At 36.3% G+C, this 64,394-nt stretch overlaps 4 protein-coding genes and 1 long non-coding RNA gene across 27 annotated transcripts; 4 read left to right on the plus strand and 1 right to left on the minus strand.

The window, feature by feature from the left end:
* The first annotated feature begins 7,964 nt into the window (after positions 1 to 7,964).
* On the plus strand, positions 7,965 to 12,043 carry LOC136232766 (mitochondrial import receptor subunit TOM20). 2 transcript variants are annotated; one of them, XM_066022159.1, is made up of 6 exons: positions 7,965 to 8,253; positions 8,471 to 8,549; positions 8,825 to 8,994; positions 9,097 to 9,144; positions 10,641 to 10,733; positions 11,489 to 12,043. In XM_066022159.1, the coding sequence occupies exons 1-6, from the start codon at positions 8,158 to 8,160 to the stop codon at positions 11,618 to 11,620; spliced, it is 618 nt and encodes a 205-aa protein (XP_065878231.1). In that variant the 5' UTR covers positions 7,965 to 8,157; the 3' UTR covers positions 11,621 to 12,043. The 2 variants fall into 2 exon arrangements, with proteins under 2 accessions (XP_065878231.1, XP_065878232.1); XM_066022160.1 differs by lacking the exons at positions 7,965 to 8,253; positions 8,471 to 8,549 and adding an exon at positions 8,593 to 8,743.
* A 4,529-nt stretch (positions 12,044 to 16,572) lies between these two features.
* Positions 16,573 to 22,800, plus strand: LOC136233000 (uncharacterized). Of its 2 annotated transcripts, XR_010690660.1 has the most exons (10): positions 16,573 to 16,890; positions 17,202 to 17,317; positions 18,058 to 18,111; positions 18,218 to 18,242; positions 18,432 to 18,554; positions 18,902 to 19,068; positions 19,711 to 19,780; positions 20,969 to 21,067; positions 21,989 to 22,332; positions 22,472 to 22,800. XR_010690660.1 is itself a non-coding variant. In XM_066022510.1 (9 exons), exons 1-9 carry the CDS (start codon positions 16,687 to 16,689, stop codon positions 22,070 to 22,072), a joined length of 942 nt encoding a protein of 313 aa, XP_065878582.1. In that variant the 5' UTR covers positions 16,573 to 16,686; the 3' UTR covers positions 22,073 to 22,446. The 2 variants fall into 2 exon arrangements, 1 of the variants encoding a protein (XP_065878582.1); XM_066022510.1 differs by lacking the exon at positions 22,472 to 22,800 and having other exon boundaries at positions 21,989 to 22,446.
* A 7,121-nt stretch (positions 22,801 to 29,921) lies between these two features.
* LOC136233190 (uncharacterized) lies at positions 29,922 to 34,694 on the plus strand. Of its 7 annotated transcripts, none has more exons than XR_010690728.1 (9): positions 29,922 to 30,187; positions 30,295 to 30,439; positions 30,511 to 30,647; positions 30,728 to 30,929; positions 31,020 to 31,258; positions 31,348 to 31,459; positions 31,542 to 31,733; positions 31,833 to 31,978; positions 32,086 to 32,225. XR_010690728.1 is itself a non-coding variant. In XM_066022798.1 (8 exons), exons 1-8 carry the CDS (start codon positions 29,978 to 29,980, stop codon positions 31,865 to 31,867), a joined length of 1,272 nt encoding a protein of 423 aa, XP_065878870.1. In that variant the 5' UTR covers positions 29,922 to 29,977; the 3' UTR covers positions 31,868 to 32,091. The 7 variants fall into 7 exon arrangements, 4 of the variants coding, with proteins under 4 accessions (XP_065878870.1, XP_065878869.1, XP_065878868.1 ...); XR_010690727.1 differs by having other exon boundaries at positions 31,542 to 31,690; XR_010690729.1 differs by having other exon boundaries at positions 30,517 to 30,647; positions 31,542 to 31,690.
* A 12,792-nt stretch (positions 34,695 to 47,486) lies between these two features.
* On the plus strand, positions 47,487 to 58,572 carry LOC136233124 (uncharacterized). 15 transcript variants are annotated; one of them, XR_010690695.1, is made up of 9 exons: positions 47,487 to 48,088; positions 48,204 to 48,318; positions 48,804 to 49,104; positions 49,292 to 49,545; positions 49,684 to 49,988; positions 51,005 to 51,259; positions 52,504 to 52,525; positions 52,698 to 54,096; positions 54,668 to 55,435. XR_010690695.1 is itself a non-coding variant. In XM_066022705.1 (9 exons), exons 7-9 carry the CDS (start codon positions 52,521 to 52,523, stop codon positions 58,472 to 58,474), a joined length of 948 nt encoding a protein of 315 aa, XP_065878777.1. In that variant the 5' UTR covers positions 47,487 to 48,088; positions 48,204 to 48,318; positions 48,804 to 49,104; positions 49,292 to 49,545; positions 49,684 to 49,988; positions 51,005 to 51,259; positions 52,504 to 52,520; the 3' UTR covers positions 58,475 to 58,572. The 15 variants fall into 15 exon arrangements, 2 of the variants coding, with proteins under 2 accessions (XP_065878777.1, XP_065878776.1); XM_066022705.1 differs by lacking the exons at positions 52,698 to 54,096; positions 54,668 to 55,435 and adding exons at positions 57,450 to 58,343; positions 58,426 to 58,572; XR_010690699.1 differs by having other exon boundaries at positions 47,489 to 48,088; positions 53,995 to 54,096; positions 54,668 to 55,434.
* Positions 55,455 to 56,895, minus strand: LOC136233125 (uncharacterized). Its single transcript, XR_010690706.1, has 3 exons — positions 56,737 to 56,895; positions 56,081 to 56,117; positions 55,455 to 55,991 (listed from the first exon to the last, which is right to left on the minus strand). It is a non-coding gene; the product is annotated as an uncharacterized lncRNA (long non-coding RNA).
* Positions 58,573 to 64,394: the final 5,822 nt, after the last annotated feature.

Consider the following 64,394-nt stretch of genomic DNA (forward strand, 5'->3'; position numbering starts at 1 on the left):
GTTCGATTGGACAAAGTCTACGCTAATGTTTTAGCTCTAACTTCCTTCCCCGAGTGCTCTGTGTTGAACCTCCCGTTCCGTCATTCGGATCATTGTCCTATTTTGTTTAGACTTTTGAGAGGTAAGCATCCTAGGGGTAAGAGACCGTTCCGGTATCAGTTGGCTTGGGAGTCCCATCCTAAGTTTAAAGAGTTCGTTCATGAGAGTTGGAGACCTCATTCGTATGTACTGCAAGCTGCTGAAGGGTTCAGGAATAAGGTGCAGGGGTGGAATAGGAATGTGTTTGGGCATATTATCAGAAGGAAGAACAAGTTATTAAAGAGGATGGAGGGCATTCAACGCAGGTTGGAGGGGAGGTTTGATCATAGCCTTGAGGGCCTCCTCAGAACCCTTCAGAAGGAGCTGGAGGCTGTGCTTAGGCAGGAGGAGTTCCTTTGGTTCCAGAAGTCTCGGAAGTCCTGGATTAGAGATGGGGATCGTAATACCAAATACTTCCATCTTTCTACCCTGATCAGAAGGCAGAGAAATAGAATTGAGGCCATTAAGGATTCTAATGGTGATTGGGTTTATGAAGATGAGGTTATTCGGAACTTAGCCCTGGATTTCTACAGAGAGCTGTTCAAAGAGGAACCTGTTCTTTTGGAGAGGGCTCACTCTATTGCTACATTTCCTTTAATCAGTGAGGATTGTAGTCAGGAGGCCTTTCAACCTATTTCCCGAAAAGAGATTGACCAAGCTATCTTCATCATTGGGGCTTCTAAAGCTCCTGGGATTGATGGTCTTCCGGCGGGCTTTTACCATAAGCATTGGGATGTAGTGAAGGAAGGCATCTATAATTTTGTCTTGGGGGTGTTCAGTGGTTCGAAGGATATTGAGCTGGTTAATAGAACCCTCCTGGTTCTGATTCCTAAGATTGATAAGCCTTCTTCCTTTTTGCATATGAGACCTATCAGTCTTTGTAATGTTCTTTACAAAACTGTTACAAAGATTGTGGCTAATAGAATCCGTGGCATTCTTCCTGCGATCATTTGTCAGAATCAGGGTAGCTTTGTGCCTGGTAGACAAATGATGGATAATGTGGTGATCGCCCAAGAGATGGTCCACACGATGAAGATTAGGAAGGGGAGGAAAGGCATTGTGGCTCTGAAGCTGGATTTAGAGAAGGCCTATGATCGAATTAATTGGGATTTCTTGATGGAGAGCCTTGAGAGAGCTAGAATCCCGGACAGCTGGAGAAGTTTAATTAAGGTATGTATTTCTTCTCCTGTGTTTCAAGTTATGGTCAATGGGGATATGTCGGAGGAATTTTCCCCGGGCAGAGGAATCCGTCAGGGGGATCCTATGAGCCCTTTCCTTTTTGTTATTGCTATGGAGAGGTTCTCTCACCTGATTCAGGATGCGATTGATAATGGGAGTTTCCACCCTGTGGCGATCAACAGCTTCTGTCCCCAGGTGACTCACTTATTCTTTGCAGATGATGTCCTTATCTTTCTTGAGGGTAATGAGGAGCAGTTGAGAGTCATTATGGATATTCTGGATTGTTTTTGTTCGGCCTCTGGGCAGAAGCTTAATATCTAGAAATCTAGGATGATGTGCTCTAAGAATATGAATCAGAGAGTCTGTAAGAGATTAAGTGATCTCTCAGGTATTCCTCTTACTGATTCTCTTGGGAAGTATCTGAGCGTTCCCCTCCATAGTGAGCGTGTGTCTAAAGGCTCCTTCAAAGAGACTTTGGATAAAGCTAATTCGAAGTGTGCCACTTGGAAAGCCAAGACTCTGTCTCTCGCTGGCCGCCTCACGTTAATTCAATCTGTTAATTGTGCTGCTCCCAATCACATCATGCAGGCTTGTAAGCTTCCGGATCCTGTGCTTAATGATCTTGACAAGATTAACCGTAGGTTCCTGTGGGGGGAAGCTGCGGAGGGCAGGAAGATCCATCTTGTGCCTTGGAGTGAGGTTTGCCAGCCTAAAGATTCTGGGGGTCTGGGTATTAGGAAAGCAAAGGACAATAATAAAGTTTTATTAATGAAACTCCTTTGGCGTATGTGGCAAAACCCCTCCTCTCTTTGGGTTCGCCTCCTTTGTGGTAAGTATCGGAAAGACAAAATCTTCGGGGGCCCGAAAGAGAGAGTTGCTAATTGTTCCTTCCTCTGGAAAGGACTTAGTGCTGTGTTTGATGAGTTCTGCTTGGGAGTTGGCCTGGAGGTGGGGAATGGTAAGTCCATTAGTTTCTGGTTTGATAACTGGATTGGGGATAAACCGTTAATTGAGGTGTGTTCTTCCCCCCCGCCTAGTGATATACGCAACTGGAGGATTGCCGATGTGGTTGACTCGGAAGGGGACTGGATCTGGTCAAAGTTTGATACTTTCTTTAGCCTTGAGACTCTCCTTAGAATGCGGGGAGTGAAGGTGAGTAATCAAGAGGAAGACTTGGATAGGCACTGTTGGGCGCTGACTAACAATGGAGTTTATTCTTGCAAATCGGCCTTTGAAGCTTTCTCTCTCTTTAGATCTGATCCTCCCTCGGATGTGTGGAAGTCGATTTGGACCCTTAAAGTTCCTTTCCGTATTAGGAGTTTCCTGTGGCTAGGCGTTAAGGACAGGCTTCTTACTAATTCGGATAGGCACAGAAGGCACTTGGCTGATTCTGGAGCTTGCAGTAGATGCAGAGGCCATATTGAGACTTTGTGCCATGCTCTTAGAGATTGCTCTAATAGTAAAGAGGTTTGGAGGAAAATTCTCCCACACCATATTTTCTCTTCCTTCATGGCACATTCTGAGGTCGACTGGTTCTCTGATGGTGTTAGAGGAAAGTTGCTTCCATACATGGAGCATGGTGACATTTTCTTTGCTATTATCTGTCACCAAGTTTGGAAATGGAGAAACGAGGAGATTTTTGGAGATAAAACTGTTTTTATGACAAACTTAGCTGATTTCTTCTCGAAAAAACTTTTCTCTATTATCGATAGTTTCAAAGGAGAGTCCCTTGCCAGAGCCTCTCAGTGTTGTGATGTCCATCTCGTGGGATGGAGCAGGTCAAGAGAGGGGGTTGTGAAGCTGAATACTGATGGTTCCTGCCTCAGTAACGGTAAGATTGCGGCTGGAGGTGTGCTTAGAGATGTAGGGGGCGTCTGGCTTTCTGGGTTCTCCCAGAATTTAGGGTTGGGTTCTTCCTTTTCTGCGGAGCTCTGGGCTATTCTTACTGGAATCAATCTTGCTAAAAGGCTGGGTGTTAAGAGGCTCTCTGTGGAGTCTGATAATTTGGAAGCAATCAAAATGATTTCTGAGAATCATTCTATGGGTCTTAACAGTCGCAACCTCATCAAAGCTATTATAAGGCTTTGCTCCTCCTTTGAGTTCGTAGAGTTCAGACACATTTTTAGAGAGCAGAATCGTGTTGCTGATCGCTTGGCGGCGGCGGGCCATGAAGGGACGTTAGGCGTTACTACCCTTCCTGTTTCCAATAGTTTCATCTCTCATCTTCTCTTAGAAGATAGGATTGGGGTTAGCTTCCCTAGGCTAATTCCTGGGTAGTTTGTTGTTATTCGTTTTTCTTTTCCTTTTCTACCAAAAAAAAAAAAAAAGAAATATTTATCCTTTCTATTATAAAATACTAGTTATAATTTATTTTTGAAATAAAAAATGTAACATATATAAAGAATTATAAAACCAGAACTTGTTTTTTTTCTTATGCCTCAGGTATCCCTTTAATTGGACTTTTCATCTCTTCCTTCCCTATCACTATTTATTTACTGATTTCACCCATTTAATCTCCGCAGAAAACAAAAAAAAACTGACCCATTTGTTCTATTACCGAAAAAGTAAGTGTGGCTATAATTAATAATTAAATAGTTAGAACAAATATCAGCCCCTCATCAAAATCATGATGTGCGGCTGAGATTGAAATAAAGATAGGCTGATATATAAATCTCTCATTTCAGAAACTAATGCCCTAATCAAACACATCCAGCCGCCTTAACCTCTTTAAAAGTGAAGAACTCAATTTGCTGGGAAGAGCTCTGATAATTTCAATGAATAATCATCTGTTTAAATGTGGAGAAGAAGAACGATCTTATATCGACATGGAACCTTCTTCTGTCTGCGTTTTTCTTTTTCAAATTTTTTTTGTTTCACTTAGAGAAAGAAAGATAATTTAGTAAAATTTTATTTTTTTAATACAAACCGGGGTGAAACCGGTTCACCGGGTTGATCCTGGTTCGCCGGTTTTCCCCGGTTCATATGGGGTCACTAGTAGTGACCCCAAAGCACCCCAACCGGATCGGAAGCCTGGTCGGTTTCCGGTTCAATCGGCTGGTCCGGTCCGGTTTTTAAAACCATGCAATTATGGGAAAATATTATATTACTGTGGGGATTGAAATTTTGCCACAAAAAGATTGTGTTTTATGGTGAAACCATAATTCGCCACAAAAAGCTTTTGTGTCGAACCTGTGGCGAATTCTCATTTCGCCATAAAAACCTTCAGTGGAAAAAATATGATGTTTTGTGGGGAAAAATTTCCCCACAAAATGCATGTTTTCTTATAGTGAAGCAAAAACATAAACCGAGAGTAAACACTTTAGCCACCAAAACTGTGTGAATTGAATGAACTACCCATGGTGAGGTGTTTTACTTAGCTATCCCTTGAAGCTCGTTTAATTAAACATCTATCCTTTTCTTAAGAATATGACATGTGATAATTGAAATGCGGCTTTTGGATATCGTGTCTCTACTTTGTACTTCTGAATGCATGTAATTACAGATGCTCGAAATTGTGTCAGACACCTAGTAAAACCATGAGGTTTTCTAGCTTGGCTGGTGATTGCGGGTTTAGTTTTTTTAGTTTACTTAGGGACAAGTAAAGTTTTAAGTGTGAGGAGGTTTGATAGGGGTCAAAAACCTCTATCTTTAGGTATGGTTTTAGGACGGTTTTAGTTTACTTTTTGCCAATAAGCGAGCAATTCTCGCATTTATATGCAATTGTGTGTGTTAGTTAGAATTTGTATATGTTTTATTTACTTTTGTGGTTTGAGCTCATTTTCTGATAGTTTTTTGGGCAAATATGGCCAAACTAGCATGTACGTTAACTTTCAATTATCTTTTATGGCTAATTGATCCACCAAAAGTCGCACCAAACGGATTATTTACTCAAAACAAGCGATTGGTGGGTCAATTTAGCCTCAAAACTAATGTCGTTTGGAGTTTGCGTGCGTGTGCAGGTCAAAACAGGAACGAGTTCGGGCGAAAATCACGTCGCGGGGACACCTGATAGTCACACAGGGCATCTGGGCATGTTTGCTCGTCGAAACTGGCCTTTTTAGGCCAGCTCGCCCAGCTCGGTGAGCTGACATGCGGACTGATTCCTGGCCACACGACGCCACGATCAAGTCCCACGCTTCCCACATGCAAAATGAAACGAATTAGGTCAGATACGGGGCCCGAACCACAACTATAAATATGACTTTCATCTTGTAAATTAGATATCCTTTTATTATTGTAAAAACCCTAGCCTTCCTCTGAAGAATCCTCTCCACCTCCTCCATCTCCTTCAACTTCCATTGAAGAACCTCCGAAGCTCCGTTCACCGAGGATTGTTCAAGCTCCATCCTTAAGTCCTATGAAGACGCCTACATTGGTAGACAGGTTCCCTAAAAGGGATTTTTCTTCTCTTTTATATTTTGTTTGCCTCTGATCCATGTTATGAATCCTAGGCTCATTGTATCTTCATGACAATACTTTTCATCTTTAATAATATTATAGTTTTGTTTTGTTCAATTGGTTTATTGCTCTTATCTTTATCTTACGCTTTGTCTGATTGGTTTAACTCATTCAATAATCCAAAAATTAAGTTGGCACATATTGCGAGCTGAATCTGACCTAGTCAGTGCCTATAGGATTGATGACCCTATAGATGATTAAGCCCAAATTGTTGAGCCTTAGAGCTAGTTTCGACCTTACAAGGGAATCATGAACTAGGTACTTCAGAAGGATAAGTAGGGTTAATCGCCTCGGACACAAGTGACTTAGATTAGGTTTTAAATCAGTTATCTAAACAATCTATCTTCATTATTATCGTATCATTCCATGTCCCTTCGGGCAATTACATTAGTAAAAGATCACCTAGAAGTAGAATAACTTAGCTAGGAGTAGAGTAATTTAGTTAGGATTAGTTTAACTTAATCAAAATCAATCTCAAACCCCCAAAGCCTAGATAACACTAGAGAGCGAGTAACTTGATACTTGCAGGAATAAATCATGTGGATTCGATACCTGGACTTGTTCAGGATTTATTACTTGATAACAATGAGATACACTTATCCCTTAATGAGCCTTCACCTGAGGCGCATCAGTGCACATGTCAATTCTTCTATAAATAAAAGATATATAGTACATTAAAAGGTAGCATTCTTTTTATTCATTTCAGCTATATCATTTTCACTTCAACTGACTTAATTATCGGAATTGGATCACCAGTTCCCAGTTTATCCTTAATAAAAAAAATTATCTTATCTCATGCATCGAAAGGAATTATAGAAACTCGTTACAAATTATCAACTGTTAAAATGGTAATACGATTACCTGATATCAATTAGACATGTCCATGGGCTGGGCAGGGTTCGGACTGAACCTAACGAGTTTTTATATAAAAAATGTGCATCCCAAGCCCAAGCCAACCCGCTATTAATTTAGGTGGGCTCAGACTAGGCCAGACATGGACTTAAAAATAAAATCTCAAGTCTAGCCGATATAAACTCACCTAAATATATACATACAATTTTAATTAAAAACAATAAATTTATACTTAAAAATAAATATTTAATTATAAATATACAAATTTATTACTCCATCGTTCCTTTTTACAAGTCATTCTAGCAATTGAGTTTTTTTTTCTTCTAAAATACAAATCTTTCTAGTTTTCCAAAAACTTTTAGTATAGTTTTCTAGTCCAAACATTAAATTTTTTATCTTGTTCCATGTGTTTTTCAAAATTACAAGACTTATTCACCAACCCTAACCATTACATGAGGGAGAATTTTTTTTAGTTAACCAATATAAATTCATTAATTCCACTCTATATTAATTGTATTTTTTAATTTGTGTGAAACAACCTAGAATGACTTATATTTTGGAATAGAGAGTAATTAATATTAATAAGGCGGGCGGGCTAGACTGACCCGTGCTATTTTTATCAATCCCAAACCCGCACAAAAAGTAAGTAGGCTTTAGCAGACGTAGACCAGATTGGGTCTAAGCCCGGCAAAAGGGACACGGTCTGGACGGGCCGGGCGGGGTACTTGGACAGCTCTGACATCAATGCCAATAATTAGACCTGGGCATGGGCCGGCGAGCCCGTCCGGTCCGCCCAGGCCCTGACTCATTTAGCCGGGCTTGAGCACATGAAAATACATTCAAGCCCTGTCCGACCCAAGCCCGTATAAGCCTGTCAAAAACTGAACGGACTTGGGCTTTATACAGTTTACATCGACCCGGCCGGATAAAACATATATAATTTGTATAATATATTATATAATTATATAAATGTTAATTATAATATAATTTTATAAACAAAAATAAAAATATTTTAAGTTTACTGCGATCTAATCTCCTCTCCTTCATCCCCCTTTCTATTGAAGATCATAATTCTACTGCTTCCTAATCTCTTCTATTTTATTTTACTTGTTTTTATCATGTAAATTAAATCCCCTTTGTAAATTAAATTTAATTATATATATTTTTTAAATATACAAATGGACTTGGATGGACGGAATTGAGATTCATATCTCAGGTCCAAACCCAATCCAAATCCGAACCCAATTAAATTTCCTGCGGGCTGGACTGAATTTGGGCTCACCAAACTTTATTAAAAGCCTGATAGACCCGGCCCGACCCATGCCCAGGTCTAGTTTTAATACATTAAAACCGATAGGTTCGATTCAAAGTCTAATGATTGGTTAACCAAACTTTATCTGTAATAGACCCACCGCTCTACTATTGAATTACCCAAGAAACACAGAAATGGTGAAGAAGGATTAGCAAGCAAAATCCCGAGAGCTTCTAGTCGTCTAGTGTGTATCATCATCCATCGCTCTCCCCTTGCTCCTCTGGGAGCAATAGGCACTCTGTCTGACCTTAGCCAATAAACCCTAGATATCAGATATCATGGATATGCAAAATGATTTTGATAGGATACTCTTCTTTGAGCACGCTCGTAAAACCGCCGAGGATACCTACAATAAGAATCCTCTCGATGCTGAGGTTTGTTTCATTGCTGTATTTGTTATTTTCCTGGATCTGCCAACTCTCTTTTCGGATTCTTTTTTGTTTATTTATTGGCTGATTAGTTGCTGAGATATCGACCGACAGAGTTGGGACTTTTGGATGGGGGCAGCGGAATTTCTTTTTGGTGATTACATTAAATGCGTTGTTGAATTTATTTCCTGCAATTATCAACAGTATAAATAATTTTTTACAGAATTTAACAAGGTGGGGAGGAGCTCTGTTGGAGTTGGCCCAATTTCAAAATATCGGGGATTCGAAAAAGATGGTTTCAGGTGCGGTTTCTAATTTTCTACTTTATATCAGCAAAATTATTAAAAAAAAAAGATTGAGAACTTTTGCTTACTGAATTTTCCGAAGTTCCAAATTCAGAACACTTTGCGCTTATTGACAAATATTAAGGTTTGAAATGAGCTCGTATTGTTTGTGAGATTAATGGATTTGTTAAGAAAGGAGACAGGTGCAACATGTAAGCAAGTTTCTCTTGTTTTGCTAAGTGATTTTGTAATGTTTAATATGTCATTTTCGGGCTTATTGGTTGATTTTACAGATGGAATATCAAAGCTGGAGGAAGCACTGTTGATTGAACCAACGAGGTCTGATACTCTTTGGTGCCTGGGAAATGCTCTTACTTCATATGCATTTTTAATCCCTGATCAGGATGAAGCCAAGGAATTTTTTGTTAAAGCAACTGGCTGCTTTCAGCAGGCTGTTGATGAGGTATTTTCCTACTGAACCTCAATGCAAATAGTGCAATAGGTTGTCTTAATTTATATTTTGTATGATTTAGTGTGTGATGGACGAAGTTTTCGTTTTTTGTAGGAACCGGAGAATGAACTTTACCGCAAGTCTCTAGAAGTGACTGCTAAGGTACTATTATATTATTAAAGAAAAGGAAAAAAAACACGAAGAGAAATTATTTTTGTTCTTGACTATAGATGCATTAAGAAATCTCAGGTGAAGAATTAAGAGCACGCACTTTTGATTGTTCTGTAGTTTCTTTTGCTATGAGAGGCCTAACATCATTTAGAGAGAAACAACATATACATTATTATCAATGTGCCATGTTTCATATAGGTCTAGGTATCTCCATCGCACTTGAGTTGAACTTTTACAAGAGCATCATTTTGACTCTTCGCTTGCGTTTTGATCATTTACAGTTTTGTATGTATCAAACTCTCTACATAAATGTGTATGTGCTCTTTTCATTATTATTTTAGTTGGTGCCCAGGGTGTTTAAATGTCATCCAGTTCATAATGGAAATCACGACTGGGTATATGATGCAGTATTTGTAAGTTGAAAGCTCAGGTGTATGTATCAGCTGATACAAGCATTAAACATTTGTATAAGCTGGTACTTTCACAGTTGGTGTTTGAGACAGAGGAGAAGAAATTGGGCATGGAGGGCTGCATGTAACTTTGTAGATGCAAATTTATAAAGAATAAATATGAGGGGAGGGAGAGAGTGCGCTTTGTGTTTATTTGCTTTATTATTTGTTTCCTTTCTTCTTCTGATTCCTGCTTACTCCTGACGTAAATGGGCTATGTCTTCTTGCACAGGCTCATGTTATGGGGTTTTATTGTAAGTGGTGGAGGTTCCTTTAATATAGTAACAAGTACTCCTATGTTTATTTCTTTTTTTTTTTTGTTTTCTACTTGGAAAATCAAACCTTACATAAATTTCGACTTCTGTTTTTTTGTTTAATTTAACTATTTCATTCATATGTTCTGAAAAAAAAAATCTTAATAATGTTTCTTAGAATGCCGGATTTGTTTGTAATAATTCAGCATGTCCATTATGACAAGAAAAGCTATTTATTGGAGAGCAATTTTAGGTGTTGAAGTTCTTAGATATTACATATCTGATTAAATATAAGATAAACTGTTAATTTTAGTCCTTTAGTGAAAAAAGAAAAAAAAGGATGGAGCACTTGTTACTACAGCACTCGGACAATGAACGCCCTGAAATGCAACCTTGACTTAACTGGCTGCTAGTTTGTGATAGGAACGAAATTAGTTATTTTTTGTTCATGCTGATTTGTGATTTGAACAAAGTTTCTACATCTATTTTTTCTATTTAGGTCTTATGATGGAATCTATAAAATTTGTTGTTCTCTAATTTGGTCCATGTACTGGCCTATTGTCATCAAGCATTTTCAGAAATAGATATTAGAATTTGAAGCACCTGTGTAAGCAGTGAAAAATATTTAGGAAATTAGGTGTCTTGAGAGAAGTATCTGGTGTCGTCTGTTTAGTGTTGAAAGTAAGGAGTAGAGTTGTCAGGTTTTCTCTCAGCTGCATGTCTTGTTATGCTGACTACATCTTTCATGCACTTGACTTGGATATTTATCTATTCTATTTGTTAGGCTCCAGAATTGCACATGGAGATTCATAGAGCTCAGCAGGGGATGGGGGGTGCACCTGCTTTTGGATCTTCTACTTCAACAACAAGTTCTAAGGTAACTATGAAGACTATTTGTTGTTGCATGTAATATTATGGTGTTATTTTCAGAAAAGTGGAGAGACATTTCAGTTTCAGGGTTTCAAATTAGTATACATTGTGGCTGAAATATCGTTTAAAAATGATGGATTTTGAATGTCCTTCAATTGTCAATCCATATCATATGATTTCTTCAGTTTTACCGTAAGTACCATGTATTTTATTTGGTTTTTTCTTTTCCATCCGAATTGGCACAAAAGTAGTATATGGATAATGGATTATGTTCACGTGTTCTTGGGGGATAGCTTTCACTGAGTTATCGAACTCGTAATTGATTCCCATTATTATTTATTAACCATAAACTTCCCGTTGCTGCCTATAAACAATTGTGATTTAAGTTTATGTAATATATCAAGGACACCCATACCTAATTGTAGCTAAATAATCGCTGGAATGCTCTTTTTTGGTATCCGTATTGGTATCTTTTTCTTACTGCTTCATAGCTACAAATACGTCCGCTGGCAGATTAGTTCTGATTTCATTCTCTTTCTAGTTTACTCTGTGGCAAACATTTAACCAGTATCAGGCTCTAGTCACATAAAATTATAATTCAGTTGTTTATAGGTTGTACTAAATTATCAACGAGTATTAATGACAAGTGAAATTTATGTTGCTTTTTCTGGAATTGTGGTTTTTCTAAGTCTTGATGAGAATCATACTATTCTTGTAATATGTCAATACTTATTTTCTCTTGCATGTTGGTTCGTCTATCAGGTTGAAAAGAAGGGCAGCAACGATCTCAAGTACGACATATTTGGATGGGTGATTTTAGTTGTCGGCGTTGTTGCTTGGGTTGGATTTGCAAAATCCCATATGCCTCCACCTCCTACAACTCCTCCGAGATGAGTGAAGGCTATGGTTCATTGTTGAGAAGTTATCATCGGAGTTAGATTTTATATGGTCGATGCAGAAAAGAACATTGAGAAATACATGGTCTTTCATCATTAGTTGATTTGTTAGCTGCCTAAACTGATCAATAAGTTGTTAATTCAGCCGATAGCACCATTGTGGGGAAGAGTATGTAACTTTTTTCGGAGATCTCAACAGTGAAGATATTGGATTCGATTAGCAGAGAAGATGTAGGTGTATTTCATTAATGGCATAATGTAAAATGGATATTGCTATGCTTATATGGTGGTAAGAGTAATGTAGTAAATTAGCATATCTCCATCTTATGGTGTTAAAGGAACATCAAATTCAACCTCATTCATGGGCAAAATAACACTATAAATTGATATGGTTATAATTAGATTTCTTTAATTGCATTTATATCAGGTGAAAATTGACAAGTGTGGAGTGTTTATAAACAATTGTAGAATAATCAATCGCATGTGGTATTCAAGACCCGACAAGTGTTGTATTTTAGTGAATTCGGCTTTAAACATTAGATGTTAGATTATTTATATTGTCAAGTTATTCTAAATTTGTGTCATATTGACAGCCGCGCATGAAGTGGTTCGGTGGGCAAAATCTCTATTAGCTCCTGTGCTTTTTGTCGAATTTCCAGTTTTTAGCTTTTTACATCTCATCTAATAAATGTAATTTGCTGTCTTAGCCTTCTTGGCTTTCTATAAAAAAAAAATAAAAAATTTGTGTCATATTGAGATTTATTTATTTATTTACGAGGTTTAAGATTAGAAATCCAAACAAACTAGTGAGATTTTTTTTAAATGATAAGTGAGATTTATTTATTTATTAGGTTGTCAAAATCAGATGAACCAGAAAATATAAAGGATGAATGTTTAGAGTTTCTATTCACAATTATTGTAATATAGTAAAACATTATTATAATATACCAAAACATGTGAACAGTGATTTCTATTTACAATTATTATAATGTAGTAAAACATTAACAATATTAATAAAAACTATATTACTTGAAATATTAAATTAATAGATAAAAAAAGAAATATTAAATTAATAAATTTGATATGAAAATTAAAAATTCAATAAAAAATTCAAAAAGATATTTACTATACATTTTACTAACATCGTAATATAATATATATTTTCTAATTCAAATTAAATTATATAATTTATTGGACTTAAAATTTATTTGTGTATATTTAAATTTTAAATATCAATTAAATTTTATTAATATTGAGAAGGTTAAATAAATTTTTTATGATATTTATAAAAAATATAAAACAAAAAAATCTATTCTTTCCGTTCCATTATATAAGCCGTTTAGGTTTTTCATAAATTAAAAAATACAATTAATATAAAATCAAATTATTGAATTTACATTGGTTAGTTAAAAAAAATTTCCATGATCGAGAAATAAGATTTGAAATATTAAAAAACACATGGATGATATATTGAAAACCAAGGTAAAAATTTAATGTTTGGACATCAAACTAGAAATTCATGAAAAACTAAAACGACTTATATTTTGAAAAAAAATCACTTCTAAAATAACTTATATAATAAAACGGAAGGAGTAATATTTTAAATATTTATGTTATATTATAATATATATATTTACATTATTGAATATAATTACTAATTAAATGGTGGTCAGGTCTAGTGGTAATTATATATGTTTTCGCCTTGATGTTCAAGGTTCAAATCCCACTAGTCGGTTGAGCTGGATTGATCCAGACGTCCGATCCGGGTCTATCTAGTAGGGGTGGAGCCAGTCTAGGGCTCGGGAGGGGGGGGGGGGGGGCTTTGGTTCCCCCGGCCGTCGGCTCCATCCTTGAGTAGCATGGGTTCGGCAGTTGACATCCTCTTTATTTTTAATTTATATTGGTGTATTTGTAGTGGTATTATAATATATTAAGATAGTTGAGTTGGTTAAAATGTATTTTTTAATACAATAGATCAAGAGTTCAAATTCCATAAACCTCTTTTTCTTAAACCTTATTATTTTGATGTACTTTTTATCATCTTAACTCTTTTAAATTAATTTTTTTCCCCTAAATCAAGTTTTTACTTTTAAAACTCAAAAAAATTAAATTTTACTTTATAAACATCATAAGAAATTTATCCAAAACAACAAAGTTTTAGGAGATTGAGGCCAAAAATATTTTGCCCAGCCTAACGGTCTGGATATCGATTTTTTTTTTTACCGACACTAGCCACAAAGCTAAAATTAGCTCCCGAATATAAAATCATGGCTCCTCCACTACTCTGATTAGTGAGATTTTTTTAGGAAAAATTACAAAATTGGGTCAAATGGAAAACCCATTTACATATTTAACCCATTTACTCAACCTACTATATATCTAGACTATTTTTGTGTGACTTTTCCAAAATACTCTTAATATATATATAACACTTAGAAATTTTTTAGCCTTTCATCTTTCTCTCTCTGACTTCGCAGATTTTGCAATATGCGAAGTCTGCGAAGATAATGTTTGGTTCAGTACATGATTTTAATTCGCAGATTTCGCAATATGCAAAGTCTGCGAAGATAAAAGACGTGTTTTTAAGCATTTTTTTTATCTTCGCAGACTTCGCATATTGCGAAATCTGTGAAGTGGTATATAACAAAAAAAAAAAAAGCATAACAACAAGGGATTCTAACATTAAAATCATAACGTTATCAAAATTTACAACAAGATTGCCACAATAAACTCCTAACAAATCATTTTAAGGTCAATGTGATCAATCTTGATGGAAATTTCTCCGTGTATCAGAAGGAAAGTCATCTCCTCTACACCCCAGTACACTGCCTTCCTGAAAGGGATGTTATGTATTTAACCCCATTCAAAAAAAATTAATCGTGTTAGGCAGAAAAAATGACGATTTGGCTTCGCGAAAAGAGGATTTCGCGAAGTCTGCAAAGGGAAAAATCATGAACTTTTCTCTTCGCAGACTTCGCGTAATCCGTTTTCGCGAAGTCAAATCGTCACATTTCAGACTCTTTCTCTTCACAGACCTTCGCGAAAACCAGATTACGCGAAGTGATTTTCTGGAAAAAATAAAGAGAAAACAGTAGATACTTACATTTTTCCTGCCTTTCACCATTAAAATCGTCAATAACCATATGATAAACTGGGAAAATGAGAAAATAGCGTAGAATAACGATTTCTTCGATCCGCACAAGAAGAAAGAAACCAAGAGACGAGCAGAAACAGGAAGATGAAGAATCATGGCTTCATTTTCTAGCAATAGGAAGATGAAAAATCAAGAGATGAAGAAAAAAATAAGAGAAAGACACAGCAATGCAGAGAAATGGGACAAATTTCACAATATAAAGGAAGAGAGGAAGATCAAAGGTCTAGGAATCTTCTGGGGAAGAGAAACCGTGCGCCAAGGAAGAGAAAGAGGAAGAGGGAAGATGAAAGGTTAATGGTATTTTGAAAAAGTCACACAAAATCGGTCTAGAAATGTAGTAGATTGAGTAAATGGGTTAAAATATGTAAATGTGTCTCCAATTTGACCTAATTTTGTAATTCATTTTTTTAAGGTGAAGCAAGATAAATTAAACTTCTAATGAGATTGATTTAATGTTTTAAAGGTCCTTAATTTTACTCGAGCAAATTTTTGCTAAATTAAATACAACTACAGAAAAATTAATGATTTTTAAGTTTATTAATTGAAAATAAATTGAGTACACAACTAGCAAGATTAAAAGAGATTGAATTGTTGGGCTTCTACAAACAGCGGTGCTTATACTTGTAAGTCAGCCTTTGAAACTTTTAGCAACGGTGATGAGGAGCCTCATTCTGCTATTTGGAAGTTGATTTGGTCTTTAAAAGTTCCGTACAGAGTTAGAAGTTTCTTATGGCTTGGGATCAAGAACAGGCTTCTTACTAATTCAGATAGGAAAAGACGCCATTTGGTGGAGTCAGGAGATTGTAGCAGATGTAGAGGGCATGAAAAAACTATTTGTCATGCTATGAGGGACTGTGAGAGAAGTAAAGGTATTTGGAGTAAAATTCTCCCCAGTAATATGATTGATATGTTCTTCTCTTATTCTAATCTGGATTGGTTTGAGGATGGGGTCAGTGGGAAATTGCTTTCTAATCTTGACCATGGAGAAATCTTCTTTTCAATTGTCTGTCACCAAATCTGGGATTGGAGGAATAAGGAGATTTTTGAATCTGTTTCTATTAATATCCCTGACTTGGTGGACTTTTTTGCTAAAAAGGTCTACCAGGTTATTAATAGTTTTTTGGAAGATTCTTTTGATCGTTATGTTCAGAGGAAGTCTCTTCACTTTCTTTGCTGGAGAAGACCTCAAGAAGGGGTGATAAAGCTCAACACGGATGAATCTTGTCTTACTAATGGTAATATTGCTGCTGGTGGAGTCTTGAGAGATGATGGGGGTGCTTGGATTTCTGGGTTCTCGCATAATCTTGGCATAGGGTCCTCTTTCTTAGCCGAGTTGTGGGGTATTTATTCTGGTCTTGCACTGGCCAGCAGTATGGGGATTGTTAATCTGAGTGTTGAATCTGATAATCAGGAAGCTATCAGGTTAATTTCCAGCAATTTAGCTATTGGGATGAAAGGCAAAAATATTATTAAAGGGATCAAGAGGCTCTGCCATTCCTTTGCTTCTATCATTTTCTGTCATATCTTTAGAGAGCAGAACAAGGTGGCGGATCGTCTAGCGGCTGCAGGTCATGAAGGAAGTTGGGGAGTCACTAATTATCCTGTTCCTCCGGCCTTTCTCTCCTCGATCCTTCTGGATGATGTGGTGGGAGTTAGCTTTTCCAGACTAATCCCGGGTTAGGTTTTGTTTTGTTTGTTTTTTATTTTTCTTATTCCTAGAGAAAAAAAAAAAAAGAGATTGAATTGAAATAACAATTTCCTATCATGATTAACTACAAAAATTACAACTTTATTCTGAAATGGATAACGCTGGAACCGTTTCTTTTCGACCCGATAGTTGGCGAAAGCAATAAAAGGTGATCGAAGTTCCTAGAGCCCCAGTGAGTGCTCTCTGAACTCTGAAGGGAAAAATGGAAGGAACTAAATTGTACGTTCACAGTTCCACTATGTCACTCCGCTTCCCCTCCTCCTCGAGGATGCTACTGAGCCGCGTCCCTCCGTTTCCAAGCCGCGTTTCGTTTGGTATGTCTATTCCTTATCATTTCCCTGTCTCAGCCATGGCCGTCAAAAGAAGCCCCAAGCGTCTCAAGTATTCTGCTCCCCGTTTTACAAAGGTCCTTTCCTTTTTCTCCTCCTCTTTTTAGGCTCACTGTTCTGTTCCGTGCTCGCTTCTCTTAGACAGATACTACTTAGATTTTGCATAGTAAGCAAATGAAAGTTTGGTTTAGGCTTCAAATTCAAAATTGATGTGTTTTCTCTGATTAAAGCAATTTCTCTTCTCTGAATGTTTCGAGGATCGCCTTGGCTACTTATTTTGATAATTGATTTGTTTGCTTTCTGAGGAAGTGCTTAGTAATGAATTTCAACACAGATCAATACATTGTACAAAATTAAAGATGAATTGCATTTTGTACGATAATATCAGGAGGGTAACATGCTTTATGTGGAAGCTAATACATCAGGAGCAGACAATTGGAAGTTGGATCCTGTTGTGGAACTTTTGAAGGCGGGAGCTGTAGGGATCATTCCTACTGATACTGTGTATGCTGCTTGTCTATATCTGTCATTGTATATGTTTCTGGAAGGTTTGCAGAAATTATGATAATTATGTCATGTAACAGTGCATACAACTGATGTTTTTGGAGCGGTACTTTTGTTAATGTAAATTTGATTATATGTTTTTGGAATTGTATATCATGGATCCTTTGATATTAATTGTTATTAATGTGATTTATGGACTTTTTATGTTCTTCCCCTCTTTTTCATTTGAAATGCAGCTCTTTCTTTATTGTAACTGTACATGGAAATGCAGTGAGAAACTCAGAATGATATAAATATGTATTTTCGTATGGTCTATGATTTTGTCCTCAAAAGTAAAGTGTGCATCTGATAAACTATTTTGTTAATCAGATTAATGAAGACTGAAAGGCCGAAATAAATGTTGAAGTGCATTTGGTGGCCCAAAGTGTTTTGCTAGGGTCTGTGTGGTAGTTTTGTCCCTACTTAGCTTATGGTGGGTGAGTTAGAGATTGTTGGTGGATCCTAGGTCTGTAATTATTCAACATTGATTGAAGTAAAAGAAGAAGTATGAAAAGAGGGCAAGTTTGATAAAAATGTTTTCTGTCTTCACCATCGTTGTTTCTGAGACAAAATTGAGTTTAAACTTCAGTTTTCCATTATTCATTCGACTTATGCTGGGTGAAATAATGTAGAACAAGGTTAACTAATTGCGTTAAGATACCTTTTCTGTTTTTTCTTATGTTTCTACCTTTTATTGTTAGGTATGCATTAGTTTGTCATTTGAAAAGCCATGAAGCCATTGACCGTCTTCGAAGGTAGACTCTGTTCTTCTGTTAGTAAATTTAGAACTTCAACCTCAAAAGTTTGTTTACAATATCATAATATTTAGGTGATATTTGTCTTGTGTATTTATTCTCGCAGGATAAAGAATGTAGAACCTTCCAAGGTATGAAGTTTTTCGTTATTCCTCTTTGAGTACTATCACAATTTGCAATTTTTATTGGTGGAAGCTACGGTTTGTCACTGAACTAGCTAGAGCTTGGTCTGCACCATATTTGGATTACCCTGCACATGTGTGACTATTTAGCTTGTATTTATCGTTTATGCTTTTTATTATAGGGTGTTATTTATGCAGCCTCTTAGCATCTTATGCCACTCTTTTAGAGACATAGATAAGTATACAACTGGATTTCCTCGTGGAGATGGCCAAGGACATGCAAATATTTTTCGAGCTGTCAAACATTGCTTACCTGGACCAGTAAGGATGCTATTTGCTTATTTTATTCACTTTGCTGATAATATGAGGAGCTCTAAGGTATTTATTAGAGTCATGCTACATAAGATTTGATCATATTGGCAGCCAAGACTTTGTATCTGATGGTTTTACACTCTGCAAATGTTTAAACATGGATTTTTTTTTCCCAATTGTATGGCTCTGATGAGTAATAAGCTTTTCTCTTTGAAATTTCCATCTTGATGAATTAATGGAAATCCTGAGAATTCTTTGAGATATTTATGACTTATTCTCTGTATTGGATGTTCATAGTTACAGCAGTTTCCATATTCTGAATGCATTTTGAGCCATATGTTTTTTCTCTATGACAGTATACTTTCATCTTAACCGCAAGTAAAGACTTACCTAAACAGTGTGTGAGGTATGGTACGGCAACACCCAAATTTGCTTCAAGGAAAGATGTGGGTGTTCGTATCCCTGGTGATGTCATATGTCAAGCAATATTAGAAAAGGTGGATACACCACTTATATCCACAAGGTTGGTTAGATTTCATTTGCCTTTTTTTCTTGTTACTGTTATTTGGTGGATCGGGTGGCAACTTGTAAAGTCACAGCCTACTTAAAATTAGAGATGTGTGTGCATGATTGCTATCACATTATCATTGTTGATGTTAATACTGCAGATAGATAGATGATCTCCATTGCTGTCATTATTATGACCATATGTTTGCTTGTTTGTTTGCACCAATGTTAATTGTTAAGAGCATCTCCAAGAGACTCTTAGTTCACTCCCTAAAAATAATATAAAGAATGATTTGAGAAGTGACTAATACATATCATTTCCAACAATACTCCTCATATACACTCCTTATTTATTATTTTATCGTTAAAATCATTAAGTGTTGTTATATTTACCAATAGTGAGAGGAGAGAGTACTCAATAATAAATTATTGATAAAAAATGAAATAAGGAGGACACTAAGAGTGGGGAGAGGTTCTCTATTAATAGAGAGGATCGAGAGGCTCATAGTGACTTGAGAAGCCACTAGGAGACTGTTGGAGTTGATTTTTAACTCTTCCTCCTGAAATTTTAACTTAAGAGCCAAACTAGGAGGCTGTTGGAGATGCTCTAAGTAAATATTATGATTAAACTGAACACTTGTTTTCTTATTTGGGGCAGTGTTAAGTGGCCCAAGGATAATGAGTGGATGTTAGATCCTGTTGTAATAGCTGATATTTATGGACCAGAGGTATGATTTTCTATGTTTTGCTTAAATTTTTTCTCACTGTCAATTATTAAGTTATAATTATTAACTATATATGCTATGATGAATAGAGTTTTGATCAGTACTTGCTTAAATATTCCAAATGGGGTTGTTATTTGCATATTCTTTTGTTTTTTACTTGTCTTTTTATCCATCAGATGCTCCCTGGATAGTAACTTAATGCTAAATGCTGCATGACTTGTTTCTTTATGTTTCCTTGGTGTCGTTTAACATGGTTTTATCATTAAAAAACAGTTTATATAGGTACGCGACGAAGAAAGAGAGTAATTAAGAAAATTATTAATTTGAATTTCTTGACTTGTCATACTTGTTTGTATGATAGCACTATTTTTCTTTCATTGATAATAAATATGAAGGATGTGTGCTAATCAAACTACTATACCCTCTTATAATCTCAAATAGGCATGTTTAATGTTAAGTTAATTGCACCAATGGTCACTGAAGTTTGGAGTTAGTTTCAAAAAGGTCACCAAAATTCATTTTGTTTCAATAAATTCATTGAACTTTCATTTTTGTTTCAATAAAGTCATTCATGCTCTTTTACACAGAAAAAATCACCTGAATAGTGACATGACACTCACTTTAAAAACGATCAACTCTTATGTATTACATGGCAGTCATATGACCACAATAAATAAAAATTATATTTATTATTTACTTAATTCAACTGCTTGAAACTGTCATGTGGCAGCAAAAAATATATATATTTTTATTTTTTTAGTTGTCACTTGGTTGCGATGTGGTTGTCATGTTATACGTAGCAGAGTTCTTTCCAACGTGTTTGCCATGTCACTATTCCGGTGAATTTTTCTGTCTAAATAGATTAGAATGATTTTATTGAAATAAAAAGCAAAGTTTAGTGACTTCATTGTAATAAAATGAAGTTCAGTGACTTTTTGAAACTGACCTCAAACTTCATTGAACCATTGATTATATTTACCCGTTTAATGTTGTGCATGGATTTTCTTTTTTGCCTGCTTATTGTGTTGTTACCTTTGTTGTTTAGGCCATGAAAAATTTGAATACTAATTAACTTTCAACCTGAACCTTTGTTTTTCTCTTTTAAGGATGGGGAGAGTATGATGCTTGTACTATATTTATGGGTCACTTTTGTTTAGTTCCAACAATTGAGCCATGTCTTAATAATTACAGGGTGTTGATTTTGTTGTTGATGGTGGCATAAGAGTTGCTGATCCTTCTACCGTGGTTGACATGACTAAGCTGCCGCCAAAAGTCATACGGCAGGGAAAGGTAACCAGATTTCTACCATGATTATTGTTATCATGTACTGTCTGCTCTGAACTTATAATTTGTTCACTATACCTGCCGTATGTAACTGGATTTCTACCATGATGATTATTTTTGCTCACTTTTATTAGAGATTAATATAAAAACTTTTAGGGCAAATAATTTATTAGTCCCTACATATTTACTTAACACATTGTTTAGTCCTCGTATTTTAATAATACATTGTTTAGTCCTAAACTTTTGTTTTATTCAAAAGTTTAGTCCCTTTAAGGGACTAAATAAACTGTTTAATAATTCAAATATTTGAGGGACTAAACTGTTGAAAAGATAAAATTTAAAGACTAAACAATGTATTATTAAAATATGAGGACTGAACAGCGTGTTAGGTAAAAATGTAGGGCATAATAAATTACTTACCCAAACTTTTATTGGACCTAAGCTTTTGGTTCATTTGGCTCTTTGATATGATATTAGAGCCTCTTAGACCAAGTGGGCGGAGAGTTCGAATCCTGTTAACCCCATTAATTGGTGAAATTAAAAACACATGGTGAGATAGGCTTGTGTTATACACACTTCAAACCCCAATTAACTTAGTATTTGCATTTTCTTCTTGAGCTATCTCACAAAAGTGCAAGTCATTACGTTCTAATATGTATTGTTGGGTATTGAAGAAATAGAATTTCCACATCTCCACCCTTTCTGATTATAGATGAATGTGCTGTATCATATCATAAATGCCTTGAATTTCCTTCTCATAGTTTGTTAAGAAGTCCCATTTTGTGGCCTTAAGATGGGTGTCATATGAGCGAATACTCATCCTTTGTAATTATCATACATGCACCGGACTTGTTATGTCAGCTCGCTTGCCAGTTGCCATGATGAAAAGGAGTTTAATTCTACATTTGATTTTCAAAATGGTTTCAGGGACCTATTTTAAACTGGATGGTAGCAGAAGATGATGGTGAATCTGCAATGCAGGGTGAAGACCTCATGGCTTCTGGTGCGTAGAGTTAGAAGCAAATTTTGTACAGAGCCCGATGAGGAAGCAAATCGTGTACAGAGTATTTTCAGGGACGGTCTCATAACCTTCCAGTTTTTTAATAGGAGATTGCGCCCCTCTCTGAAACTGAGTAAACTATCCCAATATTCTGTAAATGTCTGGTGAAGAAATGGTAAGGACCGAGGAGAGAAAGCTGTTGCACAAAGCTGATTGTGACGACAACTTTGATGAATACTTTGTCTCAATCATTTTTAGGAGCTTAATGCAGGTGATTTGGACAAAAAAGTGTTTGTTTAAATGATTTGTATATATACATTGCTTTATGTTCAATCAATTTTCATCTTACTTTAATAATTGTTGGTGAGACCGTGCTGTGGATTGCCTTAACCGAAATTCTTGATTTGCAGATGAGTAATACGGTATCACTTATTACCTTCACATGGATTTTGCAATACCTGCAACAGTATTCATTAACCTTTTTGCCCTCCCAAAACTTGAATACAAGTTGTGGTATGAATCTCATTTAATGAGTTTTATCTTTTGATGATGATTAGATTATGCTCAAGGTTGGGTGCTTTAATAGGAGTACTGCACTACAAATTGTATGGATGTACTAGCTTTAGTAAATTTAATGGCTAAGTGCATTTATGGGCTTTTGAAACTTGGTCTAAAAATGACCTGTACTTTGAACTTTATAGATGTCTTGTTAATTATTTCAACTTGGGTGAGATGACCTATTAACTCTTTGAATTTAATTATAGTGACTTAACGGTTTTTTTAGCTTGTTTAAATTGACCTATTGATCCTTTAAACTTTCTCTTTAACTTGTCTAAATCTTTCTCTTACCACGTAGTAACTGGAACTTAATTTTATTATGTTAAACAAGTTTAAAGAGAGCTAATGAGAAATTCTTAAAAATTTAGAAATCAATCAAATTTTTATTTTTTTCCAGGAGCTCTTTGATGTATTTAACCGAATTTAATTCTGGTCACTTGGATAGCTGCCATTAAATAGGAAGCATAAATGCCTAGAGGACCACTGTATATTTTCCATATCATAAATTTTGAGTCTGTATACTGGAGGGTCAATCAATGCTTGCTTGAAAACCATACTCCCTATGCTTTTTTTTTTTTTTTGGTAGAAATACTCCCTATGCTTTTTAAGAGAATGTAATTAATTTTATTTAAAAAAATTGTTATTCTGGTATTAATCAAATTTATTAATGTATTTTTATTCCTAAAATAAAAAGTCACTTATTTGATTAAAATTAATTAATGCTTATGAATTGAATAAAAAACGGGGTAAATTTCACACATGGTATACAACCTTTGCTCTAAATCACACTTTGGTGTACAACCTTCAAAATGTCACACTAATATACACGAACTTAGGGGTGACCTCACACTGTGGTGTACAGCCGGTGAGAATGACCGGTCAACGCCAGTCAACCCGCCACGTCACCCAAATCCCACTAATTCGAATTAAAAAGGTGGGCCCCTAGATGTGTAATGTCTAAAATACCCTCATTTGGTTTTCCCTCCTAATTAATCACATACCCATTCCCAATACATGTCCCTTCAAAATGTCACACTAATATACACGAACTTAGGGGTGACCTCACACTGTGGTGTACAGCCGGTGAGAATGACCGGTCAACGCCAGTCAACCCGCCACGTCACCCAAATCCCACTAATTCGAATTAAAAAGGTGGGCCCCTAGATGTGTAATGTCTAAAATACCCTCATTTGGTTTTCCCTCCTAATTAATCACATACCCATTCCCAATACATGTCCCTTCCTTCCCTGTCCTTTATCATCAGATTCATTTCTTCTCTTCTCTCTCTCCATGACTGATCTTTCTTCTTCCTTCTCTTCGACATTGGCAAATTATTTGGGTTGCAGAGGAAGATTTTAAAAAACCCTAACCTTGAAAACGTAACAGTGTTCGTGATGTCTTCAACCACGCATAGCATCAATCGATTTGGGAGCGGAAGGATCTGCCACTGCGGAATTGAAGCTCCTCTGAAAACTTCATGGAGCGATTCAAATCCAGGAAGGAGATACTTTAACTGTATCAATTTTGGGGTAAGAATCTATAACCTCTTCTCTTCATCTCATACTCTGACTTCTTTATGAATTTTAACCTAGTTTATGGTATTCATCGCATACTCGACAGAAAGCCAATGCTTGCAACTTCTTCGAGTGGATGGACCCAGTAATGGATGGTAGGGCAAAATCGGTGATTATTGGATTACTGAGGAAGCTAGACAGGATTGAGAACGAATGCAGCAGAGTGAAACATGAATTAGAGAAGGAAAGATGTCGTGATGTTGATTTTCAAGAGAATAGAGAGCTGGTGATTGATATAGAAAGAAATAGGGGAAGGCACTGCAGCAAATGGATAGGGATTATGGTTTCTGTAATGGTTGCTCTGTTTATGTTGTTTTTTATGGGTTGATTTGTGCTAAAGAAAAAACAGAGGATTTCTGTGTTAAACACATTATGGATTGTAATGGTCATATTTATGTTAACTAAATGCCTTTATGCTAAATACACTGTGTTAAATTCTTTGTGTTCAATTCATTTTTAGTGTGTTTTTTGTGCTTTGATTGGGACACATAATGCAAAAAAGACATATTTAACGAAAACATAAGGTAAAAACACCTAAAAAACAAGAGTGAAGATTGAACATGATGTTTTACATTATAAATTACCATATTCAAGATGCCAAAAAAATTGCCAAAAACATAAGGTGAAGCCACCTAAGAACATTGCCAAAAAAACATAAGGTAAAAACACCTAAGAACATTGCGTGTAATAATTAAGAACATTGCCAAATTTGAGATTGCTGCTAAGAATTTAATTGCCAAATTCTCAAACTATTTCCATTAGCAAAAAAAACAAACTAGGGCACATTGTTAACCCAACAAGGGCACTGCACAAAATACACGTTTATGCCAACATGGGCACTGCACAAACAGACCGAATTTTATGCCTACATGGGCACTGCACAAAATGACCAAACTTTATGCCTACATTGGCACTGCACAAAAAGACCAAAATTCATGCCAACATGGACACTGCACAAAAAGACCAAAGTTTCAGCCTACATAGGCACTACACAAAAAAAAGAGCTTTTCAACCAAAGTTTTAACCTAACATGGGCACTGCCTCAACAACAAAACTATCCTAATGCCATGGTCTTTGTGGATTTGCATATGAACTTATTGTACGTCGTCCTCTTTCTGGACGAACATGGGTTCTAGCATTTGGTTGCCTGCTTTCTCTGCTTGGCTGGGTTGGTTGACTAGTTGATGCAACTGTCTGACTAGTTCCCTGATCAACACATCTATATTAGCATTTAAAACAAATTGCATTAAAATATGGATTACCGAAACAAAACCATCACTTACATCCATCATCCAGCGGACTGTGGTAGATGGTGGGGGCTGTGATGTTGCTGGCCTTTCAGAAGTAGTAGTTCCAGGTGGTGATGTTGCTTGCCTAGGAGTTGTCCTGGCTCTCTTAGACTACAAGAAACATATATGAAGAATAGTTAGGTACATATCACATATGTAGAATATTTAGGGACATTACACAACTAATACCTGTGGAGCAGTTGATTGTGTAGCTTGTGATGTACATGTCCTCTTGTTGTGGTTTTTACCTCCACATTTTCTACATGTCATGTACATGTTACCTTTCCTGCTCAATTTACCTCTGCTAGATGCCTCAATTTCTTCAGGATCTTTCCTTCTTGCCCTTTGCCTTCTACCACGCTTGGACTTCACTGGTGAAGGAGGCACAATTGGCACAGGTGGAACTTCATTGGGCCATTGATCCATGCCATTAGTTGGTTCAATAATGAAACTGTAGACTCTCAGATACGTCTCAACTGAATAGCATTCTGCTAGGTAATTCTCTGGTTTGTCGTTTTGGCCTATAATAGCAGCACAACCGTGACTACAAGGGATTCCATTCAACTGCCACCGTCGGCATGTGCAAGTGTTATCTTCTAGATTCACGACAAACTGCTCCCCTAGCCCATTGATTTGAACTCTAGGCCCCCCAGAGTAAGTTGGAACATAATGTCTTGCCCAATCCTTGTTGATTTCTAGCTTCTTCAAAATCTTTCCACAGAACTTCTTGTTATTCTTCCTCATAATATCTGCTTTGTTCTTTATCCTCTTCATTAACTTGACTTTAATCATCTCATACATTGTGATGATGCCCTTATCCCTTGCGTCAAGGATGTACTTGTTGAAGCACTCACACAAGTTATTTAAGAGCATGTCACATTGTGCCCTGCAACAGTAAACAAGCATTCTTCATGTTAATTCATTCAAACAAAAGCCATCACGGACAATATATATGGTAATACCTATCAGAGAAGCATGCCCTGGCCCAGTGTTCGCTTGGCCTTTGTCTAAGCCATTCCCTTGCCTCGGGTGAAACCTGTTCGATTTTGTTTAACCATTCCACATGCTTAGCCATGTATGGCGCCCTTGCTGCATTCCAGATTAAATCCTTCAACTCTTTCCCTTTAAATTTGGTTCTAAAGTTTGTGTACATATGGCGCACACAAAGCCTGTGTTCAGCATTGGGGAACAACATCTCCACTGCCCCTATTAATCCCTGCATGGAAGGACACAAGTTATGTATACTTAATATGGAAATAACAACGCAATACCGAAATAAACAGTTCTACCTTTTGTCTATCTGACATGAAAGTGAAATGGCTACCGTCTTCAATTTCTAGATCTTCAGCCAATAGGTCCAAAAACCATGTCCAAGTTTCCTTGCTTTCAGTCTCCACCATGGCATAGGCAATAGGAAATATACAATCGTTTGGATCAATCCCAATCGTTTGGATCAAACCCGTCTTCGTCTTCGTCTTCGTCTTCTGATCCAGGTTCATCAAAGGTAACAATGTCATCTACAGTCACCTCCTTCACATAAATGTGAATCTCCCCACACTCAACACCAGCCAGAGCCATCTCGTAACAATCATCATCCGATCTCAAATGTTTTAGCCCATCCTCCCATGGCGTGTCGTAACACTTCCAATAATATTGATAAACACCTGTGCATTCCAAACTGACCAATTTGGCAGCAATGCCCACCAAGGACAGAGTATCCCAGTGACAAAATTCCCAGTTGAATGCGTCACCCCCTACATATCCATGCTTTGTCCATCTACCTTCGTAATACAGTAAGATATCAAAATATCCATCTTCAGGATCTACAGAAAGTCAAAATCAATAAACACAATCATCAAATAAGCCATAAAGCAATAAACCCAATCATCAAATAAGCCATAAAGCAATAAACCCAATCATCAAATAAACAAATAAACCAACAAACCAAACCAGGGTAAATTTCACACATGGTATACAACCTTTGCTCTAAATCACGCTTTACCCAACCAAACCATACAAAAAATGAGCTTAGCTTAATAAATAACACTTAATAAATACACTTACAGGGCTTTGCCATTGCGGATTCTTTTTTAAAGCGGTGGTGGTCCAGTGTACTACGCTTCCATACGGAGTCGGTTGCACTGAATGACAAAAATCATAAGTATCAGTTGAAATTATTTAAACAACAACAAAAGAGCTTTCTTCATAGAGCTTTTAAACATCATTAACAGAGATTTCAGACGAAAAAAAACGATATTTCTTCATACATTTAAACTGAAAAAACGAGCATTAAAATGACGAAAATAACGATCATGAACACGACGGAAAAAACGATCATTAAAACGACGAAAAAAACCCTTTTTAAACAACAATCAAAAACCTCAATCAATATGACTTTTAATGGTGAGAGAAAGCAAAAATACGAGCTACCCAGTTATCCGTTTAAACAACGAGCAAAAATACGAACTTTATTCGAAACGAGCAAAAATACGAACTTCATGCGAAACAGAGTTATTATGAAGAGCAAACACGAGCTACCCAGTTATCCTTTTAAACAACGAGCAAAAATACGAACTTTATTCGAAAAAAGTAGTGAACTTACCTCTGCCTTATTCGAAGAGGGGATAGATGAAGTTCTCCTTGTCTTGCGATTAACACCGTTCTTGCGATCACTTCTTCTTGTATTGCGATATGGGTTTCGAATTGTTTACGGAGCAAGAACTGTAAAACCTAGGGTTTGTAGTGGAAGTGGAACCTTCAAAATCGAAAGAGATAGAGAGAGGCGGAAAGCTTTTGATTTCGAACAAATGGAGAAATGATGGATAGCCAGAACGTTTTTTCTGTTTAAAAGTTGATCAGAAAACGAAGGGACGTGTATTGGGAATGGGTATGTGATTAATTAGGAGGGAAAACCAAATGAGGGTATTTTAGACATTACACATCTAGGGGGCCCACCTTTTTAATTCGAATTAGTGGGATTTGGGTGACGTGGCGGGTTGACTGGCGTTGACCGGTCATTCTCACCGGCTGTACACCACAGTGTGAGGTCACCCCTAAGTTCGTGTATATTAGTGTGACATTTTGAAGGTTGTACACCAAAGTGTGATTTAAAGCAAAGGTTGTATACCATGTGTGAAATTTACCCATAAAAAACGTAATGTTTTATGAAATCAAAAAATTTCTTGTACAACTCAATGCATTAATCCCATCCTTCGCCAGTTATTTAATGCTAAAGATGTAATACAACCACTTGTCACATCTAATACTACTACAGTAAAACCTCTATATAGGAATACGTTTGGGACCAGACAATTTGTATAACAATTGGGATGTTATTCTTATATAGAGTTTGGTACCAAAAAAAAAAAAATCAACACTTAAAGTTTATAAATTTAACAACAATAAGAACTCTCTAATTGGAAGAGTTTTGAGTTTAGTTTAATAAAACAAATTAATGTTTAGCATATTAAGTCTACGAGTTTTATTTCCAATACCTAAAGAATTGGAAGAGTTTTGAGTTTAGTTTCCAATACATAAATAAAAGAGTTTTATGGGAAAATGGTAAGAATTTATAGTTAAAGTTGGAATTTGTGTGCCAACTCATATTTAATCTCAATAATTTTTAAATTTTTTAATAAATTTTGTTTAAATCCTTAATACATATATACATTATTTACATAATTATTCTTATATAGAGGTATAGTTTCTAAAGGTGGGACTTTGATTATGTATAACAATTAACATTTGGGAGGTTATTCTTATTTATAACCGGCCCAAGTTGGAACCGAAATTTTTTATAACAAATTGAAGGTTATTCTTATATAGAGTATTCCTGTATAGAGGTTTTATTGTCACACTAAATCCACATTTGAATGCTCACGTTAAAGGAACAATGATGAAACATTAAGAAGACAAAAGTTTTCGACTACTTTTCCTGTTTCTGCCCCCACATTCAGACCCCAAAATGGCCAACTATACTGATCCATTTCTACTAGACTTGTCTAATATCTGTTACATGGTTGCATATACAACATTTATGTGGCAACACGTGTTTCAGGCTAATTTCCATTTTTTTGTCAACCCATTTTTCTTATTAAATTTAGGGAAATGCTTGAAATGCTCAAAACTTGATTCCAGGAAAAAAAGCAGTTTAACTAAAGAAAAAATTTAGATTTCTAAACGAAGCTATAAATATAAAGTGAATTTGCTTCCAATGCTGATAGGGTAAAAAGAGTAAAAAAAGATGATTTACAGGTTTGTGCTTGGCTGTCCATGGTGGTTGATAAGTTATGTGAGTATCTTTAATTAAGCAGTTATTACACACTGACGACAATGGTTGTGGTAGTTGCCCTCAACTTTTTCTTGGTTTTTCTAACATATATCAAAACTTGAGCAGCCTTTTAGTTTCAACTACTGCACTTATTTTCCATTTTCAAACAACTCTCTTCTCCTAGGTTTTTTCACTACTGCATTTGCATATGTAGCAGCTACTGGAATGGCTTCACTACTATTTTTCAAACTAGCATTTCATATTGCAGTCATACTAATAGTTGCACTAGACTCCACTGACTCAACACTTATCATTCATTTTCTTGAAGCTCCTCCAAAACATTCAAAGTTCTCAGATGCTGTTTTCCGATACTCGGTACGTGGGCTGGATGGTCTCAATGCTTGTAAGACTACAGCATGTTCAGTTTCTTGTGAGGTAATATTGTTTAGGAACTCAAAAATGTGACTATCTGTTTTTTTGTTTCTGTTACTTTAAGGAACTGCTTGCATTTTATGAAAATTTGACTTGGAATTCCTCAACAGCTTGATGGGCATATTTTAAGATCATGTCCAGCTGATCATACAATAGAATTCAAAAACTTGACTGTGAATCATAAACACAGTTTTCTTCTCAATGTCACCGCCGATAATGGAGAAAAAAACACATCATTCTATTCATGGTTCCTCGGTTAGCATTGTCTTCCCTTCTTATTCTGTTCAACTCCTGCCAATGGAAATTCTATAACTTTATTTTTTCAGACACAGTTCCTCCTACTGCAAAAATGCAAAGCAAACAGAACTACACAAATGCTGGAAAAGTAACCGTTGATATTATATTCAGTGAAGCTTGCACTGGAATGGGAGGCTTCAAATGTCTGAACACATCAAATTGCGATGTAAGAATCATTCCTGGCCTAAAATTACTGATTACAATTTAATCAAATTAGGTGAACTTGAGAAATTTTTATTTTTGTAGGTGCTATTAGATGGTCCATCATATGTTCAATCTTCTTCTCTACGCATGATCAAACCTAACTTGCAGTATAGAATTGATATAATCTTTTCATTGAAGAGTTCATATGGGCGAGTAGTTGTTAGAATGGCGGAAAATTTTTGTTCTGATAAGGCTGGTAACAGTTTCAAAAGGACAAATGATTCCATTTTAGTTATTCACTTCGGTAAGTTACTAACTTACCATTTATAATGTCACTTCTTCTGAGTTACATTGTGAGTTGATTCTCATATTATTACTTCAATTGTGATCTTAGATAGAAGACCGGTGTTCGTAGATTTATGGATGCCAGTTTCATCATATGTGTTGGAGATCGGTGGGTCGCCTAGAACTGTTCTGGCAACTAACAAAATGGAGGACTTGAAAATTTACTTGGACTTCAGCATTCCCATTATCAATTCAACTCAAGAACTTCTTAGTGCATTACATGTCAATTCAGGCAATATACTACCTATTCTGAGTGGAAACCATGGGAATCGGAGATTTGTGTTTCAAGTAAGAAGTCTACTTTAACTAGAATGATATTTGAATACTACTTGAAACTAGATTTTATACCTTAATTAGAATAATTTTCAAATTTGTAGCTTAAGGATGTATCGAATACTGAAATTATTAGTGTTGAACTAGAAGCTGGACTAGTAATTGGCAGGACAGGCACTCCTGTCTCACCTCCTGCACCGCTTGCAGTACTCTTCGGTATGCTATTTCACAGTTTATCTTCAAGTTCTTTTTTCTGTATAATAGTTTTATGGTTCATACACATTTCTCTGCTCCTTAGATTCGGTAAAGCCTGAGGTGCGCCTAAGTACAAGCTCAGCAAAAGTGACAAAGGCTTCTGACATAAATGTGGTAGTAGAGTTCACAAAGCCAGTTTTCGGATTCGAGGCTTCCATGGTGAAAGTGGAAGGAGGGAAACTTACAAGGCAGGTGCATAGGCGGCTCTCGAAGCTTTTCTTACCATTGTTCACAAGTAAACACATACAATTTCTTACTGCATGAACATAAAAAGATTAGCAAAAATGCTTCGAAATTAAGAGGCTTAAACAGCATCAACTTTTACATCATCTAGGTTTCGTGGACTTTCGAGAGCTCTGTACTCATTGACTATCCTTGCTGTAACTCCCAACATGGTCTTCATCAGTATTCCTGAAGGGAAAGTAAATGACATTTCAGGAAACCAAAATTTGGCATCTAACCAACTTGCAGTAAAGCACTGTAAGAATTTTCTGCTATATCATTTCTTCTTTTAATGCTTATTATTAGAAACTCCTGATAGACTCATAATCTATAATCTACCCGTCTGACTCATAACTGAACAAAAGACTCAACCCCTGCAATTTCAATGGCATTACATTCCTTTGTGACTGCGGGAGTATTGGCAACGTCTCTGGCAGCTGCTTCACTATCCATTGCCACTGCAAATCTCGGGGCCATGGGCACTCTTGCCTCAGGAAACACCAACAATGTGGCTTCCAATCCTTCAATGAATCTACATGTAAGTATTTAAGTTCTAGCACGGGCGAAATCCATTTGGACATGCATATATAGTTGATGAATAATTTTAATTGTCTGCAAACCTTTTGTAATAGGGATTGTATGGGCACCTTCAAGTGTTTGTCCTCTCAGATTGGCTTTCAGTTAATCATCCAGTTGAATATTCAGAGACAACAGAAGGCCTGAGATGGCTCATACCTCGTGGAAAGCTTCCATGGAAAAAGCATAACACCTCAACTTGGCACAATCACTTTCATTTGTCTGAAGAACTATCTTATCCATTATCTCCTGTATTTCCTTATCACAAAAGACCTAACCCTGGGTTTGATATGAATTTAACTGACTCTTTGAGCTTACTAGATCCACCGGCATTTGTTATGGAAATAGATTCAAACTTTGGCTGGCTTCATCAACACAATCTAAGCATGAAAAGTGGTCCATATGGGTTACCTCTTAATTCTAGAGAATACTTCACTTATTTCCTGGTATCCACTATCTTCCACCACCTGTTAAGTTAATGCATATTTGTATTCTTTTTTCTTTTCTATTGTTACAGCTTTATTTAACTGTCCTGCAGAGAGGAGAGCCGGTGTCCGCTAACAATGTTGTGAAGAGAATGGTGAACTACAGAGGGTAGCATCTTAATTATACTGAACATATTTTAGTAAAACAATATCAGGTTGATTTTTGAAACAAGGATTCGAATTAGTAGGCTTGCTCATTTGCTCAGGTTATTTCTGCAACAGGTGGGAAGACTTGAAGATGAACTTTTTCTGGCTTGGTGTGGGAGGAGGCAGTTTACTTACGATTCATGGTCTCATATTGCTTTTCCTGAGATGGAGAATGGGAGCAAAAACTCACGGTATCCTTTTGGTTCCCCGGTTTGAGGTTCTCCTTCTAATTCTCACATTACCCTGTATCTCTCAGTCATCAGCATTTGTTATCAAAGGTAAGAAAAATAAATATGTGCTATGTGGGTTGACTCGCCATTTTCCATGAACTGAAAAACCTGTAAATTTGTAGGTGGGACGACTTGGGGAATCATAACTGGGGCTTTCTTGCTGGTCATTCCAGCAGCATTTATCGTGGCAGTTTGCCTTTTCCTCATAGTTGCTATCTTCCGCAGCAATTTTGCTCAGTACAAGGAAATAAGACATGTGGATATAACAGAAGCATGGCATAAAAAGCTAATGTTCTTCTTTGTTGGAAGGCCAGCAAATGGGAAATGGTTTTTCAGGGAAGGGTTGCCTTCATTTTTTCTTCCTGGCTTTGGAATCCTTTTCGAGGATCGAAAAGGTCCTACTTTGTTTGTCTATGTTGATCAGACTGGCCACAACATGATATCAAAATGGACAGAAAGTGGCCATAGTGGGATTGGAAGAATGAGGGCTCTTAGCTCAGATGAAAGCAATGAAGAAATCAGAATACCGTTATCCAGGAGAATCTTAGGATGTGCTAGATCTTCCTACATTGTTCTTGATCTTGTAAGAAGAGTCAGCCTGGGAATATTATCCGGAATTCAATCTTCCGAGTCATCAAGGGAAAGCCTTCTTGCATTAACAATTACATTAGTGCAGTTCATTTTCCTGTTTGCTCTAAAACCATACATCAGAAGGGCAGTTCATGTGGTAGAAAGTATATCATTGTTGTGTGAAGTAGGCCTTTTTGGTTTATCAATCGCCACAAGCAGTTCAGATCCAATAAAAGCAACAAGTCAGGGATATGCAATGTTGGGTCTCCTCTTTCTAACATTTATAGCTCAAATTACAAATGAATGGTATGCTCTAATAAAATGCATCTTAAGACTCTCTAGGCCGAAGCAGAATTCTTTCAGGCTTGGATTGAAGTTTGCAGCTAAAGGTCTTGTATTGCCTTTCCTTCCAAGGAAACACTGGTCTAGAGAGCCAAAAACAGGCCTTTCTGTCATTCCTCCTCTAAGCCCCGAAACCGAATTCCAAGTAAGAGGTTCAACAGATATTCCTAGTGTGGAACCATATAGTGCAATGACTGCAACTGTGGCTCCTGTTCCCTTTCCTGTTTCACCCGGGGATGCTAATCAAGGAGCGAGTTTTGTGCAAAAAGTAGGGGAGGGGAAGCGGTTGAAAGGGGTGAAATATGAGCAGAAGAGTGAGATGAAGAAGCTAAGGGAGTTGGCCAAGGCTAGTTTTTCAGGAATTTTAAGGAATGATGAAGGCAGCAGGAGTAGAAGCTACAGATATGAGCAAGGATTTTTATCATATAATCCTGAAGCTTCTACTTCTGAAACCAAACACTGATGTGAGCACTGATGTTCGTCAGTGACTGACCAATGATCCGTCTAGTGTTATTAGATTTAAACACAACTGCTGATTTGCTATTGTAATTCTGATGTGTAAACTACCTTTTTTCTGTTAATAATTGTTAACTATATTCAGGGATTATTGACATTAACTTGTAGATCATATTCTTTATCGTTATAACGTTCACTTTTATATTCATGCTGAGTACAAGAATTTACTGCTATGTTGGAAATGTGCCTTAGTTAATTTATTAACAAATAATGTTTTATTTAATTATTTGAATTTAGGAGAAGTTATTCAGTTATTGCTTATGTTTAGGAGAAGTTATGGAAGTCAGTTGTAACTGATGTTTGTAATTCTGTATAAATTTACTGAAGTTCAATAGAAGTTTAGTGTTGGTTCCAAACTCTTTAGGGTTGGTTCCAAACTTCTAAATGTTAATTACTACAAATTGGTATCAGAGCAAATTATCTTGAGGGATCTGTGAGAATGGAAGCAGATGCAGTATCTTTTAATCAGGTTGTTGCACCAGTTTTTTGATGGCCAGAATTAGCAAGCTTAGGATACTTTGAAGGGTCTCTATCATGGCAATGATAGAACAAGAAGAAAAGGAGACTCTACAAGAGTTTTCTGATAAACGGTGATAAATAAAAGGTTTGGGATATTCAAAAGAATTGTAGAACCAAGTCTGAAGAAAGTGTCAAGTTGACACATGTTGCCGAAGAAAAAGAAGAAACATTGTTTTGAAATTGGTGAGACGTGCACCAATATGAAGCATTTGGAGAGAAGTGCTCCAATTCTAATATGAAGCATTTGGAGAGAAGTGCTCCAATTCTAGAATGGTGATGGGAAGTACATCATCAAAACAAATTTTGAATCAAGAGGTCCAATTGTAGAAGCAAGGAGGAGTTTGTTGGAAATGTGCCTTAGTTAATTTATTAACAGATAATGTTTTATTTAATTATTTGGATTTAGGAGAAGTTATTCAGTTATTGCTTATGTTTAGGAGAAGTTATGGAAGTCAGTTGTAACTGATGTTTGTAATTCTGTATAAATTTTCTGAAGTTCAATAGAAGTTTAGTGTTGGTTCCAAACTCTTTAGGATTGGTTCCAAACTCCTAAATGTTAATTACTAGATGCTACTTCCTCCTTTTGGCTACTAACCCCAAATTGATAAGACAAAATTAGGAATACAATCCCAAAAAAAAAATAAGGAAAATTATAAAACTAGGTAAAATAGGAGGCCCATTTACATATTTAACCCATTTACTCAACCTAGACTGATTTTATGTGACTTTTCCATAATACCCCTAATCTTCCCACTTCCCACAACGTGAATGGCCGCTCCCCCCTTCTCCTTGGTTACGCAAAAAGTTGGCTCCTCCATTAATGATTTGAAGACTTTTGATCTTCCTATCTTCCTTTAAATTGCACGAAATCTGCACCATTTCGCCAAATCACAATAAATTTCTCTTTTTTCTCTCTTCATCTCTTGATTCTGCAACTTCCTAATCCTAGAAAACGAAGTCATGGTTCTTCATCTTCCTGTTCCTGCTCGTTACTTGGTTTCTTTCTTCTTGTTACCATCAAAGAAATGGTTATTCTACGTTATTTCTATCTTTTTTCCCAGTTTATCATATTGTTATTATCGCTTTTAAGGGTGAAAGGCGCGAAAAATGTAAGTATTTGCTGTTTTTTCTGCGTTTTTTTTATGAATACACTTCGCATAGTCGATAATTTCGCGAAGATCTGCGAAGAGAAAGAGCCTGAAACGTGACGATCTACTTCGTGAATCGATTAGTTCGCGAAGTCTGCGAGTAGAAAAGTTCATGATTTCCCTCGCAGACTTCGCGAAAGCATCGATATGCGACATAGATCGCCACGTTTCAGACCTCGCATACCTCGCGAAAATATCGATTAGCGAAGTAAAATCACCTCTTTCCCTGCATATTTACATTCACATGTTTCGCTAATCCTCATTTCGCGAAGCCAAAATCGTCTTTTCCCTGCCTAACACGATTAATTTTTTCTGAAGGCGATTGATTAACATAACATCCCTTTCTAGAAGGTGGCGTCCTCGGATGCAATGGAGATAACTTTCCTTCCTGTACAGGGAGAAATTTCCCTCAAGATTGGCACATTCACTTCTAAAATGGTTGGTTAGGAGAGATTGTGCCAATCTTGGTGTGCATCATGGGACACGTCCATCCCAAAAGGTCTGGACTTCCATTTCTCATCCCAAAAGGTGTGGACTTCCTGTAGAGAGAGAAATTACTCATCCGCTTCAAAATGGGTACCGAATAAGTTAGGTTCACTTTGAAGTGATTTGTTAGGAGTTTATTGTGGCAATCTTGTTGTAAATTTTGATAATGTTATGATTTTAATGTTGTTATTGTGGCAATTTTGTTGTAAATTTTGATAATGTTATGATTTTACTGTTAGAATCCGTTGTTGTTTGACATTTTTTGTTATATACCACTTCGCGAATTAGCTTCAAAACACATCCAGGTTTCGCATATGCTAATTAAATTCATCAAGTAAACCAAACATTAGCTTCGCAGGCTTCGCATATGCTAATTAAATTCATCAAGTAAACTCAAACATTAGCTTCGCAGGCTTCGCATAATATCGAATCTGCGAAGTCAGACGGGAGGGGACGAGACGCGCGTAAATATTGAGGGTATTATGGAAAGTCACACAAAATCAGTCTAGATATGTAGTAGGTTGAGTAAATGGGTTAAATATGTAAATGTACCTCCTATTTGACCCATTTTTGTAATTAACCTAAAAAATATAGATGATTTAATTAAATAAATAATCATTAGTTTTCTCTTTTTCAGTTTCACCATTATTAAATTTAATGAAATTGCTAAAGAAAATTAATTAAATTTTGTAATTGATTGAATAATTACGGTATCTCTATTTTTATTTGAGATAAGATTTAAATTTACTCCAATCATTTGGAAAAGTCATATTTGCCTATGATTAACCGGGCCATACTATTTTCTAGTTCATTTCTAGGGCTGTAAATGAACAGAGCCGCTCATGAGCGGTTCGGTGATCGTCGATAAAAGCTCGACTCGACTCGGCTCGATTTGTAAACGAGCCGCTCGTGAACACGATTTACTGGTTCGACTCGAAAGCTCGCGAGCAGACTCGATTAGAACATTTATGAACAAATTTTAGTTTTGTAGAAAACTATAGTTCACAAATGTCTAAACTTAATATTATTTCATTTGCTATTAGATGAGTTCGTTCACAAACATAATAAATGAATAATAGACGAACTACTTGTGAGCATCTTGTTTATTTATTCACGAACTTTGCTTGTGAGTTTGTTTATGTACACAATTAAAGAGTTATTTGCGAGCAAACTTCACAAATATAATTAACAATTTACTCACAAACAATTCATGGTTAGATAATTTTCTTAATGAACCAAGTCCAAAAGAGGATTTTGGGCTCGAAACAAGCTCGAAGCTCGGCTCAAGCTCGTTGAGCAAGCCAAAGCTCGGCTCGGACTCGGCTCGTTAATTTTATAGCAAGCTCGGCTCGGGCTCGAGCTTGTTAATTTTATAGCGAGCCGAGCTTGAACAGGCCAAAGCTCGGCTCGGCTCGGCTCGTTTACAGCCCTATTCATTTCAGCAAGAGGGCCAATAAAAGGTAATTTTGTAAAAGTAACTTTCTCATTGTTTTTGGATGGATTACTATTCATAACCCTAATTTCCCACATTTAGTCTCTAACAAAGACGAAAATACTTTTTAATCAAAATCCTAAATCCTCTCAAATTCTAAACTCAAATCCGGACAAAAAGTATGGATCGGGGGAAGGGCAACAAAGGATTAATGGTACGTAATTTCGACTCGAACGGTTGCTTTTTTATGATTTTGTGATTGAAATTGCTAGTTTTTAAATTTCGGAATCGGAGCTTCGAACGTATGAGTATCACGCCTCATCACAAGGTGAGGTATATGAACATCACGCCCTCACATAGGTGAGGGCGTGATGCTATTACGCCTCACCTGTGGTGAAGACATGATACTCATACGCCCTCACCATAGGAAGCGTAATAGCATCACGCCCTCATCTGTGTGAGGGCGTGATGCTATTACGCCCGTAGGGGGAATTTTTTTTTTTTAATTATATATATATATATATATATATTGTTAATTTTTTTTTATTTTGTAGTTTAAATTATTTGTATAAATTTAGTTAGAATAATATTTTTTTAGAATATAGTTAGAATAATAAATTATAGTTTTAATTTATTTTTTAAAAAATAATATTTAGTTAGATGAATAATATTTGTATCCAGTTTCTAATTTTATAAATTAATGTGGTCAATACGCGTAGAGAGAGAGTGTAGCCGGAAAATCTATCCTGTCAGCAGCTAGATATGGATGCTGATGATACACCACGTCATAGAAGAGCGCATGGTGTTGATGTATTAGGCCATAGATGGAGAACGGCTGAAACGCAGCAGTTGCAGGCGGCTGAGATAGATCAGCTTGAGCTGGATCAGCCCGAGTTGGGGGGAGAGGAGGCGGATGATGCGGGAGACCAAGATCCTGGTTATGACGTTGTCGATGAGTATTTTTAGGACTTAACCGAGGCCCAGTGAAGGCAGTGATCTGATGATGATGATGATGTGTAGCCGACTGATGGCTCAAGGAGACATCGCAGGGGTGGTCGATTTGCTAGTACATGTATTATTTATAGTATAATATTATTTAAAATTTAGTATTATTTTTAGTTTAGTATTATTTATAGTTTACTATTATTTAAAATTTAATATTATTTATAGTTTAGTATTATTTAAAATTTAATATTATTTTAGGGACCAGAAAACGGTCCAAACCTACTGAGGACCATAGCTGGATTGTTTCGGGACCGGTGGACGGTAGTTTTAGTGATAGTTCCATGATTCCTAGTTTTTAGGACATGTTGCCTCACGGATGTTGGGAGGGCATCATCGACATTTTCTTACGTGCTACAACAGATCAGTAGCATGTGTCACATTGCAGCGATGGTATCAGGGTACGACACCCGAGGTAAGAATAATTTGCTCAATAAATTATTTTACTTATTATTTTTAACTCTAACCCTAAAAAACATTCAGTAATTGTATATGTGTCATGTTTACAGCTGAGGGCTATGGTAGACAGGACTGGGTTGTCTCACCTCCCATCCACCATGTTTAAGAATTTGGATGCGCCTTTGATATCTGCGTTCGTGGAGCGGTGACAGCCCGATACGAACTCCTTTCACATGCCGTTCGGGGAGATAACTATCCTTATGCACTATATATGGTAGATTCTCTATATTCCAATGCACGGTCAGATGATCTTCGATACATGCAGTGTTGAGCGGTTGTAGGCCATGTGTATGATTATATTTGGAGTCACTCAAGAGGAGTTGCTATCACCGCTGTCGCATTACTGGAGTGGTGGAGGTGTTTATGCGGATGTTGTGGAGGGCCTTACCCATTCGGGGGAGGATCGGGATATCTGGACTCGAGCCACAATATGTATATGGCTTATGTTAGGGTCCACTTTGTTTGTCGACAAGGTGGCGATAAAATCAGGCCGTCCGTCGATGGGCTTAGGATATTAATAATGTGAATGCTATTTTTTCTTACTTTCAGAGTATGCTTAGCCGTAAACATGGGTCTATTGGGTTAGGATATTTGGTTATCAACTTTGTCAAGGATTATGGAAAGGCGTGGCCTTTGATGAGGTTGGTCACCCACCATCTGTTATTGGATTAGGTTTTTTTGGCAGGTCCACTTTTCAAGAGGTACTAACCCGGGACCAAAATCTCGAATCAGGTCCAAGTAGACAGCCAAGGAAACGAGCAAGAAGACCACCACGCCAGAGGGATGTAGAGGAGGAGCGAGAGGAAGAAGAAGATGGAGCTGCAACTGCAGCAGAAGAGTACCAAGAAGACTATCAAGAGCCGAGGGTTCAGGCTCAACTGCAATCAATGAGCACTATGTTGAATGAGATGCGAAATCTCAATCTCCAAACTTATGCTACTATTCATAATGGGTTTGAGCTAATAATTTCTTCGCACAAACATGGGGGAAAGCAGAAGCTGTTGAGATGTTCACGGGATGAATGCTATAGAGGAGTTATGAAAAATCCTGAAGAGACTTTAATAAGAATAAGTAAAACAAAAGCGTGTCATTGTAAATTTCAGATTAAAGCATATCAATATGCAGACCTTTCTGGTTGGGGGATACAGACTAAGTCTGGGTCAATTGGTATGCACAACCATACATTACTTGTTTATGCAGAGGGAAGTCGGCAGATGAGTGGACTCAGTACCGCATCTAAAATAATTGTGTGTGATATGAGTTCGGCTCAGGCAAAGTCGTGTGCTATATTAGTAGCAGTTAAAGAAAAGCATCCAGCTGACAACCCAATAATTAAACATGTCTATAATTACAAGGATAAGTTGAGGAAGGATGGGTTCGAAGGTAGAGACTTGGCTAGTCAATTCTACTATATTGCTGACGAGAACAGGTATGTTAATTATACCCCTGTTGATCTTGATTCTAGCATGATAACGCATGTGTTTATGGCACATCCAGACTCAGTGGATATATTCAGGACCTACTACTGGTATATCGACATTGATTCAACGTACAAAATTAACAAGTACAAAATGCCATTTGTTGAAATTGTTAGGATGACGCCATGCAATAACAACTTTAAAATCGTGCATGCCATAATTAAAGATGAGACAGAAGGAAGCTATCGTTGGGTCCTGCAGAGGCTGAGGATTTTGATGGGGTTTGATCTTAACCCGACTATTATTGTTAGTGATAAAGAGTTGGGGTTGTTGAAGCCGATCCAAGATGTTTTTCCAAATTCAGCACACTTGCTATGCACTTGGCATATAAATAAGGATGTAGACAATCGGGTCTATAGACTTATGGGAGATAAGGTACATGCCGCTAAATTCAAGAATGGAAGATAGAGAATAATAATACAATCCTTAACCATTGCTGAATATGAGATAAATCTGAGCAAGATGAGGGATGTGATGTCTAGGTACCAAAATGTTATCTCTTACGTTGAGGAGACGTGGTTGGTGCATAATGAGAAGTTCGTTGTTGCTTGGATGAAGGATTTCCTACATTTTGGCAACACAACTTCTTGTAAAGTGGAGAGCGAACATGAGAGTCTAAAGCAATGGCTAAATACCACCACTGGCTCTCTCAATATGGTATGGCAGAAGGTTCACAAGCAAATAGAATCTCAAGCAACTAATATCAGGTATTAGCATTTGCAATTTATTCTACTGCTGTTAAGTAATTTGCATTTATGAATATATTTTATAATTGATAGTATGTTTATCTTTTTATCAGGTACATGCTTGAGCAGTCAAGGCTTCGTAAAGAAGTCATGTACTATGGATTCCCACTTAACTACCTGGTCTTTAATGTCTCCCACCACTGTATGCAGTTGCTCAGTGATGAGTTAGAGCGCATGAGAGGTTTGAATTATGAAGTGAACGTGAATTGCGGTTGTGTATTGAGAACCTCTCATCAGATCCCATGTGCATGTGAGCTCAAACAAGCTTATGATCTTAACAACCCGATCAGTATTGAGAGTGTTCATGTGTTCTGGAAAGCACTTTTAATTAATTATGGTCACACTGATGAAAATGCAGGGTGTAATGATCAGACGAAGGATCAGAGATACTTTCAATCCTTAGTCAACCAGGTCTCTAAAGGCAACCTAGCCTTTATGCGGAATATTTCATTACTGATCCATGATCAACTGCACCTGGATCAAGTGCACTATACTGAACTAGATGTAAAAATTCATGTGCGAGGATGACCTAAGGGGAGTAAATCAACAAAATGTATGTCAAGTGAGTGGGAGTACAATGACACTGGTCATGGACATGCTCATTCTTATAGTTCGTCTCGAAGTCATGGTAAAAGTGGTAGAAGAAGCTCTTCATAATCGGTCCATAATGTTGCTTCCACAGGTAATGTTTATTTGATAAACCAAATTTGAGTTCTGTAAATGTTTTGCAATATCTATTTCATTTACAACCAAAATAAGTCCTACGAGCTTTACAATATCTTATTTCACTCACTGCAGATGGAAATATGTTTGAGGTTCCGTGTCCTACGTTGAATCATATTTCGACGTAATTGGTGATAGTAATTGTGGGTTCCGTGTCCTTGCAACCTATATTTTTGGTAGCGAAGAATCGTGGCACGCAGTTAGGTGTAACATTAGAAATGAAATAATTGATAACCGTTTCATGTATGAAAATGTATATGTTGACGGGGTTGATTCATCAATTAGTAGGATTAGTTGGGATAGTGGAGATTGTACCCGAGACTATTGGATGCTCGTTTGGGATGACTTGTATCCGATTACTACATTGTATAATGCTGCTGTCATGTTTTTCGGTTTCGGGGGTGGGCAGACATTAATGTTTTGTGGTACTGTCTTACCATTGTATGTCACCTCCACTGCTACAAGACCAGAACATGAGATATGTATAGCTCATTTAGGGACTAACTACCCACACTATATCCGTTTAAATTTAGCTATTGATTTTCCGGTACCCCCTATACTGTTATGGTGGTTTGAGTTTCGTGATCAAAGCGTTGAAGGGTGAGAGTGCTTCTATGATGTTCAGAAAGCACAATGGAACAGATTGGTAAGCATTAGGGGCACTTAGTTGTATTGTTATTGTGTATTTTGTAGACTTTGTGTATTGTTATTGAGTTCTGTAATGTTCTGTAATGATACAGTTACGTTTTAGTTATGTTCAGTTATGTTACAGGTTGATACTGTTTGAGTTATGTAATGTTCTTGAATGATACAGTTACATTTCAGTTATGTTCAGTTATATTACAGGTTGATACTGTTTGAGTTTTGTAATATTCTGGAATGATACAGTTACATTTCAGTTATATTCAGTTATGTTACAAGTTGATACTGTTTGAGTTCTGTAATATTCTGGAATGATTCAGTTGTATTTCAGTTATATTACTGGTTGATAGTGTTTGAGTTCTGTAATATTTTGGAATGATTCAGTTACGTTTACATTTCAGTTATGTTACAGAATGATACTGTTTGAGTTTTGTAATGTTTTAGAATGATACAGTTATGTTTCAGTTATGTTCAGTTATGTTACAGGTTGATACTGTTTGAGTTCTATAATATTCTGGAATGATATTGTTACATTTCAGTTATGTCCAGTTATGTTACAGGCTGATACTGTTTGAGTTTTGTAATGTTCTGGAATGATTCAGTTATGTTTCAGTTATGTTATAGGTTGATACTGTTTGAGTTCTGTAATGTTCTGGAATGATTCAGTTACGTTTCAATTATGTTACAGGTTGATACTGTTTGAGTTCTGTAATGTTCTGGAATGATACAGTTACGTTTCAGTTATGTTCAGTTATATTATAGGTTGATACTGTTTGAGTTTTGTAATATTCTGGAATGATACAGTTACATTTTTAGTTATGTTCAGTTATGTTACAGGTTGATACTGTTTGAGTTCTGTAATATTCTAGAATTATTCAGTTGCATTTTAGTTATGTTCAGTTATGTTACTGGTTGATAGTGTTTGAGTTCTTTAATGTTCTTGAATGATTCAGTTACGTTTATGTTTCAGTTATGTTTAGTTATATTATAGGTTGATACTGTTTGAGTTCTGTAATGTTCTGGAATGATACAATTACATTTCAGTTATGTTCAGTTATGTTACAGGTTGATACTGTTTGAGTTTTATAAATAAGTCATGATCATAAGTCAAAAGTGTAAAATATAATCAGTACAAATATAATAAAAATACTAAAATACAGTCACAAATCACTTGGCCAAATGCCAAGCACCCATAATCTGCTCCAACGATTGTCTCCAATCAGCCACATCCTCCTCATCACGCCCTTGCAGCACATCTAACACACCTTCACCCCAGTTAGATAAATGGTTAACCCACTGACAAAAGAATAAACAAAGACTTAATAAATATCATTTCATATTTCAGTAAATATCATTTCATATTTGTAAATCAGTAGATTAAAACCAAAATCACTTACAATCTCACTGTTCAATCAAGTATGAACAACCGGTGTGGGTGCAATCTCCTGCGTTAGATGAGGATGTGAATGATGGGTGTACCAATGTATGTACTGATCCTCACAGACCGACGGAGTCTAAACCGGGGTGAACCGAGATAATATAAGCACGACCGCCTCGGGAAACAAGTCCTAACAATCATGCGCCTTCACAGTTGGCACCTCTACCTGATACTGTAAGCTAGACCAGGGACGTACGGCCTTGGAAGGCCTTAAGATCGGTCTAGGGATGGTCTGCATATAACCCAACTGTCGAAGGCATCTCCCCAGCATATACGGCTCGATCACATCCCGGTATCGTATCCATCCGGCGTATGTCGTCCTCGGGGTACCCGTAATGGCATCAAGACCATACGACATCCATATCACCTACAGATGTATACAACTAAATTAACATACAAGTAAATCAAAATATTTTAATTTCACCTTATTTATAAATAAATGGAAAATGTACCTCGTCCGCTGTCAATCTATCAATCTGGGCTCGATATGATCTCAGCCGATCATCAGTCTTCTCTAGCGCGATGGATGGCCACATAGAAGCCCTAGGAAGATTGGGGTCCACGGTAACTCCCTCCCGATGAGGCCTGAAGCACGGGAAGTACTCGTAAATCCATGCTTGAAGCAGTTTCAGACAACCTGTAATCTGCCCACAGTCTCCTCTACTAGCAATACCTAAATGACAGTATAGATATGCTAGTACAACCGAGCCTCATGAGAATCTCATGGCTCCACCTGTCGAGTCCTACACCTCCAATAGGCAGGATGGTCGGATGCGGTGACCACTCTTGTATACGAACAAGGTGGAACCAAGCATCAGCCATGTCCAAGCTGTAGCTTGGGCATCGGGAATCCGATCTCCTCGATATAACTCCATGACGGAGGCCGCTTATATACCATTGGAAAAGTATTGACCGACCATCAATTCTGCCCGAGTCAGCCCAAACAAGTCTATCACGCATGATTGCAGCTCATCCGAACCCAGCTCAACAGTCACCATGGCCCCATCACGGGGATATGCAAAATCTGCCACAAGTCATGCAACAGAATGCTCATCTCACTGAATGACATATGAAATGATGACATGTCTAGCTACCACCGCTCCGTAAAAGTCGTAATCAGAGGCGCATCGATATGGTCGTACATGATAGCTGGAAGATGGGCCAACCCAGATGACTCGATACGCGACTAGATCTCCTTAGACGCACCACTTTGCCATACCACCAGCCTCCCGTAATAAACTGATTTGGTATGGCACCTGAGGATGCCCCTATCCTACCCGCTCCAAATAGCACATGCAATATGTCTCAGAAAGCTCGGGATCACAACTGCATCAACTAGACACCCGGGGACCGGGACCTTCATGATCCAGTCATCCTCTACAGCACTTCTGGAGCGTTTGCTGCTACCTGAAATTATAGTACACGAATTACAGAATATTCTTGTATTTTCTACTAATCAGGAGTAAATCATATAATAATAACTAAATTTAGCTAATTCAAGAATAAATATATAATGTAAGTTTAAATTTCTTACCAAAAGACGACCCTGCTGCAGTAGAAAAATGTCCGTCTCGACTCCTCGTCACTACGCCAAGGGGTACTGGGACAGTATCAGCACTCAAAGAAGGCATAGAGTCATCTGCATCCATCTCTACATCATCAGCCTCCTCTTGACGTCCAACACGCACATCGTGTGCATCGTGTGCTCTCTAGGCGTCCCCCATCAATCTCTGCTCGGTCTGAATCCTCTGAGCAGAGGCAGTAACAACATGTGTGAATGTATGTCGGTGTCCAGAACCACTGTCAGCAATATGAGCCTGTAAATTAACAAACAAACCAATTAACTATATTTTTTTTTCTAATATTCAATTGTGCGTTTTCGGTTTTTTTTTACTATTTCGGATCCGCCAACGGGCGTCCCGATATAAATTTCTTTTCATTTCTAAAAAAAAACCCGATTTTGGACTGGGCGGGTGACTCACACCACCCGGCCCAGGTTAAAACGAGTGCAGCACACTAGTTGGCCCTACGGCCAAACGGGTGCGACTCTATGGTTCCACCTTAGGTGGAACAGGTGACAATCTCGTTCCACTTAGGGGGGAAACGGGTGCGCCACCCATTCCACCTAAGGTGGGAACGGGTGGCGATCCCGTTCTGGCCTTGGCTGGAACACATAGTTCATACGTTCAGCCCAGGGATGGAATGAGATTCGTACCCGTTTACCTTTATTTTTTTGAGTTTCGTCCTTGATTTCGGAGACGGAACTCGTGTTTTCGAACAAATTTTAAGAATTAAAACTTACCGGAATGCCCATTAAGCCTTTTCCCATCCCGTATTTTAGTTGACGTTTTAGGTCAGGTTTTTGAAAATCCAAAAAAGTTTGAGTGGATTTGAGAGGTTTGGTTATTTTGGGTTGAAATTATGAAAAGGAGAAAAATGTCAAAAGAGGATGGTGATAAGTAATTTAGGAGCGGTAAATAGCAGTTCACTTTTTTTCGTGCGGTGTCTTTAGTTTCCCACTTTACCAAAATCTATTTAAAGACTTTAAAAGTGAAGAATCCAAACAGTAAAATTGGCAACTTTTGTCAAAAATTTCCAATCACACTCTCCTTTCTTTTATTTCTTTCAATTTTTATTGTCCTATTATGTCTTTTCACTTGCGCAATGCGCTTACGTTAAAAAAGAAAGAAGAATCCCCACCAGATCCGGATGTGATTCGAACCCATGACCTCCCAAGGCATAGGTAAGCTCTCAACCACTAGACTAAGAGCTTCATTTACATAATTCATCGTTCCCTTCAAATTCGTTGAGGTTGCTTACATTTGTCACCAAAATGGCATCACATTATAGGGTTATTTTGGTCTTTGCAGTTTTCCCATAGGGTTCCCTTCATCATCTTCTGCCTACCTATTCTTCTTCCGTCGATGTATTTCCCATCTCCTCTATCATCTACTCGCTCACCTTCAAACTGCAATCTATCGATCTGAACAAACAACACGAAAAGCAGCAAAATTCTTCGCCTCCATTAAATGCTCTATGGTTACACCAGATTGGGCCCAGGGTTCCAGATCACGATGGATGAACCTGAAAAAATCGGGGCAATGAGCATTGGTTTGAGAATTTTGGGAGGATATACGAGAAGGAAGTTGCTAGGAGGAGGTGGTACAAGTAAGATATGAACATTGAATAATCGTGTAAGCTCGACCATGGTGTGTTTGTTCGTTGAAGGGTTTGGGTGGAAAAATGTTCCATGGAGTAGGGTCTAAGTTGTGTCCTGCTATAGTTTTAGTTTCAGAAGCGAACCTATCAACATGTTCGATGATTCCCGATTGCATTCGCGTCTCTTTCATGTGGTTCCGTTCTCTATAAAAGCTTGAGACATTCTCTCAGTCCTTTTTCCCTGGCCGAAGAACGTATCACTATGTTCAAGTATGATTTTTTTTTGCAGATTTCATTTTCAGTTGCTCCTCGCTCATTTTTAGTACCTCTTTGCTCTTTGTTTACAAATATGTTGATTAACTTTTTAATTTATGCTATTTCGCAGGTCTTTCCCCATTGATTGTAAAACTCGAACCATTTCTAGGACTGAAATACACAGATCTGTGAGTTGGTTACTTCGTTATTGAAACGATCCGGTCTTCGCATGTCTTCAATTACTGGTATTATTCAGATCTTCCATTTCCTTTTCTCTTTGCTTTTGAATTAGGTCAAAAATCCTGAATTTGTTCCCCCTTCTCCTCCGTTAAACTCACTGGTTATATCTAGAAAATATTAAGTTTGTATAGAGTGAAACTGAAAAGAAGTAAAGAAAGGCAAACAGTACTAATATTGGTTTTGAGAATCGGAGCTCTACTCAACCCGTGCTTGCCTATATATGCTCAATTTGAAATTTGTCAAGTACAATGTTTTAATTCATGATTATTCAAGTAATGTAGTATTAATCATCTTGTGCTTGCCTATATATGCTCAATGCGAAATTTGTCTATGTATGCTCAATGTGAAATTTGTCTAAGTACAATATTTTAATTCATGATTATTCAATTGATGTAGTATTAATCATTTTAGTCTTTTGGGTTGATTACTTAATGATATAACACTCTCTTTCCTTTGAAGATCATTTTTTCCCCTTTATTTTTGTTATCAGGTATGTAAACTGTAGATCTAAACAATTTGGGGACAAAATATGGGAAGGAGAAGAACTATGAATTATGTGCAGAATTTTTGAGCTTGATATCAGAATTGTATGATGGTCTTACTAATGGTCAAGCAGAAGAAAACAGTGTTATGGTTTGTAAATCATTGATTTAACTGTATCTGCGATGGTAACATCTACGGCTGCCACTATTGATCAAGCAACCTTCATATTAAGCATAGCAAAACGTAAAATGGTTGATGAAACTCGGGAAACTCTCCGTACCTCTGCCTTCCCAAGTACCCATGTAAAGGTATCTTGGCTTCTCTCACCTTCATAAATTTGTTTTGAATTCTTTAGACTTTCATTTTGTAATTTATGAGGAAAAAATTAGTATCATTAATCTGGTGTCCTTTTTACACGTTCTGACATACATTTTATTTATTTTTAGTATAAACTGGACAGTGATCATCATATATTTTTTTCATTCTTAATTTCAGGAAAAATGGTCAAAAAATCTGTACATCGTATCGATATGTTACGGGAGAACAGTCTGCTAATTGAGCGAAACTCATGAAACTCTCCGTACCTCTATGGTTTGTAATCATTGATTTTAACTGTATCTACGATTGTAACATCTATGGCTGCCACTGCTGATCAAGCAGCCTTCATACTAAGCATACCAAAACGTAAAATGGTTGATGAAACTCAGGAAACTCTCCGTACCTCTGCCTTCCCAAGTACCCATGTAAAGGTATCTTGGCTTCTCTCACCTTTATAAATTTGTTTTGAATTCTTTAGACTTTCATTTTGTAATTTCTGAAGAAAAAATCAGTATCATTAATCTGGTGTCCTTTATACATGTTCTGACATACATTTTATTTATTTTTAGTATGAAATGGACCGTGATCATCATATATTTTTTTTCATTCTTCATTGCAACAAAAGTGGTCAAAAAACCTGTACATCGCATCGATATGTTACGGGAGAACAGTCTGCTAATTGAGCGAAACTCAGGAAAATCTCCGTACCTCTATGGTTTGTAAATCATTGATTTTAATTGTATCTGCGATGAGAATATCTATGGCTGCCACTGCTGATCAAACAGCCTTCATATTAAGCATACCAAAACGTAAAATGGTTGATGAAACTCGGGAAACTCTCCGTACCTCTGCCTTCCCAAGTACCCATGTAAAGGTATCTTGGCTTCTCTCACCTTTATAAATTTGTTTTGAATTCTTTAGACTTTCATTTTGTAAGTTCTGAAGAAAAAATTAGTATCATTAATCTGGTGTCCTTTTTACATGTTTACATGTTCTAACATACATTTTATTTATTTTTAGTATAAACTAGACAGTGAGCATCATATATTTTTTCATTCTTCATTGAAGGAAAAATGGTAAAAAAACCTGTACATCGCATCGATTTGTTTTGTCCTTCTTGAAGAAGTTGAATTTTGAATTGTATTTGTGCTGATTGAAGTCAATTTTATTGATTAATAAGTGGCTATATGTCAAATCTTAATCTCATCCCCACATATCTGGCACAATTGGCCACTCAATTCTTTAACTAGGTATGAGACTGGTGGAAGATTGAATTTGATTTTAATTTTGTTTTCTAAATATTGAAGGGATAAGTGACTAAAATAGGCTTATGTTTTTTAAGAAAACATCAATTTAGGCTCCACATACAAAATAGTACCAATATAGACTTAACGATTAAAAAAAGTACCAATTTAGGCCTCGCCAACGGAACGGGACACGTCAATGGTATTACTCCGTTAAGTTTTGTCAATTGTCCGTAGAGGGAGAAACCGGAACTTAATAGAGTAATAGGAATGACATGTCCAATCCATTATTGAGGTCTAAATTGAAACTATTTTTTAAATGTTAGGCCTATATTGATGCCCTTTTGTATGTGGAACCTAAATTGATCTTTTCCTAACAATCATAAGCCTATTTTGGTACCTTATCCCAATATTAAATTGTATAGATCAATGCATTATAAAAAGAATATAAAGCTATGACTTATTATTGGCTTCTCACTTTCATAAATTTGTTTTGAATTCTTTAGATTTTCATTTTGTAATTTCTGAGGAAAAAATCAGTATCATTAATCTGGTGTCCTTTTTACATATTCTGACATACATTTTATTTATTTTTAGTATAAACTGGATAGTGATCATCATATATTTTTTTCATTTTTCATTGCAGGAAAAGTGGTCAAAAAACATGTACATCGCATCGATATGTTACGGGAGAACAGTCTGCTAATTGAGCGAAACTCAGGAAACTCTCCGTACCTCTACGGTTTGTAAATCATTGAATTTAACTGTATATGTGATGGTAATATCTATGGCTGCCACTGCTGATCAAGCAGCCTTCATATTAAGCATACCAAAACGTAAAATGGTTGATGAAACTCGGGAAACTCTCTGTACCTCTGCCTTCCCAAGTACCCATGTAAAGGTATCTTGGCTTCTCTCACCTTCCTAAATTTGTTTTGAATTCTTTAGACTTTCATTTTGTAATTTCTGAGGAAAAAATCAGTATCATTAATCTAGTGTCCTTTTTACATGTTCTGACATACATTTTATTTATTTTTAGTATAAACTGGACAGTGAGCATCATATATTTTTTCATTCTTCATTGAAGGAAAAATGGTCAAAAAACTTGTACATCGCATCGATTTGTTTTGTCCTTCTTGAAGAAGTTGAATTTTGAATTGGATTTGTGCTGATTGAAGTCAATTTTTATTGATTAATAAGTGGCTATATGTCAAATCTTAATCTCATCCCCACATATCTGGCACGATTGGCCACTCAATTCTTTAACTAGGTATGTTTTTACTGGGATGAGACTGGTCGAAGATTGAATTTGATTTTAATTTTGTTTTCTAAATATTGAAGGGCTCCACATATAAAATAGTACCAATATAGACTTAACAATTAAAAGAAGTACCAATTTAGGCTTCGCCAACGGAACGGGACACGTCAATGGTATTATTCCGTTAAGTTCTGTCAATTGTCCGTGGAGAGAGAAATCAGAACTTAATAGAGTAATAGGAATGACATGTCCAATCCATTATTGAGGTCTAAATTGAAACTAGGCCTATATAGATGCCCTTTTGTATGTGGAACCTAAATTGATTTTCCCCTAACAATCATAAGCCTATTTTGGTACCTTATCCCAATATTAAATTGTATAGACCAATACATTATAGAAAGAATATAAAGCTATGACTTATTATTGGCTATTTATTTTATTTAATTTTTTTTATTGGCATAGTTATATTTTTGTTCAGGAGAAGAGCAAATCCATTACTTAGCAGTTTAGTGATCTTCCATGTAAAAAAACATTGGATGTTAGCAATTATTCTAATGAACAAAAATCGGTTAGTTAATTTCTTATGTTAGCATATGTTGGACATTCTTTTGTTGTGCTTATACTGAATCTACATGTAACATATGATTTTTTAATGCATTTTAGTTTTTTTTTCAATTTTTGGGGTTTCCAATTTTTGTTTATTTTTTCATATTCTCACTTTTAATTTGAGTTAGCAAATGATTTGGAGGTTTTGGAATTTCCCTATTAGAATATTTCTTTTGGATTTACATTTATTAATAATAAATGATATTCATTTGTTAGATTGTATTTTATATAGTTGAAGACTACACATTGGATTTCCTATACTGACACATTATTCTTTACAGGTCTGTACAGCCGCCACATGAGGTAATTATTTATTAGCCAATCTTTCTTTATCTTTACTTCAATAAATGCAACTTCCACTTTTAATGGAATTTGCATATAATACTTGGCTCTTTAAGCCTTTTTAGCCAATTTTTAACCCTCATTATCTGAAACATTAAACATATCTTTATCTACCATTTTTAATGTCTGTCAGGGATTTAATGCAGTCACTTAATAGCCACCTTTTACTGCCTATAAATGTTAATTGGTTTTACTTTTGCACCACTCTTCCTGCAAAGAAATGCACATTACCTTTCACAAGCCACTTTCATCTGCTACATTTAAAGGCTTTTCTCTGATAACTTACAAGGTACTTTATACTTTGTTTTCCCTAGAAGGTTAGATTGCAGTTCTTTTTTCAGTTTATTTGTTAAAATGGTTCTGTACTTTTTCACTTTCTTCTACTTTTAGTCTAGTTCTTTATCTTTTTTTATCGTTCCTATTTTCCTCAAAGTCTGTCATCTTTTAAACATTTTTTTGTGCTTTCTCTTTTCTAGATTAATAATCAAACAATTGGTTTTTAACTTCTTTTTTCTTTTCTTTTTTGTTTATGCATTGTTTTTACTAACACTACAAGAAAACAGCTTATTAGCTACCGCAGTTCTGGTAGCTAAAGCGGTTTACTGACTGAATTTCACTATTTACCGACCAAACACATTCAGTCGGTAAGCTAAAGCGGTTTACCGACTGAATTTCACTATTTACCGACCAAACACATTCAGTCGGTAAGCTAAAGCGGTTTACCGACTGAATTTCACTATTTACCGACCAAACACATTCAGTCGGTAAGTTGCTGTTCAGTCGCAATGTTACCGACCAAAGTCTGCGACTACAAATAGTCGCTAATGGTCTAGGTGAAACATAAGCTGGTCAATTTACCGACGAAATTCAGACGGCAATTTTGTTGTATTTACTCGAAATTTTGCCTGTATCTTGCTGGAAATTTTTCCTATTGCATTGTACTGGATAATTTATTTATTTAATTGGTTATTATAAATTTTATAAATAATTATTATTTGTAATTACAATTATAAACATAATTTAACCTTTCACAATAAATTAATCACAATATTCATAAAAACTAAGTAGGGAAAAGGCCAACAACCCAGAACCGATGACCCCGAATTTATTTAAGTAAAGAAGGACTACAAATACAATAAGTTCAGCCCGAACGGGCAAAAAAATGCCTAACTATATAAACCTATAATATCAACGTTGCAAAGTCTACGTCAAGCCACCGTTTATGCCCAAAACTCCAAGCCTTATTGACCACACACATAGCACTTCAGCCACAAACACAAATGCCCGTTACAGACAATCACATCATCATAAATTTCACCATCAAAGTAAATTCACAATCATCACCTCTCTTCTTCAATTTAACATTCAGTCCTACTAAAATTGACATATGTGCAATTTAATTCTCATCTTATATTGTTTTCTTCATGTAGTTCTTTCTCCAAAAGGTTCGAATCGGTGAGGTTTGAGACTGAAGTGGAAAAAGTAGCTTTGACGAATATACTCCCTCCGGTCCACAATAGAAGTCTTTTAAGGTTAATGCACACTAATTAAGAAATGCAATTAATTTTAAGTAAAAGACTTTGTTATCCTTGTAATAATTGCATCCACTAGTAACTTTATATATTCCCAAGACAAAAAGTCAACTTAAATAGGGGTATATTTGGTAAAAGTAAATTAATGTCCACTAGTAACTTTATATATTCCCAAGACAAAAAGTCAACTTAAATAGGGGTATATTTGGTAAAAGTAAATTAATGTGCATAGATTTAAGCAAAATGTCATGTATTATGGAACAAAAATAACTCTCTAGAAAGACTTCTATTGTGGACCGGAGGGAGTATATGCTAACAAATGAAAAAACTAACTGATTCTCAAGTTCTCGAACCTAATGCCAACATCAATTACCAGATTCGCTAAAAACTAACTAGATATGCACAAGATAGATAGTTCATTTTTAATGACAGCATTTTAACTTTCAAGTAACATGTTCCATTCTGTCCAGATTAGGTGTCACGTGCATATCCAGAACGTACAAATTCATGTCAAACAATAATGGCACAACCTATTTAGACCGTTCAAGTAACAATATTCCATTCCGTGCAGGGTTTAGGTGTCTCGTGCATATCCAGAACGTGCAAATTCATGTCAAGCAATACTGAATACAGCCTATTTAGACTGTTCAAGTAACGAATATTCAATCCCGTGAAGGTTTAGGTGTCTTGTGCATATCCAGAAATTACAAATTCACAACAAGAAATACTCATACAGCCTATTTTGCATTGTTAATGACAACATATTAACTATTCAAGTAACGAATATTCCATCTCGTGCAGGTTTAGGTGTCCCGTGCATATCCTGAACATACAAATTCATGCCAAGCAATACTGATACAGCCTATTTAGCATTGTTAATGACTGCATATTAACTATTCAAGTAACGAATATTCCATCTCATGCAGGTTTAGGTGTCTCGTGCATATCCGGAACATACAAATTCATGCCAAGGAATACTGATACAACCTATTTAGCATTGTTAATGACAGCATATTAACTATTCATGCAGGTTTAGGTGTCTGGTACATATCCATTCACTAAAAGTAGCTTTGCCGACTTCAAGACTAAAAAGGACACTAGAAAAGTGACGTGATTGTCACATTAAATCACTGACACAGGAAGCATATGTGGTGGTGATTTTTTTAGTGTGGCTGACGTGGAACCCCATATTTCGTGTGTCTTTTTGCTTTTGAAATCGTTGGGATGATTTTATTAAGACAAAATTTAAAGTTTAAGCAGTAAAATTCAAAGTGATCATAAGTTAACATTAAATATATTAAAAAGATTGAGCTTGATAAATATAGAATAGAATTAGGGATGGAGGCAATGAGGTTATTAATGAATTATGTGAAAGGTCAAGTTTCCTAAATATCCAATAGAATTATTATGACTCATCTCATATTTCCAATTTCCAGAAAAGTTTATTCTTATAACTTAAAAAGATAAAGCTATTTAGACCTTTTTAAAAAATCAAAAGAATGGACCATTTCAAATCAGAATATATACTGCCATCTAAATTTCAATGTCTCTAAATGAGACCACATTATACTATAATTCCAACTGACCTGCCCAACATGAAATTATGCATGTGAAATTGAGCAGCATGAACATCTGACTAGAAGTCGATTAAAATTTGTGTAAATATACTTCACCTTAGCTGCTTCAATTTCAGCACGTATGCAGTTACTCTCAGCAATTTCAAGTTTCAATTTGAGTGCCTGGGATGCAGCTCCCCAAGATATGTTCTGACTTGAAGTTTCCTTTCTCCCCCAAGAAGAATCCTCTGCATCAACATTAAATATATGTACATCATTGAAAAAAGCATGTTAACTTGAACATGTACCTTCCTTTGTACCATTGGAATCAGGTTGAAGCTGAAAAAATCACAAAAAGAGATAACTATGATTACAGCAGCAGCAGCGCTACAAGAAAAAAATGATTTATGAAAATTCACAAGCAATACCTTGAAGCCTGAGGAAGAGAAGCTAGGCCACAAGGCACTGCAATTAAGTGCCAAAAACATCAGATTAGAGACAAAATGGAGTATCAAGATGACAAAAAGAAAGAGCCACATATTTGCAGTACAATGAAGACAATGTAATGCAAGTCTCATGAGAAACACTTGTCAAAAGGAATCACAAGCAACCTGGTATTCAATAGGATAGTTATAATTCAATATAATAGATTTGGTTCAAATGCAAATTCCAAAAATCAAAATATGAACACCACTGTGCATAGGTATTTAACTACTTAAATCCATTAGAACCCAAACAGCTATAAAAAAAAATGCATGTAACTGCACGCCAACAAGGCCACGACTTCCACCAGTCAAAACGCCAATACAAATCACACCAAGGCCACAACTTTCACCAGTAAAAACCCCAATATAAATCACACTTATAATAGAACTTCCTAAAATTCATTGTTCTCCATATTGAAATAGGCACAATTCTTTTAACTACATCTTGGAAATAACCCAGGCTAATCTACGAGTCACTGCCGTAGCCTTTCCCTTTTAAAGCAGCAGAACAAAGATCTTCAAAGAGGCAATGCCCATCCATGCTTTTAACGAAATGTGCAGACAAAGACAGGGGAAAGAGTTAGCCAAAATTTGCTTACCCAAAATTTTCATCTCCTGAGAAGCCTAGATAGTGAAGGTCGACCACTCTTCTCCTTGACCACTCCTTGTGATTTCACTGCGTGCTTAATTTTATCATCATCCTCACTTAAGTTACTAAACCTGGACTCCATCGATGGTATATTTTCATTATGAATGGAGAAGGAGGCCATATAGAAAGGAGAGGGATCAGGTAGGAGGTCTTAAAGCAGAGGAATTAGGCCGGAGAACAAGAGATGAGATGGGGCTTAGATCGAGATCGGAAACCAAGGAAGAGAGGAGAGGGGGCTTTGGTCGAGATCGGAAAGCAGAAGAATTAGGCCGGAGGAGAAGAGATGAGATGGGGCTTAGATCAAGATAGGAAACCAAGGAAGAGAGGAGAGGCGGCTAGGTCGAGATCGAGAGCAGAGAAGAAAGGAGAGGGGGAGGCAATTAGGTTTTTCCCATGTTCATTTTATATTTTTCTTTTTAATTTTCTTTTTCCTTTTTCTTTTTATTGCAAAACACGGGCGCAAATATTTCCCCAATTTTTGCGACTCGTTAAAACATTAGCGACGACATCGGTCGCTAATTAGCGACTGAATTGTAGCTGGTCGCTAAAAACGGTCGCTAACTAGCTGTTTCCTTGTAGTGTAATATTTTTTTTGTTAACTTTTTTCCTATATTTTACATGGTGGTGTTTTAAATTAAAAATTTTGCTTTTTTTGTCTTGCAGGAAAATGTTTACTATTACCCTACCTTTTGCTGACTTGCTTCCAGTGTTTCTGTTCTCGCTTGGCTTGCCGCCTCCACGGTGCACTGAAACTTCTGATCCTGTAGCAAATGAGTTTATCTGCACACTCACATTGACATTGACTACATTGGACTCAAACGGGAATGGCGATGTATTGAGATTCACTGCTATGAGTTCAACTAACGCTGCAACAGCAAAACACTTAGCTACCTTGGATCTGATCCGTCATCTTATTGCTGTTAATAATTTGACGGTTGTAGATGTGAACTACCATGAGTTATGCCAGTATAAATCTTGGCAAGCTAATGCTCTACCCACACCACAACTGGTTGATCCAGAACCCCCTGAGAAACCTTTTGATGTCCAAGATATGTTTTGTTTTGATCCAATTCCTGAACCTGAAGTTGCTCCTACCTCTAGCTTTATCCCCTTAGAAGACGATCCACATATGGTTCAAATGGCCCAAACAGTTGCCCTTTCCGAGATGTACATGCTTAGTGGGCCATCCAATCTCAAGCAGCAAAGTCCATTGACAATCCCCAACATTGATAGTGATTTGGATCCTTTACTCCTTTTAAAAGGTCATGCAGATACACCTCTCTCGGGTGCAGGATCTTCTACAAGTAAGGGAAATCTCAAGTTGATAAATGTGCCTCCTTTGGGCGCATGCTCTTCCACGAGTAAGGGACATGTGAAGTCGAAAAAGGGAAATATGTTTTCTGATTGTGGAGAAACAGCAAAACTGAAGTCACAGATTTCATGTTTGAAGCATAAATTACTTAGAATCCAACGTAGCAAGACTAAATTGGTTAGGATTTCGAATACCTTTAGCAATGCTTACAAACGACTATCTACAGAGGATGTATTACTGCGTTGGTACGTTGTCTATTAATTTGTAATTGTTCTTTTTCATTTTTCCTGGTTTTATTAAGTTGATACATGTCTCTTTCCTCCATAGGAAACCGTGTAAGCGAAAGCGCCCATTGCTATGTGTAGGTGACCAGTGACTTTGGCATGGAGTAAACAACTGCTGCTTTTTATTCTAATTTTGTGTTTCTGATATTTGTTTTGGGTTTGTGCACATGTTCACCATGTTCCTGTGCAACTATAGTTCTTTTATTCTTTGGATAGAATATGTTTGATTATGTGGCTTCAGCAGAGTCCATATTTTGGGATACATATTGTGTAATTGTTGGATTAATCTATTAATAGTCTGTTGATTTTGGTGTTTTTATTTTAATGCTAGTAGATAAAGTGATAGAAATGCAAGAAATATGGAGTGGTTAAAATGACCCACTACTAACCCATTATTGTTTGTTTATGTAACAATAAATCAAGATATATATTAACATGTATTTTTTAAAATTAGATATTTTGTTAGGAGGCACCATTCAAATTAAGAATAGAACTGCTACATGCTACAGGTCAAAGACAATGAAAAACACCAATTGAATTCTATCCAAAAAATACATACTGATTATTTAGACAACTAACAGTTTTATACACCAATTAAATTCTATCAAAAAATATATCTGAAAATACATACTGATTGTTTAGACAACCAACATTTTTAATCCTTTCATCTTTTAAGCTTTTTAATAGATTCTAATTCAATTTTATTTTAATCAAATTCACATTTACTAATCAATTTTTTTTATAAAATTGATATTTCAAATGAAAAAATAAAATATTTTTTTTCTTCTAACAAATGAATTTTATTTCATAACACAATTCAATTAAACTATGATTTTGTTCTCAAAGTCACCTACAATTTTGGATGAATAATTTATTAATCTTTTATTTTTACTTAAAATATAATTAATCTTTGTATTGTAACAAACATAAACTGAAATTAGTCTTTTCTATTAATTCATTATAAGTTTTTTTTAAACATTATATTTATTTAGATCGTAGTATAAAGTTATACTCCGTTCAACTTCTTATATATACATTAACCATTTATTAATAATTTTTAGATTTCTTTTACATTTAGGTGTACTAAAAGTGATACATAAATTAAAAATACTTTATATTATATCTAATGATCAAAATTTTCAACTTACATTTATTATGAATAACAACTTATTCCACTTTTGTCATTTTTAGCTCTTTGGTTGTACAATTTAGTTTTATTTTAAATTCAAACAACCTTGACTATTTTTTTTACCTCTTATCCATATCTAAGTAGATTAAAAAAGAAAAAAATAGAAACAAATCTTTAAATTAAAATTTATGAATTTTAAGTGTCAAAATATCATTGAATAAAATTATATATTAATTTAAATACCAACAAACACATCCTTTAATGATCAGTCGTGTCCTTCGTGAACAGTCGTGTTCGTACATAAACAGTCGTGTCTGTCCATATACAATCGTGTTTGTTCGTGAAATAACATATCCTTTCGAGTTCTATTTATATAGAATGGATTGTCAAATTAACATATGGTTAGAGAAAATATTCTCTGGAATTTTTCCTGCTCTATGTCTATTCATATTGTTCTTGTTTTCCTACTCTGGTGATAACTAGGCTACACACGGTTTGAGTTCGCTTGTGTAATCTGTTGTATCTTGGGAGACGATCGTCAATAGCGACGACATCTGTCTTACAGAAACTGCTAATACAGGCCACAGATTTGTCTAACTTTTTCCTTTTAATTTCTAGTTTTATCGTTCATATGTTCTTTCTGTGTTTGATTTGTTTTTTGGTTAATCACATCTAAATTTTTTAAGGCAGACGTAATAGTTTGTCTAACAAAAAGCACGGGCTGAATATCAACAACAATTTCACGCTTACCAGTCAAGCATTTTAATCCCATATGGAGAAATCCTAACAGCCTGCTCTTCACTCATGGAAAAAATTATTGAAGCTTTGCATCTTATGTCGCGTATTCGTCCCATAGTGGATAGGATAAATGCTTTATTTTAAACCACCTACTAGAATGCTTTTATGTTTAACTTATTATTTTGATTAACTACTTAATCTAAAGCTTAACCGCCTTTTATATAGTTTGTCTTTTTCATATGCAATTTATATATAAAAATATATATTTTTTTGGCTTTTATAGCTTTCTTAACAAATATCGCTTTTAGTGCCCGCAAATGTCGTCAATCTCCAATTCCTCACTCGAAGATGGAACTTTATGCGATGTTCCTATCCAAATCAACTTTGGTATTTTTTCACCTCATCGTGAGTTTGAACTCTGTATTTTTTTAGTACTTTTTAGATTAAATCGTTATAATTTGGCAGAGGATTACAACAACAAACGGTCCTTAAATGACACACGTTTCAAAGCTAGCCCATCCAAAAGGATTTGTTTAATAGAGAGAGATTTTTATCGTACAAGTACAAATACATGCTTAATGAATTCTTCCCCCATACTCGATGTAGCGACATCTTCAGCATATGCTTTTCAACACCAGCCAATATTTGTCCCGATCGAAATTGATCCTTCCATCTACCATCTATACACAAGTACAGATTACATTAAATGTTAGTTCTCCATACTATTATTAAGATTGCCTATTTCTTGGCCCTTACACCCTACAAAAAACTAATACATATTTATCTTTATTAAAATTCATATATAGAGATATCAAATATGGGGACTGCTTCATGCCTATGTCCTTTTTGTGGTGCTCCTTTTTGGAGGGAAGAAGCAATAAAATCCACAGCAACACGTCCAGTTCCAGATTTCAACAGATGCTGCAAAAAAAGGCTTAATTAAATTAAGCCCTCGACTTCCCCCTCCCCCGTACCTTGAATCACTTTTAAATAACTTCTCTAATTCAAAATATGCAAAATTTATGGACAACATACGTATCTACAATTCCATGTTTTCATTTACCTCAATTGGAGCTAAGGTAGATAATGTCATTAATAAAACAAATGGACCATATGTTTTTAGAGTATGCGGCCAGAATCACCATTTGATTGGTTCTCTACTCCCATCTCCAGATGAAACCCCTAAGTTTGCTCAGTTATACGTCTATGATTGTGCCCATGAATTACAACACAGGCTTGCCCATTTTTCTAATCCAACGTCTGAAACAGCGATTGATGCAAACATAGTTGGTAATCTAATAAAAATGTTTGACGAACATAATGCTCTATCGAAGGCATTTCGCATGGTTCGTGACCGATATCGTGAAAATGAAATAACACCTTTAAAACTGCGTTTGCTTGGAAGACGAGGGACAGATACAAAACAATATGAACTTCCATTAGTGAGTGAAATTGCAAGTTTAGTAGTTGGTGACTTCGAACATTATGATATAACAAGAGACCTAATTGTTGAGGCAAAAAGCAATAACTTAAAAAGAATACACATTCTGCATCCCAGTTTGATGGCCTTACAATATCCACTTTTGTTTCCCTATGGAGAAGATGGATACATGGAGAATATACCGTATTCTGATTCACCTTCAGGAAAAAAATTAAAAAAAAACTTTATGACTATGCCTGAATATTATGCTTATGAATTATATACTAGCAATGTTGGAAAGGGTACACTCTTAAAATCAGGTCGTTTATTTCAACAGTACATAGTTGATGCGTACTCTTGCGTTGAACAAGCACGTCTAGATTTCCTACGACGTAATCAAACAACTTTACGTTCTGAAATATATTCTGGACTTAAAGACGCTTTTTTTCAAGGTGACCAAATTGGTAAAAAAATAATTCTACCCTCAACATATACTGGAGGTCCTCGCTATATGTTAGAACATTACCAGGATGCTATGGCCATATGTCGTTTTTATGGAAATCCCAATTTCTTCATAACATTCATGTGTAACCCGTTATGGGCTGAAATATCCGAGACTCTAAAATTAACACCCAATCAAAAAACTGAAAACAGACCAGATATTATTTCTCGCGTTTTTAAAATGAAAGTTGACAGTCTTATCAACGACTTAAAGAATAAACATTTTTTTGGGAAAACAAATGCTATTATGTATACCGTTGAATTTCAAAAAAAGAGGCCTCCCGTATATACATTGTCTGATTTGGCTTAATCGTGAGCATACAAAGTTAACGCCACAAGAAATTGATTCATTCATAAGTGCGGAAATCCCATGCCCAAAAGCAGAACCAGTCGGTTTTAAATTGGTTACAAAGTACATGATTCACGGTCCTTGCGGTGTCCTCAACCCTAAGTGTCCTTGCATGAAAAATAACAAACCTTCCAAATATTTTCCAAAGCAATTTGTGCCCCAGACTTCTATTGACGATCATGGATTCATTACTTACAAGAGACGAGACAACGATGTGCACTTTGAAAAAAATGGTTTGCGCTTAGATAATAGATATGTTGTTCCCCACAATCGAGATTTAATAGTCAGATACTAAGCCCATTTAAACATAGAGGCATGTTGTTATTCAACTATGGTTAAATATCTATTCAAGTACATCACAAAAGGAACTGACCGAGTACGTGCGGTGATTGAAAAACAACAATGTAATGCGGCAAACACAAATGAGGAGACTAACGCTATAAGAGATGAAATACAAAACTATTTAGATTGTCGCTACATCTCCCCATCCGAAGCATGTTGGCGCTTATTCGAATTTCCTATTCATCATAGAGAACCTTCGATTGAAAGGTTGACCATTCATTTGCCACATCAAAATACAGTCCTTTATCATGAGAACAATAGTTTGAATAATATACTTAATGCCTCTCAAGCACATAAAACAATGCTAACCGAATGGATGACTATAAATAATCATAATGTGCGTGCCCATGCCTTGACCTATGTGCAATTTCCTACACAGTGGGTTTGGGATCAAAAAAATAAGGAATGGCTAGAACGAAAGAAAGGCATGTCTTTGGGTAGAATTTCATATGTACACCCAAGCTCAGAAGAACTATATTACTTACGCATGTTGCTAAATTTCATTAAAGGAGTTCGGAGCTTCGAAGACATTAGAACCATAAATGGTGTGGTCCATCGAACTTTCCAAGCAACTTGCAATTCATACGACTTATTAAGAAATGACAAAGAGTGGCATGATGCACTTAAGGAGGCAACTATAATAGGTTCCTCGCAACAATTGCGCAATCTCTTTGTTGTTATTATAATTTTCTGCAATGTTACAGAGCCAAACAAACTGCTCGAAGCCTTTTTGCCAAAATTTTTAGAAGACATTCAACATGATATTCGCAACAAACTAAATCTCCCTCCAATGTTTCATGTTGTTGCCCATGTCAAAAACTTTGTTCTAATTGAGCTTGAGAAAATTTTCAACCGCAACGGTTTCTCACTTGCAGACTACAACTTACCCATGCCTTCAACATCAAACGACACAATGTCTACCAATCATTTAATTTAGGAAGAGTTGGCTTATGATGTGTTGCAATTGAACTTAAAATACCAGTCCACGGTTAGTTCTCTGAATAGAAAATAGAGGCATGTTTACGATGCTATAATTGAAACTATTTTGCATAACCTACCTAAATTTTTTTTTATTTATGGTCATGGGGGAACAGGAAAGACCTATGTATACGAGACCATCATATCACGACTACGATCAGAAGGTAAAATAGTGTTAGTCGTTGCATCTTCTGGAATCGTTGCCCTCCTCTTACCCGGTGGACGTACTGCTCATTCACGCTTTAAAATTCCCCTTGAACTATCATCCTGCTCCACGTGCAATATTAAAAAGGGAACAAATCTTGCTAATTTAATCAAAGAATGTTCTCTTATCATTTGGGATGAGGCCCCGATGTGCCACCGCTTTTGTTTTGAGTCTTTAGACAGGTCATTACGTGACATATTACAAGAACCCGGTGCTCAAGTAAATGATCGGCCTTTCAGTGGGAAACCTATTGTTTTGGGTGGGGACTTCCGACAAATTTGACCTGTTATACCAAATGGCTCGAAAGAGGACATACTTGACGCATCTATAACATATTCATATTTATGGCA

The sequence above is a fragment of the Euphorbia lathyris genome, chromosome 6, assembly GCF_963576675.1.
Source record: "Euphorbia lathyris chromosome 6, ddEupLath1.1, whole genome shotgun sequence".
Taxonomy (NCBI): domain Eukaryota; kingdom Viridiplantae; phylum Streptophyta; class Magnoliopsida; order Malpighiales; family Euphorbiaceae; genus Euphorbia; species Euphorbia lathyris.

What these genes read in the sequence shown, in the direction of transcription:
- LOC136233124 (XM_066022704.1), top strand. Translation starts at nt 57,070, where the DNA reads ATGAGATGGGGCTTAGATCAAGATAGGAAACCAAGGAAGAGAGGAGAG. An exon ending in GGAGAGGGGGAGGCAATTAG is followed by an intron (nt 57,171 to 57,449) that starts GTTTTTCCCATG and finishes TTTGTCTTGCAG; the next exon opens with GAAAATGTTTACTATTACCC. An exon ending in GAGGATGTATTACTGCGTTG is followed by an intron (nt 58,344 to 58,425) that starts GTACGTTGTCTA and finishes TTTCCTCCATAG; the next exon opens with GAAACCGTGTAAGCGAAAGC.
- LOC136233000 (XM_066022510.1), top strand. Translation starts at nt 16,687, where the DNA reads ATGGAAGGAACTAAATTGTACGTTCACAGTTCCACTATGTCACTCCGC. An exon ending in AACATTGCTTACCTGGACCA is followed by an intron (nt 18,555 to 18,901) that starts GTAAGGATGCTA and finishes TCTCTATGACAG; the next exon opens with TATACTTTCATCTTAACCGC. An exon ending in CTGATATTTATGGACCAGAG is followed by an intron (nt 19,781 to 20,968) that starts GTATGATTTTCT and finishes TAATAATTACAG; the next exon opens with GGTGTTGATTTTGTTGTTGA.
- LOC136232766 (XM_066022159.1), top strand. Translation starts at nt 8,158, where the DNA reads ATGGATATGCAAAATGATTTTGATAGGATACTCTTCTTTGAGCACGCT. An exon ending in AGAATCCTCTCGATGCTGAG is followed by an intron (nt 8,254 to 8,470) that starts GTTTGTTTCATT and finishes AATTTTTTACAG; the next exon opens with AATTTAACAAGGTGGGGAGG. An exon ending in CTTCAACAACAAGTTCTAAG is followed by an intron (nt 10,734 to 11,488) that starts GTAACTATGAAG and finishes TTCGTCTATCAG; the next exon opens with GTTGAAAAGAAGGGCAGCAA.
- LOC136233190 (XM_066022796.1), top strand. Translation starts at nt 31,891, where the DNA reads ATGGTCTTCATCAGTATTCCTGAAGGGAAAGTAAATGACATTTCAGGA. An exon ending in AATACTTCACTTATTTCCTG is followed by an intron (nt 32,743 to 32,834) that starts GTATCCACTATC and finishes ACTGTCCTGCAG; the next exon opens with AGAGGAGAGCCGGTGTCCGC. An exon ending in ATCAGCATTTGTTATCAAAG is followed by an intron (nt 33,207 to 33,280) that starts GTAAGAAAAATA and finishes GTAAATTTGTAG; the next exon opens with GTGGGACGACTTGGGGAATC.